The sequence below is a fragment of the Haliotis asinina genome, chromosome 15 (assembly GCF_037392515.1).
Source record: "Haliotis asinina isolate JCU_RB_2024 chromosome 15, JCU_Hal_asi_v2, whole genome shotgun sequence".
Classification (NCBI taxonomy): Eukaryota; Metazoa; Mollusca; class Gastropoda; order Lepetellida; family Haliotidae; genus Haliotis; species Haliotis asinina.
The window spans coordinates 6,489,349-6,550,296 of NC_090294.1; the positions used below are offsets into that span (position 1 = coordinate 6,489,349).

Below are 60,948 nucleotides of genomic sequence, written 5' to 3' on the forward strand. Positions count from 1 at the left end.
CACTAATCTGTACGTAATTGTAATAAGCAGCAGTCATGTCGTAGCAGTGCTAAATGAAGCATGGTGTCCGAGTCACCGTGTGTGAGTTCACTGTTCGATCAAGGGGGGTAACTCGAGAAGGCCTATCACATTTCGTCTCTTGAAACAGATCAACACCACGTAGTGGAGTTACAAGTTCCGTGCTCCAGAAAAGTGATATATTCTCTCTTGCTGCAAAACATCTCCCCAACATCTTATACGGTATAATCCAAAGGGCTGCATAGAATATATTACTTATCTGGCACATGTGTGACAAATCTAAGCGTATGTCGACCAGAGGAAAATCGTTTTAACATTTCTTTCAGTTTGATTTTCTGCTTTTTAATTAAACGAGTATAATATTTTTGTGTGTTTTCAAACAAAATGTATAAACTATTTAGTTTTTTTATGTTTCAATACATATCATTAAGCAGATGATCCTGTCATTCCCTCAAAATATCTAGGTAGTGAATGCATAGTTCAGTTAGTACGTTGGGCGCAAAGAGACCCTACTTCTGGTCCGGTGAGAAGCGTCATTGTTGAATTCAAAAGGCTTCAATGAATGTTAATAAAACAGCCAATGCATACATATATACATGCTCTCCTTTCAAAGAAGCATTCAAACATAAATTTATACTCAAACAAAACATCAAATCACACGTACACACTCAAACGCAGTCGGTCTCTGCATCTCTTAATGTTTCTATAACAAAAGACAGCTGAAATGTATTTATCAAAATCTGTTTTATTGTAAAATTGACAATGTATGATTAAAACCTTTAAAACATTCAACGATGGATAGATGTATCTGTAGGTATAAATATAATATATATATATGTGACAAAAATGACAAGGAAACAACGCAGAAAATATAAAAGAACAAGGGAAAATGATCACAACAATCTGAAACCCGTATCTGAATGTTAACGTCATAGTGCATGACACTCGTGTCGTGGTGACAAAACCAGTATACACTTCACGAAGTGAGTGAGTGAGGATGACTTTACGTCACTTTTAGCAGTGGTCCAGTAATATCACCTCGGTGGTCACTAGAAATGAACTCGAACCCATGTAGGTAATATTATTAATCGAACCGGGGTCTTCGGCGTGACATGTGAACACTATTACCACTAGACAACAGCATCACTCCTACATTCCAAGATCAGAGACTATGTTCCACGTTATATATTTATGCACAAACATAAAGTTATGATATCACAATAACAAAGCGGCAAAAGCAAACATGATTTTATAACAATGCAAAAAACATGTATATCAACGTGACTTAGATACCACATACCGTTACCAATCACCACACATACACCAAAAGAAAATTTTCAAAATGTCAAATGAAACATAGGGTCAGATAAAATAAAACGAGACAAAATCAGGAATACCATCAACTTTGGGAAGTGCATACATTGGAGCAACAAATCTTTTGCTTCGATGAATGAAGGCGATACAACAATATGGAAACCACCAGAACTTCAGATGTGCCTCAGTAATATCAGTTTCCATCTATGTCAATGAGCACTATAACAGTGGTTTCTGATTCTACCCTTCAGAAGCTTCATTCTTCAGCACACACGTTCCTTTCAATAGAGATGCACGTGTCTTGTGCATTGTCGGACATATCACAGCAATTGTAGATTATCAACAAACACAAACAGTGTAGTCTAAAAGTAACTCCTGACACACGACGTGATGGGTGTCCGGCAGATCGGACATTCGGACATGGCCATAGAGCAGGGGCCACAACAGGCCAGATGACCACATGGAATGAACGTCACCCTCAGCTGCTCCTCCATACACACTTTACACAGATGCGGCTCTCTGATGGAAGCAGTTCTGTCTCGAGCCGTTCTCACTGGGTCAAAAGTCTGTGACGTTTGCCATAATGTTGGACCTGAAATCTGGTTCCTGTCAGAAGCTGAATTGTTCTTGGTGACCTCATGGCGTGTACTACCTCTATTTGACGTTGTACTTCCAGTGACATCTGCGTTGTTTGGTGTTAATCCTGTTCCTTCGTCTGCTATTTCCAACACAGAAATGACCAGCTCTTGAGCTGAAACTGAGTCACAATTACGTCCTGTGTACCACTTGTTTAGTGCAGTTCTCACGAGATCTGACGTAAATCCCATCTGAAGAACGACCTGAACAGCATCACTTTTCATGAGTTCTGTCAGTTCATCACTGCTTGTATTTACTTCCGCTTCAGAAGAGTTTGATTCATGAACCGTTTCCTTCTGGTTCTCATTTCTGAAAATATACGAAAAATGAATTATTAGTATGTTATATATGTTAACATACTTTGAACGTTAATTTTATTTATAATTATAATATGTTACTATATTATATATAACTACTCTTTTGATTATATAACTGTTTACGACATTGATAGAATTAACACATCCTGCATAAAGGTTGATGTATTCTAACTTACCTCTTTTGGGGATAGCTCTGAAGGCCGGCGGCAGTGTTCCCAAAGCACAGCCTTATATAGGGGCAAGTCGGGAAACACTTGGCATGTTCTATCCAGGGGTCGTCTCCGCTGGCCCAGTTGTATAATTTCCCACGACAGTAGGCACATTTCACTCGATCTGGTTTCTCCTTGCACGGTAGGTGGTAGAACCCTGCTCGGGCAAGGGTTTCCGGTGTTTGGGCCACATTTAGCGGCCATCTTGAAAATGAGTCTAACCTTGTGGCCTCTCGTGTGTAGTCACAATCATCTTCTCTTTGGATGGCTTCCTGAGTTGCACGTGAATGTAATGACCTGGTCTGCTCTCGCCAATGATCATTTATCGCCACGTTGCCAACATCGTCCCCCTGAATGAAATCACAGAGAGGAAAATGCGTCCGATGTTCCTGTAGAGGATCATCATTAAATTGCCATTTCTTTAAAATACCAAAGCAAAACGGGCACTGTACTCTATCCCCTATTCCAGTGTAGTAGAGTCCAGCCTTAGCTAATGTAGCTGGACTTTGAACTGCCCACGCCGGCCAGTTTTTGAACGAGTTTAGTCTGTTTATTTCTGATTTCATGTGATGGGCCCCTGCCATTGGCCGTTCGTCATTACTGAAACAACTGATATGGTTAGATGCCCCAGAGGGTGCATATATACATCTTGGATAGATTTCACAAGACACTGTAATGACAACAGCCATTTTGCTAAGCCCGCCCACGCGTTCATTGACTGATCGGTCTTTATAAGCGACGATTGAGAAAGCGTGGTTTCCCAATTCTATAAATAGACTGGATATTTCCGTTGACGAAACAAGCGAGGTTCCGTTACTTGTGGCAAATACCACATCTTGACACATCATTAATAATATAAAATATCACTAGTGCCATATATACTTTTAATGAAACACCCATGATATTTTCATCAACGACTACAAGCAATTAGCGAGTGGGTCTTACAGGCTGGCCGCCCGGCCTTACGTCACGGGCTATGTTAAGCGCATATCCGCTGAACGCGTACGCTTGCGACTCTTGAATGATTACGGATAGTGGATAACGGAGTGTTATATTGACAACATAAGCCTACTGATATCACTGGGTATGTCATACTTGGAGACCTTCATAAGCCACATGTATATACTGACGGTAAATCTACACATATTGTATATTCAACGTGTCTTACTTGTTAGAGTTCCGTAACTTAGGTGCTGACTTTGCAACATCTGGTGACCAACAGGTTGCGTAATATCTCTGTATAACCAACTGCATTGCGCAACACCTCAGTATAATTTTATGATGCAACGGGTCAATGTGCAGTACTGTAACCCGGGTCAACCATTAACATAACCCAGTGAAATAAAGTATCATGCCACGTTTTGACCCCGATCGATCTATATACATGTACACCGAACTACCACAAGTGTCTATCAATGTTGTCAAGATAAGCAAAAATGACCAGTTCAGCAGAATGAATCTGGCTTTAAAAGCAGCAGGATGGCAAGCTGAATATGACATGCCGACAACGCGAAGAGTGCAGACAAACCGGCAGAAGGGCATAAGGAAATGATTAAAAGGGGACAAAAGATGCAGAATTTGCATATCACGTAAATTGTGTTACTTCTTTTTCACGAAATTCTGGCACTCACTGAATGGAAATGAATGGAATCGTACTGAGAACAATTTATTGTGGTCATGAAAATAGGTTTTCCGTTTATATTTATATTTATATATGCGACATCATATACCTTCGGTCAAATGTAAAATGTCTAAGTCTGCCTTTGTGTCAGTGTTAGCTCTACGTGCTGGTATACGATAGTCTGTATGAAACAACTTTGACATGGACTACTCAAGCATACGGCAGCATTAGTAATCCCATACCAGCACAGGGATAGGTAAAACACAACCAGGCTGTCACAGATATTCTGCATTCAGGGTTGTGATTAATGGTGGGGAAATAGAGTTCCAGGTTCAGTTACATTTGCACAGGATACAAACACGGTCTCATGTGGCAGGACATATCGGCGCTGTGCTGATGAATGCAAAACACAATACTTCCATTTCCATTGAAATATTTGATATTTCATATTTGTTTTCAAGCAAGGAAAAGCTGGAAATATTTGCAAAAGTGTTTTGAGTGTGACTTACAAGTGACTTACTTTTTTATATCGTTTAATATCGTAAGTGTTATTAACCGCACACTTCGACATGCCAACGTTTTAGCAGCAAAGCAAAGGTCGCAGTTGTCGCTGGCGGATGGTTTCAAACAGTTATGGGGCAAGATCATCCGGCTCTACAAGACAGATCACCATCAAATTTATGAGATGAGTCAACCAGGCTTGACCACACACCTGACGGTGGTAGAAGTGGGGGACTGACCACCTCGCAAGGTGACTATTGCCTGGTCATTTTCCAACAGTAACGACATCAGTATCAACAGAGTTGGGTTACACACACACACACACACACACACACACACACACACACACACACACACACACACACACACACACACACACACACACACACACACACACACATCAGCAGAAACACAGCAATGTCATCAGTATCAAAACGTCAGCAGAAACAGTAACATCATCAGAATCAACACAGCAGAAACACACCAACGTCATCAGTATCAACACATCAGCACAAACAGTAACGTCATCAGAATCAACAGTGTTGGATCACACACACACACACACAGACACACACACACACATAAATAGAAAAACACCAAAGTCATCAGTATCCGTCATCAGTATCAACAGAGTTGGATCACACACACACATCAGCAGAAACACAGCAATGTCATCACTATCAACACAGTTGGATCACCCACACACATCAACAGAAACACAGCAATGTCATCACTATCAACAGGGTTGGATCACACACACATCAACAGAAACACAACTATGTCATCAGTATCAACATAATTAGATCACACAGATATCAGAAGAAACACAGCAATGTCAGCAGTATCAACAGGGTTGGATCACACACACATCAACAGAAACACAGCAATGTCATCACTATCAGCAGAGTTGGATCACACACACATCAACAGAAACACAGCAATGTAATCAGTATCAACAGAGTTGGATCACACACACACATCAGCAGAAACACAGTAATGTCATCACTATCAACAGAGTTGGAGCACACACACATCAGAAGAAACACAACTATGTCATCAGTATCAACAGAATTAGATCACACAGATATCAGAAGAAACACAGCAATGTCAGCACTATCAACAGAGTTGGATCACACACACATCAGCAGAAACACAGCAATGTCATCAGTATCAACAGGGTTGGATCACACACACATCAACAGAAACACAGCAATGTCATCAGTATCAACAGAGTTGGGTCACACACACATCAGCAGAAACACAACTATGTCATCAGTATCAACAGAGTTGGATCACACACACACATCAACAGAATCACAGCAATGTCATCACTATCAACAGAGTTGGATCACACACACACATCAAGAGAAACACGGCAATGCCATCACTATCAACAGAGTTGGATCACACACACATCAGCAGAAACACAGCAATGCCATCACTATCAACAGAGTTGGATCACACACACACATCAGCAGAAACACAGCAATGTCATCAGTATCAAAACGTCAGCAGAAACAGTAACATCATCAGAATCAACACAGCAGAAACACAGCAATGTCATCAGTATCAAAACGTCAGCAGAAACAGTAACATCATCAGAATCAACACAGCAGAAACACACCAACGTCATCAGTATCAACACATCAGCACAAACAGTAACGTCATCAGAATCAACAGTGTTGGATCACACACACACACACAGACACACACACTCACATAAATAGAAAAACACCAAAGTCATCAGTATCCGTCATCAGTATCAACAGAGTTGGATCACACACACACATCAGCAGAAACACAGCAATGTCATCACTATCAACACAGTTGGATCACCCACACACATCAACAGAAACACAGCAATGTCATCACTATCAACAGAGTTGGATCACACACACATCAACAGAAACACAACTATGTCATCAGTATCAACATATTTAGATCACACAGATATCAGAAGAAACACAGCAATGTCAGCAGTATCAACAGAGTTGGATCACACACACACATCAGCAGAAACACAGCAATGTAATGAGTATCAACAGAGTTGGATCACACACACACATCAGCAGAAACACAGTAATGTCATCACTATCAACAGAGTTGGAGCACACACACATCAGAAGAAACACAACTATGTCATCAGTATCAACAGAATTAGATCACACAGATATCAGAAGAAACACAGCAATGTCAGCAGTATCAACAGAGTTGGATCACACACACATCAGCAGAAACACAGCAATGTCATCAGTATCAACAGGGTTGGATCACACACACATCAACAGAAACACAGCAATGTCATCAGTATCAACAGAGTTGGGTCACACACACATCAGCAGAAACACAACTATGTCATCAGTATCAACAGAGTTGGATCACACACACACATCAGCAGAAACACAACAATGTCATCACTATCAACAGATTTGGATCACACACACACATCAGGAGAAACACGGCAATGCCATCACTATCAACAGAGTTAGATCACACACACATCAGAAGAAACACAGCTATGTCATCAGTATCAACAGAATTAGATCACACAGATATCAGAAGAAACACAGCAATGTCATCACTATCAACAGAGTTGGATCACACACACACATCAACAGAAACACAGCAATGCCATCACTATCAACAGAGTTAGATCACGCACACATCAGAAGAAACACAGCTATGTCATCAGTATCAACAGAATTAGATCACACAGATATCAGAAGAAACACAGCAATGTCATCACTATCAACAGAGTTGGATCACACACACACATCAGCAGAAACACAGTAATGTCATCAGTATCAACAGGGTTGGATCACACACACACATCAACAGAAACACAGCAATGTCATCAGTATCAACACATCAGCAGAGTCAGCGTTGCCATCAGTATCAGTACATCAACAAAAACAGTGACGTCATCAGTACCAACATATCAGCAGAAACACAGTGACCAGCCCTCCGCTGGCTGTTGGCATCGGCCATTTCGGAGCATGATATGAACCAGTCAACACAGACTGAATCGTTTGCCCTGACAAGTAACGTTATCATTAGGAACGATATCTGTGGTGGCTTGGCAACATGTACACAATGAACGAAATCAAAATATTTACGGTAGGGTCGCTGATTTTACTTATTGGATTCTCCAAAGCACCAGGCAAGTACTTTCTTTTAAATCTCAGCTTATACCATACGAGATATTATGTGACTGAAGACTATGTTCCAGTTCTCCCTAACGATCACAATCGTTTTCTCGACATAAGGACTGATTTGAGCCAATTGACCTATGACCTTTCATACCTTAAAGAATTGTATTGAATTGACTGACCTCAAGGCTATATGTCATCTGTAGTACTCCAGAACCCAATGTGTATCATGCACAACTGAATTCAGATGTAGCGTTGTCATAAATCGCTTTCACATGAGCATTTTATCAAAGGATTTATTCAAAATAAGCAGGTGTAGTTGTTTCGGCGCCATTATCACCCTGTCATCGAGCCCCTCTGATTAAATACTTAAGTTTGATTTGATGTATTGCGCTTCTTTGTCTCTACAGTAAATACATCATGCGGTGATAGTCCTTACCTTAGATGAACGGTTTAGACTCAATGTGTAGAGGTATTACGTAGGTGTCGTAATGATTACTGCTTCTCTTGCTTAACATAATAATAATAATGAACTCTTTCTCAACAATTGTTTGGTTGCGGTCTTGGTAGCAACACTGAAACGTCCCTCGAGTTATACTAAAGAACTTATATTTCTATACGACTCCCCCACTTGTTCATCACACCAACTTCTATATACCACTTTCTCAAAATTCACTCGTCACGCCGAAGACCCGGGTTCGATTCCCCACGTGGGTACCGAGTGTGAAGTCCATTTTTCTGCTCTCCCCCGTCGTGATATTGCAGGAATATTGCTAAAGGCGGCGAAAAACTAAACTCACTCACTCACTCTTTCTCGAAAGTTGTTTGAACGAGGTCAAATGTCGCAGCAGATATCATAGACCCGAGGAGGACATTTCTCAAAGTGACTTGTAGGTGCAAACATTAAGTTCGATGCAACTACCTATCTTGACAACTACCAGATGTTCTCATATTATTTCTCGGTCTCTTAACTTACCTTTGCAAGTATTTATGACTGATGCCAGAGGTGACAGAATCCGCACGCCTGTTCGAAACATGTTGTACCATTACTATTTGATAGTAGTTCACAGGCACATATTCATGATATAGGCATTCAGTCGACTCTAAGTCATTCTGTAGAGTTTGTTCCATTGTGTTATCATACTGTGACGTTTATTCCATCGTGTTATCATTCTGTCGCCTTTATTCCAGTGTGTTATCCTTATGTAGCATTTATTCCACTGTGATATAATGTAGCACTTTATTGATATCACTCTGTAGCATTCATTCCACTGTCTTATCATACTGTAGCGTTTACTCCACTGTTATCAGACTGTATAGCGTTTACTCCATTGTGTTATCATTCTGTCGTGTTTGTTCCACTGTGTTATCATTCTGTAGCATTCATTCCACTGTAGGTCATTCATTCCACTGTTAGGGAATATTTCCCACGACTGAAGATCTTATTGGGTTAAAAGCCCGAAAAACCAATTCGATGTAAAATGTTTTCAATTTAATATTGAAATAAACTCATAACATGAGATGAAAGATAATTGAACATGAAACAAAATAACAAAATAAACAATAAATGAATTTCTCAATAGATGTGATGCTTATGTGTCTAACAGACACAAAGACGTAAATGTCTTTGGTACAGTTGCTTGAAATAACCATAGCATATGCAATGTAACCAAACATTGCCTTGTTCATGCATACAAGTGTGTACACATCTCCGAGTTGGAGAAGCAGTCGCCATTATTGTTTACCCGCTGTAACCGTTTTATAACAATAAATAAACAAACAAAACCAAATACACAGAAGCAGATCACATGTCACAACAACAAATATCTAACAAGACATTAAAGGCAAAAGCGATTAATGTTTCTAAGCACAAAGCTTGTTTCAAAACAGGTGCTAAAAACAAGCAACAAGTGTAACAGGAAATCAAACATTAACTAGTACCCGTAACTTGACACTAAATACAAGATAATGAAAATGGTTAGCAAGGGTTAGACAAAGCACAAGCTTATCTGCGTCGTGGTATTACTGTTATTTGGTCAAACGTTGAATGATGTGTTTGACCTAATTCACTCACTCACAAGTCAAACATTCACAACCACCATGAGTTGATTGTATGTATCTAAGATATGGATATCCTTTCAGAGATCCCTTACATCCACACAAATATTCTTCAAGAACGTTACCTGTAGTCGGAGTTTCTTGAAGAAACCATAGGTTAATAGGAAGATTAGTTGCTACAAAATTAACTCTTTCTTTCTTTCTATGCTTCGGAAGCTTCATTCTTAATCGTACACATTCCTTTCAATAGAGATGTACGTGTCTTGAGCATTGTCGGACATATCACAGCAATTGTAGATTATCAACAAACACAAACAGTGTAGTCTAAAAGTGTTGACTACAAACAGTGTAGTCTAAAAGTAACTCCTGACACACGACGTGATGGGTGTCCGGCAGATCGGACATTCGGACATGGCCATAGAGCAGGGGCCACAACAGGCCAGATGACCACATGGAATGAACGTCACCCTCAGCTGCTCCTCCATACACACTTTACACAGATGCGGCTCTCTGATGGAAGCAGTTCTCTTTCGAGTCGTTCTCACTGAATCAACAGTCTGTGTCGTTTGCCACAATGTTGGACCTGAAATCTGGTTCCTGTCAGAAGCTGAATTGTTCTTGGTGACCTCATGGCGTGTACTACCTCTATTTGACGTTGTACTTCCAGTGACATCTGCGTTGTTTGGTGTTAATCCTGTTCCTTCGTCTGCTATTTCCAACACAGAAATGACCAGCTCTTGAGCTGAAACTGAGTCACAATTACGTCCTGTGTACCACTTGTTTAGTGCAGTTCTCACGAGATTTGACGTAAATCCCATCTGAAGAACGACCCGAACAGCATCACTTTTCATGAGTTCTGTCAGTTCATCACTGCTTGTATTTACTTCCGCTTCAGAAGAGTTTGATTCATGAACCGTTTCCTTCTGGTTCTCATTTCTGAAAGTAAACGAAAAATACGTTATTAGTATGTTATGTACGTTAACATAGTTTAAACGTTAATTTTATCAATAATTATAATAGCTGCTTCCGTTTTTCTAGTCTGCAAGTATTTACAAATGTATGATGAAATTGGTTAAGGATTATCGTCACAGAATCAACACCTTTTACAACATATATACACAACATAATAACATATGATATATATATGCAATCGTACACGTAGAATGGGAAAGGAGAGAACCATATTGAAGCACACTTCCTGAAATTTATACCATGAACAGATGTTACATTGGCGTTTACTACCTGAGCGGAGTCCACGGATGTGGTCATGCTATAATTAAAAAGAATCATGCTATGTGTGTAATTTACATATCATCTTACCTGTGTTGATGGGCTAACAGATCGTTGATAACCTCTTGTCCAATGCACAGCCTTATATAGGGGCAAGTCGGGAAACACTTGGCATGTTCTATCCAGGGGTCGTCTCCGCTGGCCCAGTTGTATAATTTCCCACGACAGTAGGCACATTTCACTCGGTCTGGTTTCTCCTTGCATGGTATGTGGTAGAGCCCTGCTCTTGCAAGGGTTTCAGGTTTTTGAGGCACATTTAGCGGCCATCTTGAAAATGAGTTCAATCTCACTTCCTCTCGCGTGAAATCAGCTTCAACCTCTTTGCTATGGCCATTTCCGGGAGATACACGTGTCTTCTGCTCTCCATCAACTATCGGGATGTTACCAACATCATCCCACTGAATGAATCTACAGTAAGGAAAGTGTTTTATATGTTCTAACATAGGATCATCATCCTTGTGCCATTTCTTTAAAATACCATAACAAAAAGGACACTCTACTCGGTCCTCTACTCCTGTGTAAAAAAATCCCGCTTTTGCCAAAATTGCAGGAGTTTGAGTTGCCCGCGCTGGCCATAGTGTGAAAGAATCTAGTCTCTTTTTCTCTGATTTCATATCTCTTTGTTCCGTAGTGATATCGCAGTCGTCGAGGCAGTCGTTACCGTCGTGACCGAGGTTTCGTTTAAATGTATACTTCGAGTGAAGTCCATGGGACCTTCTTATAACAGCTGTCATTTCAGCTGACTCGGTGTATCTGTTATCATGCAAGTCAGACCAGTTTGTAATCTCACTGTCAGCTGCCCGTGTTATATACGAGTCGAACTGAGTTATTTTTAGACAAACGGAAAGTCACGGCGTTTCGTCATCGCATAGTACACGGGAGTTTAGCAGTTCCCGTTTCAGTCTTATAGGAATGACCACAAACGGGAAACAGTATTGCCTCACATTGTAAATTATATCAAACATCAGACGTGTCCTAATAAGGCAATACACTGATCCCGCGATGGACGTTCGCGCTAGAGTATAACCATATTTGAATGGGAAGACTGCAGGCCTTCGTATGGAAAGTCTCTTTCCAAAACTGGACATTTTCCAATATCTGTCTATGAATGGACCAAAAATCCAAACCACAAAGGTTATCATTATCTCACCACACAAAACACTTGAAGAAAGAACTTACTCTTAATTCACATATGTATTGTCTTCATATACCGATGCTGCAGAGTAATTTCATAAATACTTTCTCTAATTATGTATAATAAGGAATATTTATAACATATTCATCATGTATAGCCATTGGCTGAATTTCAAGCAACACTATTCTATTTCTGAGTGAAGTACCTCGCAATTACAGCGTGTATGTGGTTGTATTGTGGTATTCTATTTATAGCTAGGAATGTCAGCTAAGTGACCTGAAGGGGTTTCACCAAGTACCAGGATGTGAGGTAAAAATAACGCCGCCTTTACGCACAGGTTAACTCATGGGGATATCCCCTGTTTTCTATCAGTTCAGTATGTTAGTGCAGCACGTGTGTTGTTGTGTTTTTCGTTGTACAGTTAAGGGAATTCGGCGGGAATGTTATTCGTGTAGGAAATGGTCTCAGAATGTCTTTGCATTACTTTCCCTCGTTTAACGTCACCTGGGATGTTGCGAGATTGTGGGAATTATCCTGCTGCTGGATCATATTGTGGAGTGTTTTCATAATCCAGTCAACAATCTTCTGTCGATTCATCCGATACCCGTTGCCTTAGAAACAGGTGTTAATTTCGTGTGATAATTGTGAATACTCAGCCAGACAATGGCATAGAACCTGTACTTAATCGAGAAAGTTTATTCCTAAATATAACATGCGTTACGCCAATTATGTATTTCCGTGCATATTAAAGCACTGTGAGTAATATTCCACATTGTATTCCAAGACACAAGTATACACAGTCTTCCGGATATCCTCCCACAGTTCTGTTGTTGAGAAACCCATGCTGTGTAATGATCCATTGTAAAGGCCAAGTCTTCCTTCTTGGTTGGAATTGAATCACCACTGCAGTTGTCCTCATTCATAAACTGATCCAGAGAGAGACTGCTGTGACGTCTCAAATAACCGCTGACAATTTTTATCAATGGAAGTGTGACGACGCACTTCCCGTTGAACATGTAATTCTTCCTGTTTTATTTATTGACGTTTCTTCGTTTGTGGTTGTGTAATCACGACTCGTTCATATTTATATTTATTAAACCCTACATACCGGATTATTGTGGGATCAACGTACGGGATTAACGGTGTGATTGTTTTGTTGGTTTGATGTTTAACGCCGCATTAAGCAATATTCCAGCTACATGGATGGAGTGGGGACCAGCCAATCAAGTGACTGACATATCTGCGCAATTGTGATATGACACCGAAGTTAGCAAGCCTGGCCACCCGATCCCGTGAGTCACCCCGCACGATGTGCATGGGTTACTGAAGGTTGTCAGGTGGGGTGTTATCCGATTTCGTTTCTTGACTGAACACCTTATTAACATAAGTGAACTGACCACATTTACAAGATGTAAACTAATATCTGTTTAATGACGAAGGTCTAAGTCCACGAATTTTGTCCCTCTTCAGACACCTATGAGCATGGATAAGGAACTGACAGACCTAGAACCCTTATCAGGATGAGAGGGGATTCGAATCCACAATCATAGGTTCCTGTTGTGAAGTAGGGACGCAACTCTGCATCATACTAATCATTTGATTCACCCACGTACCCACACACAAATAACGTTAAAATATCAACGTTAAAACAGTTTTATGTCAATACTTTGATGCATAAGTGTAATTTGTGAAAACATTCTACCTGAACTGCCTTGTTCAGTACGTTGTTCTGGTGCAAACACGAAAATGGTAATTTTGTAATGTCACATCTTGTCATTCAAATAAAGCACGTAACTTGAGTACTGAGTATCATCATGCTGTGTCGACTCCGAACAAACGCCTGGGGACAACAGTTACCAATGTCGTTACAGGCATATCATTCAAAAACATACTGCACATCGTCAACAACACATTCTCCTCCCGAGGTCCATGCAGGGTATGCGGCGTGATGCGATACGACCAACTATTGGATATTGTTGTGAGCTGTCTCTGTAGTGTAGGAGAGAGAAAATATGTGATATGGTGGGACTGTATAACTGGGATGTAATATTTTACGTTCCATCATCCAGTACATGCTGTCTCTGAGGGACTCCCTATCACACAAGACCTTCTTCTCGCAATGAGCCGTTTCGTACAAATGTAGGTCAAAGCCACACACTCCTCGACCAGGGAGTCGATTGAAACTTGCGGGAACATGGAAACAAGGGACGTAACTCCTGCATGCCTCTGCGTGTTGTCAAGTTTCAGTGGATGCCTATTGACGACGGTTGTTCATCTCTCAAACGATTGGCTAGGTCGTCCCATGGTGGATTTACTCTTTTCCTTCAGTGAAAAATAACTGCGTTGACAATTTCTATTTACAGTCCATCGGTCCACGTGCAGGCACACGCTAGACGTCATTTTATGTATTTGTCAGTTACGAGAGATTTACGATGGTCTACAAGCGACACTGAAACACATTCTATTAAAATGAGTTTCTTTATGCCTTTGTGTATGAAGGGTTTTTCATTGAAACGATATTTCCGCTTTAGAATTTTAGATTTTGCTTCATTAAACAAATTGACCCGTGAAGTTCCAGGCTCGCTGACTTGGTCGATCATCGGTTCCCTGTAGGGCAGATCGATGCTCACGCTGTTGATCAGTTGATTGTCTGGTCGAGACTCGATTATTTACAGACTGCCGCCATATAGCTGGAATATTGCTGAGTGTGGCGTCAAACTAAACTCACTCACGTACCCATTAAACAAATTAAAACTTAACATCAACCTATACATACTGCGTTAATGTTTAAAGTCAAATATATAACAGACAAGGGCAGAAATACACTACCGGCACATCTTCCATTATGTCGACCATCAAACAGTTTGAAAACATGCACGTTCTGTGGTATGGAATTGGCTGTTTAGTTGACGTTATTGTCATCGACGTTGACGTTAACAGATTACCTATATGCTTGAAGTTTTCCTTTCAGGTTAGATGTCCTAGTTATGATTGTGCCAACAGGAACAGACATTAGGATTCATGTTCAAAACGAAACAGATCTGTCGCGAGTGTAGCACACTTGGTACCCAAATAGTATATAGATGTTATTAGTGATAAAGTCAAATTCAAATATTACTTCTACAAAAACCGTCAGATGGCATTTGTTTTCATTTTAGACAAACTGTCCTGAATCTTTGAAGATAGACGTGTATCTATGTAGTGAAGACCATAACTGAACAACTAGGACTAAAGTATGTTTGGACAGTTAACAGAAACTGTTGGTTGTTCTTAAATTTGTGATGTTGTGATACATCACTCAGACATTTCTGACTTAAATTTATGGGTCTATTGTTTACAACGTCCCAGTTCATGAGTGCGCTGCCTTTGTGTGACGTCTTTGGTAGGGTCTGTTTGTGGTTTGGCCACACCTTTCCAACCAGTATCAGCACTGAGCACTGACTGTCTGCAGGCACACCTATAACGTCTCTGGAATGCTGAAATATATATCCGGGACACAGATCGAGACCAAATGGCTCTTGGGTCGAGGCAACAAATCTTCTGTATGAACATGGCTACGTCGACGAGCATGTGATGCCGAAAACAGACTCAATACATTGACGCTGGCAGTTCCTTGGAGAAAAGACCGGCCACATGGCACAAGAGTGCTGGACACTACAGTCGAATCCAATGTCTTTCTCTCAATCTGGTCGACTGCGTGTGAGCTCGTGAATGGGTGGTAAATGCATTTGCTGTTTTCTAAGCCGCTGTGGTCCGGATTAGTGATCCGATAAGACATGGTTTCAAGATCATATTACACAGTGGAATAAATGCTTTGACGCCGTTTTGTTTGTAATTTTTCGGAGAACGTCAGTTTGATATTATCAAGTTCCTTGAAGCATTGTTGTTAGATGCTGCTTGTGGCTGTTTTGCAATGATTGTTCTCTGCCCACCCTACCAGTATTGTTTAATGCGATCTTTGGCAATGCTTTGGACATGCTCAGTCTTGCCTTTCTTACGGGCAGTTAGAATAACTGCGTTTTGAGAATGGATGGCAACCCATTATAAATTATTATGTTGATGATCGGTCATCGGTTTTGTCAATGATGTCTTCCGTATGTCTACCTTAAATGTTGGCGAAGCCTTCTGTACATTATTTGACCAAGGGTCTAATTATGTCGTTGGGAGCATTCTAACGAAGCAGATAAGTTCTTACGCTGTGTTGTCGATGGCTGCGTTTTAGTGCGTGTGCGTATGATTATTTGTATATACAGGAGTCCAAGCAATGTTTTGGAGCAGGGTCAGTCATGTTTAATCGTATTTGGCGTTGTTGCCACAATAGAGGATATTCAACGATCGCTTATTTTCGACATCGCACTTTCCTGCTGAATCGTATCTGCAGCGTTGTATTTGTGTCACCTAATTACGCCTTATCTTACTGTAGCACTATTGCTATCATATAGGATAACGTACATATCTCAGTCGTCATTAGCCCATTTGCAGAATAATTGCAACACGTGCACAACCGCCAGTTATTACGATTCGGCGATTGTGCAATTACGTAAGTATGTCTTATACAATGATCTCCACTAACCCATGCTTGTTGTAAGAGGTGACTAACAGGATCGGGTGCTCAAGTTCGCTGATTTTGTAGATGCATGTCGTATCAAAATTGCGCAGGTCGATGATTTTGCTGTTAATCACTGGATTTTGTGGTCTAGAATGAATTATTTACACATCTCCGCCAATAACTGAAATATTGTTGAGTGCGATGCTAAACAACTGATTTCTGGTGTTCCCTGCCGTGATATTGCTGGAATGTTGCTAAAAGCAACGTAAAAGTAAACCCACTCACTGAACAACTAACAAACAAATGATAGACTGATCAATTTCAGATTCTGATACCTGAGTGAGTTAGTATTACTTCACGGTGCTTTCTTTCCAACATTTTGAAAATACAGACACCATGTGTTTGCTTCTGCTTTGTAGTCACGTGGGGAGTCAAAGCTCTCCGTCCTTGACACAGATGATAGCTCATCTACCGTCCCAGTGAAAACAACATATGGTTACCCTCCTGCAAACGCATCCGTGGTCCTCTAGTATTGCAGGTTTTGATATCCCTGATTTTCATAAATACTGTATTTTAGGGGTGGAAATAACCCACTGTCCGACATAGCAGTCCAGTGTTGTTGTTATGTTCGTATTGTTTATCACAATGTACCGATGTCCAGTTGGCTTTCCAAAGTCAAATTAATATATTATGTTGCTTATTTAGAGACTCAACGAGATCGGTCGGTATAGGGGAAGAATTACCAGCACACATGATTTTATATGTGCCACTGAACCAACCAGAGTACATTAGCAATTTCAACGTTATTTCCACCGCTGAATTTAATACTGTCTTAAAACAATGCATACGAGTAGCCATGTGTGTTAAGTCTATTGTATCATGTGGCCATGGCCAGATATTCATCAAGCACAATTTTCCTCAAGGAAAGTGATATCAAGCATTATACACCAAGAACTATTTCCTCCCTGCGTTGACAATCCTTAGGCGGAGGTACTGATAATTCGGACGTACAGGAAAATACAATTGCATTTACTAGTGTGTCCAAAGTCCAGAGTATACGTCACGCGGTGGGCGGACTGTTGGTCCTCAGACTAACAGTCTGTAAAGTTTAAATTGCAACAAAGACTCTTCACACAAACTTGGAAACGCCCATCAGGGTTTCACGCTCCAGAATGTTTGTAAAGAATTAGCTTATGTCGCAAGAGTGTCGACGTGCTCTTTAAACAAACTGGTAAAACTGGTAAAGTTGAGAGTTTCCCTGCTCTCATACTTATTTTTATCGTTACGATTTTCCTGTGGAGTGCACAACCATGTAAAACGCAGAGAAACACCATGCTGTAGAATTAATATAATATTCCTAAAATTGTTTGCTATTACATGTTGACTTATCATACAGTCCACGCGTTATTCACGAGAATGTATGCTCTTGAACACAATTTTCTCACGGGAAAGGGTGGGTCACACGTTTCCACAACCGGCTCTCTCTACATAAATGCATACGTAACTAATGTTATACATCCCAAAATCTGGGACAGACTCAAAGCCAGTATACACAATGAATCAGAGGGATTTTACATGCATATAAAGTATTGTTTCATGACATATTTCTGTTAGGATCAAACTTGTATTCTTGTTGTTGGGAAGTGACTGTACTTGTATGACTGTACATCGGGTGTACGCGGGTATTCGTTCTTTAATACCAAAGACATTACTATTCAGATGACGTGATACTGTTGGAGTATATTTACCTGTAAGAACGTGATCTAGTCCCACATTCTAATCTCAGTATCATACATACAGTGTACCATATACGATCATTTGTTGAAGGCATTATATGCTTGTCCACTGAGCTTTCCACACTAACATTGAAATGTCAACATTGATGATAAATCATCAACACTGATAAACAATACTGATACTCTGACGTAAATCCTAGCAAATAACTAGTGTGTCTCTAGTGGCGTTACGTCAAACTCGTGGATGTAAAAGTCCCACATAGTTCACGTAGCGTAACACCGAACACTGATAACCTCAGTTCTTTAAGGAAACAAGAAACATGAAGACACTGATGACACAGACAACGAGAAGAATACACAAATCAACATTGTCTTAAGTATGACAGGGACATAAAAAAACGTTTTGACTACACATAGGTAACGCTTGAAAATATACGAGTATTTCCCAGGGGGAAAGTTCAATATTGCACACATGTCGAGATTTATGAATTAATAACATCACGTGGCATTCATAATATCATGTGGACTAAAACAAGTGAGTAATACACACGTGAGTTACATAATGGCGGATGTCACGATAAATCCCCGTTTTGTGATCGTCCTGTAATAAATCCAGTTTCCTTGTCACGTTTCTATGACAACCTGTTTCATATACCTGCTACCTCCCGTGATAAGGTCAAGGTGTGCATGCATTGTTTGTTAAACTGTGTGTTGGTGTGGGACTCCCGTTCACATTCAGATCTGCAATCAAAAGCAAATGTAACAAAAACATTAGTTAATACTGTGATATGTAACTGAAATATTGCTGGTGTTGTGTTTAACAACTAATAATGTTGTTTTAACATCTTATTTGCTTATTCATACATTCCGTGTTGATGGGTCTTGAAAATTTGTATCATATGATCTATATACAGCACTATGCAGATTGTCCATGCGCTGAATTGACGTGTACATGTTCCAGCTGGCGTTATAACAAAACTACACAATATGACAGTGCCCTCAGTATCATCCGCCCCGTACTGGTTGTGTGTTTCCTGTTAACAAACGCATATCTAATTAATAATCACTGGAGCGTCCGAGTTGCTGTGGAGTAAGTTATGAAGAAACAACAGGGCAGTACATAACACGTCATGAAATGATTCATTTTGTGCATGAAAACTGTAATACATACCGACAAACAACCACTAAATATGGTATAAAATAACGACAGAATAATGAATGCTGGCAGTATAAACTGTAAACAACAGAAGTTGGTTAGGTTTGACATTCTCTGTGTGTTTGTGTAAGAGAGAGATGGGTGGGGAGGGGGGACTTTACACATATACATACCTCCTGCTGTCTGTTCTGATTTTTACTCGCTGTTGGTGACACTGTAGCTTTGCTGTCTACACTCTCTGAAAATACATTCATGGCAACCTGTTCTTTAGGTAACCTGTTCTGGTCTATACGTCATTTTCGATTCTGATGCTCTGGCTATCCCATTTTTTTCAACTTGTATTTCGTTACCTCTTCTTCGCCATCCTTCTTTATTCACTTACATAACATACGTCGTGCTGTTTGCTCACCTTCTATCCCTCTCTTTAATTTGTCAGCATGTGGTCTGTGGTGTGATCATGAGGGTCACAGACCAGCCTTACTTCACTGAAGGACGTTCAGAAGAACGTACGCACACATTCAGATATGGGTGTTCTGCAGATCGGACACTCGGACATCGCCATGGAGCAGGGTCCACAACAAGCCAGGTGACCACAGGGCGTAAAGGTCACTCGGACCTGATTCTCAAAACAAACCTTACAGAGATATTGATCTTTTAGTCGGGTGTTCTCCTCTCGGATTATCTGTGGATTAATGGCAGGGTCTCTGTAATGCGTCCATGTCTGTCCAGACGCCTGAATAGATGGGTTTAGTTTCGGTGTGTTGCCATGCCTTTCAGCACCACCAGCTGACGCCCTGTATGTTTCCGGTGAGGCAGGAAACGCTTCTGTCCTTGAAATCGGGTTGGCATGTGTCCGACTATTCCCAGCTGCTGGAGCAGTAACAGCTGCAGCTTGTGTGTCTTCCAGACCCATTACCATAGAGGCAAGCTCGGCTGCATGAGGGACGTCCCCAGGCCGTTCTCGTAAACACCTTTCCACAGTCTGTGTGACGAGATCCACTCCGAACCCCATCTCTAATACAGCTTGCACCTGTTCACTGCGCAGGTATTCCTGAAGGTTTGATTGTGTCTCTGGGTCTCTGGAGACCGTTTCCACAGTGCGTGATGTAGATGGCGCGTTTGATGAGACCGGGCGGTTTGTTGGTGATGTGACTGTAGAGGTTGTGGACGCCCGTATCCGTCCTGTAACACTGAGGCAGAATGACAGTGATCAGTGGAGGATATCCCAGGATCCAATATGGATATCTCACATTTTTACAATTTATTATCGCTTTGAAAAACCCATCGTCTGCCTGCACAACTGGTTCAATACATCCATTCGATACATAACGTACACATTACATGTAACACCCGTGGTGTGTGATAATATCACATTAGCCCCCACTATTTCGTGGACGTTCGTAACAAACCGAACCTGCGCATGCAAACATTTCAGATCACACCAAATCTGCTTACTGTAAGAGAAAGTGATTTCAGTGCTTTATGAAACTCTTGTGAAATAGCAATATGCGCATGGTAAACTCATGTTAAACATTGATCGTTACAAAGAATTGCAAGAAACGACAAAGCAAAACACAGCAACACAGCACCTGGATGACAAACTGTTGAATTACTCATGACAAACTCGTGTGTCAAGTTGACCTAACTGTTAATTATTCTGATCTTTCCAGGGATTTTTTCTTCCTCCAATATATTTTAAATATTTCGTTCAGTATTCGTTTCCTGGTTTTTACATGATCCCACAGCGGAGTTTGTTCTATTTCCGTTCACTTATCATGTGTCTTCATTTGCAAGGCCAGTTTCATATAAAGCTTCCCGAAATACACGATCTAACAGCGTCAATAACTGGTGTGCTTATTAGGACAAATAACGAGAATTTGTCGTGTAATCCTCCTATCTATCCTCTTAACGTATAACAGTATGCTGAAATGTACAAGACGATAGATCTAATCCGACTATATCGACCCATGTGAGAAAACGCAGGTGGGATGACGTCCATCACCTATTTTGGAAAAGAAAAGTAGAATGTGTGTATTTCTGTGACTAAGCCATCAAACATCGCAATAGTTTAACATCATACTTACTTTCTACTTGCGATGGCACCAGTGCCTGGAGTCTGCAGATCTCTGATAGCGTCTGCTCCAAGACACAGCTTGATGTATTGGCAGGTGGGGAAACATTTGGCATGCTCCATCCACGGATCATCACCAGGTTGCCAATTGTACAGCTTGCCATGACAGTAAGCACACTTAACTCTGTCTGGCTTCTCGTCGCTTGGGAAGAAATAAAGCCCAGCTCTGGCTAGCTGCTCCGGAGTCTGGCAACAGCTTTCTGGCCAGCCGCTATACGTTGCAAGTCTTTGGTTTTCCTTTGTTAAGTCTGCATGAGGTGGGATGTTACTATGCACGGTTTCTGAACTTTTACAGCCACGCCCAGTATTAAAGGCATTCCCGGTATTATATGCACTCCCCGTGTTATTTCCACTAATAGTGACTATACGTGTATTATGCGGTGGCACGATATTTAAAGGCGTAGAATGTGAAGGTCTGTGAACTGTAGAATTAACTTGAGATAATCGATTCAATGGCGATACAGATGGAGATTTTATAGGAACATTACCGACATCCAAACCACGAATAAATCGACACTGTGGAAAATGTTTAGAATGTTCAGATAATGGTGTGTCGCTTGGCAACCATTTTTTCAGAACACCGTAACAAAAAGGACACTGAACACGATCGTCAGTGTGAGTGTAAAACAAACCTGCACGGGCGAGATCCCGAGGTTGTTGAGACATGCTGGCAGGCCAGTCATAGAACGACGCCAGCCTGCTCTCCTCACACTTCATACACTCCATATGAGAGGCTGTAGCCTGGAATTCATCGTCTACACAGTCCGGGACATCCCGATATTGCCACGTATCCTTCAAATGTAGTATTCTGTTATTAATGACCTCCATTCTGACTGTATGGTCTTGTAGATAGGTGAAATGGTCCTCCTCACAGCGCCTGCTGACACGTACACGTGAAACGAAAGTGATTACTAGTCGTGGAGAGAACGCCCTCGAGACCCAGCTGCCTCTAGTCGTTTGTGGATTGTGCGCAGAGAGCTTCGACGCGTTGAACAGCCACTTACAATCGCTGTGTCAGTGTATCAACAAGGCAAGGCGAGACTTACCTTATATGAACTCAATTCGTGTAACTGGTTCAGTACGTTTTTCTCGGCCAATAGATTTCCTATGCCGGGCATTTCAATGATCGACTGATGACAAACTGAATACTGACAATTACCTCGCGGTCTTGAAATAGGCTTGGTCTCAATATTTCCTTATATGAGTAATATAGGACAACACGCCTTGTCCTCTTCCAGTTACCTCACGGGCTGATTTTCAATATGTGGCCGGTTTCGGCTTCATATAATATGATTTCACATAAAAACACGTTAATGGTAGTTATTGAAACATATGTTTCATTCACTCACGTATGTGAAAAACCATCAGTCAGAACACAATATGCCGCTCCACCCACCATCCACCCAGACTAACACCATCCTATTGTGCATATGTTCGTTCAATCTCGATCCGCCACCCTCCAGAAGTGTCTTTGCAAACAGAGAACTCGGCATATATGAATAATAACTTTAAAGTAATTCTGTTTCAAATAAATTGTAACTAAATGTAAAGGCGTTACCTTTTACGGCGCATTTAGCAATATTCCAGCAATATCACGGCAGGGGATACCAGAAATCGGCTTCACACTTGGTACCCATGAGGGGAATCGAACCCGGGTCTCCGGCGTGACGAGGGTACGCTTTAACCACCTGGCTACTACACCGCTCGTTAAAATCAAATGGCTTCCGTTGTGTGCGTATATTGTGAAGACTGCCAGGACAGTTACGCGCGTCTATTAGTTCACATGACAAATAGCAAATACACTAGTGGAATTTCTGAACAAGAATTTCTTGGAGACAACAGAGCCCCTGGTGATCAGTCCTCGAGAGACAACTGAAAACTGGACATGAGGTGAAAAAACAAACCACGGTTGAATGGGTTTAACAAAGTGAACGCTCGTACCATATCTCTTCACTTTAAAACGTAAACAAAGCCGAGTAGCATTCATATAAGCCAGCTAGTTTCTCATGAGAGACTGGCACCAAGAGAGAACATCCTAATGCCCAACACGACCAAAAGATGGCGCTACGACAACTGTATCACCCAGACGAAAGGTTCTTCGGTGTCAAAAGCTTCAGGCGACGCCCCAAAATAGGTTTGTTTAGGAAACTGTAAACAGACTTTAAGATTAAGACACTTTCGACATTTTACACTGTCATTTGGGCATCTAAATACCATCTTCGGAAATGATTATATATTCTTCCTCGAAAATCGAAATAAATGTTAACCATAGGAATGTTTAAATTTGCAAAAGAATCGCAGTGTGCAAATGCTGTATCACTGTTTGTATATACCTAATGTATAAGTAAAACGAAACGAACAGATTGACACTACCCGCTGTCTCATTATGAATGTGATTATAGCATGTGAGTTTTTGCGTGGCTCAGTGCCATTATATGGGACGACTCCATGCACTCAACAGTCACAAACATCATCCGATGCTTACATCACCCTTCATTACTAATCAGGGAGTTCATACAGTGCATGGCGGCCAAATGAATGCTTGCATAAGACATGGTTTCAAGATCATATTACACAGTGGAATAAATGCTTTGACGCCGTTTTGTTTGTAATTTTTCGGAGAACGTCAGTTTGATATTATCAAGTTCCTTGAAGCATTGTTGTTAGATGCTGCTTGTGGCTGTTTTGCAATGATTGTTCTCTGCCCACCCTACCAGTATTGTTTAATGCGATCGTTGGCAATGCTTTGGACATGCTCAGTCTTGCCTTTCTTACGGGCAGTTAGAATAACTGCGTTTTGAGAATGGATGGCAACCCATTATAAATTATTATGTTGATGATCGGTCATCGGTTTTGTCAATGATGTCTTCCGTATGTCTACCTTAAATGTTGGCGAAGCCTTCTGTACATTATTTGACCAAGGGTCTAATTATGTCGTTGGGAGCATTCTAACGAAGCAGACAAGTTCTTACGCTGTGTTGTCGATGGCTGCGTTTTAGTGCGTGTGCGTATGATTATTTGTATATACAGGAGTCCAAGCAATGTTTTGGAGCAGGGTCAGTCATGTTTAATCGTATTTGGCGTTGTTGCCACAATAGAGGATATTCAACGATCGCTTATTTTCGACATCGCACTTTCCTGCTGAATCGTATCTGCAGCGTTGTATTTGTGTCACCTAATTACGCCTTATCTTACTGTAGCACTATTGCTATCATATAGGATAACGTACATATCTCAGTCGTCATTAGCCCATTTGCAGAATAATTGCAACACGTGCACAACCGCCAGTTATTACGATTCGGCGATTGTGCAATTACGTAAGTATGTCTTATACAATGATCTCCACTAACCCATGCTTGTTGTAAGAGGTGACTAACAGGATCGGGTGCTCAAGTTCGCTGATTTTGTAGATGTATCGTATCAAAATTGCGCAGGTCGATGATTTTGCTGTTAATCACTGGATTTTGTGGTCTAGAATGAATTATTTACACATCTCCGCCAATAACTGAAATATTGTTGAGTGCGATGCTAAACAACTGATTTCTGGTGTTCCCTGCCGTGATATTGCTGGAATGTTGCTAAAAGCAACGTAAAAGTAAACCCACTCACTGAACAACTAACAAACAAATGATAGACTGATCAATTTCAGATTCTGATACCTGAGTGAGTTAGTATTACTTCACGGTGCTTTCTTTCCAACATTTTGAAAATACAGACACCATGTGTTTGCTTCTGCTTTGTAGTCACGTGGGGAGTCAAAGCTCTCCGTCCTTGACACAGATGATAGCTCATCTACCGTCCCAGTGAAAACAACATTTGGTTACCCTCCTGCAAACGCATCCGTGGTCCTCTAGTATTGCAGGTTTTGATATCCCTGATTTTCATAAATACTGTATTTTAGGGGTGGAAATAACCCACTGTCCGACATAGCAGTCCAGTGTTGTTGTTATGTTCGTATTGTTTATCACAATGTACCGATGTCCAGTTGGCTTTCCAAAGTCAAATTAATATATTATGTTGCTTATTTAGAGACTCAACGAGATCGGTCGGTATAGGGGAAGAATTACCAGCACACATGATTTTATATGTGCCACTGAACCAACCAGAGTACATTAGCAATTTCAACGTTATTTCCACCGCTGAATTTAATACTGCCTTAAAACAATGCATACGAGTAGCCATGTGTGTTAAGTCTATTGTATCATGTGGCCATGGCCAGATATTCATCAAGCACAATTTTCCTCAAGGAAAGTGATATCAAGCATTATACACCAAGAACTATTTCCTCCCTGCGTTGACAATCCTTAGGCGGAGGTACTGATAATTCGGACGTACAGGAAAATACAATTGCATTTACTAGTGTGTCCAAAGTCCAGAGTATACGTCACGCGGTGGGCGGACTGTTGGTCCTCAGACTAACAGTCTGTAAAGTTTAAATTGCAACAAAGACTCTTCACACAAACTTGGAAACGCCCATCAGGGTTTCACGCTCCAGAATGTTTGTAAAGAATTAGCTTATGTCGCAAGAGTGTCGACGTGCTCTTTAAACAAACTGGTAAAACTGGTAAAGTTGAGAGTTTCCCTGCTCTCATACTTATTTTTATCGTTACGATTTTCCTGTGGAGTGCACAACCATGTAAAACGCAGAGAAACACCATGCTGTAGAATTAATATAATATTCCTAAAATTGTTTGCTATTACATGTTGACTTATCATACAGTCCACGCGTTATTCACGAGAATGTATGCTCTTGAACACAATTTTCTCACGGGAAAGGGTGGGTCACACGTTTCCACAACCGGCTCTCTCTACATAAATGCATACGTAACTAATGTTATACATCCCAAAATCTGGGACAGACTCAAAGCCAGTATACACAATGAATCAGAGGGATTTTACATGCATATAAAGTATTGTTTCATGACATATTTCTGTTAGGATCAAACTTGTATTCTTGTTGTTGGGAAGTGACTGTACTTGTATGACTGTACATCGGGTGTACGCGGGTATTCGTTCTTTAATACCAAAGACATTACTATTCAGATGACGTGATACTGTTGGAGTATATTTACCTGTAAGAACGTGATCTAGTCCCACATTCTAATCTCAGTATCATACATACAGTGTACCATATACGATCATTTGTTGAAGGCATTATATGCTTGTCCACTGAGCTTTCCACACTAACATTGAAATGTCAACATTGATGATAAATCATCAACACTGATAAACAATACTGATACTCTGACGTAAATCCTAGCAAATAACTAGTGTGTCTCTAGTGGCGTTACGTCAAACTCGTGGATGTAAAAGTCCCACATAGTTCACGTAGCGTAACACCGAACACTGATAACCTCAGTTCTTTAAGGAAACAAGAAACATGAAGACACTGATGACACAGACAACGAGAAGAATACACAAATCAACATTGTCTTAAGTATGACAGGGACATAAAAAAACGTTTTGACTACACATAGGTAACGCTTGAAAATATACGAGTATTTCCCAGGGGGAAAGTTCAATATTGCACACATGTCGAGATTTATGAATTAATAACATCACGTGGCATTCATAATATCATGTGGACTAAAACAAGTGAGTAATACACACGTGAGTTACATAATGGCGGATGTCACGATAAATCCCCGTTTTGTGATCGTCCTGTAATAAATCCAGTTTCCTTGTCACGTTTCTATGACAACCTGTTTCATATACCTGCTACCTCCCGTGATAAGGTCAAGGTGTGCATGCATTGTTTGTTAAACTGTGTGTTGGTGTGGGACTCCCGTTCACATTCAGATCTGCAATCAAAAGCAAATGTAACAAAAACATTAGTTAATACTGTGATATGTAACTGAAATATTGCTGGTGTTGTGTTTAACAACTAATAATGTTGTTTTAACATCTTATTTGCTTATTCATACATTCCGTGTTGATGGGTCTTGAAAATTTGTATCATATGATCTATATACAGCACTATGCAGATTGTCCATGCGCTGAATTGACGTGTACATGTTCCAGCTGGCGTTATAACAAAACTACACAATATGACAGTGCCCTCAGTATCATCCGCCCCGTACTGGTTGTGTGTTTCCTGTTAACAAACGCATATCTAATTAATAATCACTGGAGCGTCCGAGTTGCTGTGGAGTAAGTTATGAAGAAACAACAGGGCAGTACATAACACGTCATGAAATGATTCATTTTGTGCATGAAAACTGTAATACATACCGACAAACAACCACTAAATATGGTATAAAATAACGACAGAATAATGAATGCTGGCAGTATAAACTGTAAACAACAGAAGTTGGTTAGGTTTGACATTCTCTGTGTGTTTGTGTAAGAGAGAGATGGGTGGGGAGGGGGGACTTTACACATATACATACCTCCTGCTGTCTGTTCTGATTTTTACTCGCTGTTGGTGACACTGTAGCTTTGCTGTCTACACTCTCTGAAAATACATTCATGGCAACCTGTTCTTTAGGTAACCTGTTCTGGTCTATACGTCATTTTCGATTCTGATGCTCTGGCTATCCCATTTTTTTCAACTTGTATTTCGTTACCTCTTCTTCGCCATCCTTCTTTATTCACTTACATAACATACGTCGTGCTGTTTGCTCACCTTCTATCCCTCTCTTTAATTTGTCAGCATGTGGTCTGTGGTGTGATCATGAGGGTCACAGACCAGCCTTACTTCACTGAAGGACGTTCAGAAGAACGTACGCACACATTCAGATATGGGTGTTCTGCAGATCGGACACTCGGACATCGCCATGGAGCAGGGTCCACAACAAGCCAGGTGACCACAGGGCGTAAAGGTCACTCGGACCTGATTCTCAAAACAAACCTTACAGAGATATTGATCTTTTAGTCGGGTGTTCTCCTCTCGGATTATCTGTGGATTAATGGCAGGGTCTCTGTAATGCGTCCATGTCTGTCCAGACGCCTGAATAGATGGGTTTAGTTTCGGTGTGTTGCCATGCCTTTCAGCACCACCAGCTGACGCCCTGTATGTTTCCGGTGAGGCAGGAAACGCTTCTGTCCTTGAAATCGGGTTGGCATGTGTCCGACTATTCCCAGCTGCTGGAGCAGTAACAGCTGCAGCTTGTGTGTCTTCCAGACCCATTACCATAGAGGCAAGCTCGGCTGCATGAGGGACGTCCCCAGGCCGTTCTCGTAAACACCTTTCCACAGTCTGTGTGACGAGATCCACTCCGAACCCCATCTCTAATACAGCTTGCACCTGTTCACTGCGCAGGTATTCCTGAAGGTTTGATTGTGTCTCTGGGTCTCTGGAGACCGTTTCCACAGTGCGTGATGTAGATGGCGCGTTTGATGAGACCGGGCGGTTTGTTGGTGATGTGACTGTAGAGGTTGTGGACGCCCGTATCCGTCCTGTAACACTGAGGCAGAATGACAGTGATCAGTGGAGGATATCCCAGGATCCAATATGGATATCTCACATTTTTACAATTTATTATCGCTTTGAAAAACCCATCGTCTGCCTGCACAACTGGTTCAATACATCCATTCGATACATAACGTACACATTACATGTAACACCCGTGGTGTGTGATAATATCACATTAGCCCCCACTATTTCGTGGACGTTCGTAACAAACCGAACCTGCGCATGCAAACATTTCAGATCACACCAAATCTGCTTACTGTAAGAGAAAGTGATTTCAGTGCTTTATGAAACTCTTGTGAAATAGCAATATGCGCATGGTAAACTCATGTTAAACATTGATCGTTACAAAGAATTGCAAGAAACGACAAAGCAAAACACAGCAACACAGCACCTGGATGACAAACTGTTGAATTACTCATGACAAACTCGTGTGTCAAGTTGACCTAACTGTTAATTATTCTGATCTTTCCAGGGATTTTTTCTTCCTCCAATATATTTTAAATATTTCGTTCAGTATTCGTTTCCTGGTTTTTTACATGATCCCACAGCGGAGTTTGTTCTATTTCCGTTCACTTATCATGTGTCTTCATTTGCAAGGCCAGTTTCATATAAAGCTTCCCGAAATACACGATCTAACAGCGTCAATAACTGGTGTGCTTATTAGGACAAATAACGAGAATTTGTCGTGTAATCCTCCTATCTATCCTCTTAACGTATAACAGTATGCTGAAATGTACAAGACGATAGATCTAATCCGACTATATCGACCCATGTGAGAAAACGCAGGTGGGATGACGTCCATCACCTATTTTGGAAAAGAAAAGTAGAATGTGTGTATTTCTGTGACTAAGCCATCAAACATCGCAATAGTTTAACATCATACTTACTTTCTACTTGCGATGGCACCAGTGCCTGGAGTCTGCAGATCTCTGATAGCGTCTGCTCCAAGACACAGCTTGATGTATTGGCAGGTGGGGAAACATTTGGCATGCTCCATCCACGGATCATCACCAGGTTGCCAATTGTACAGCTTGCCATGACAGTAAGCACACTTAACTCTGTCTGGCTTCTCGTCGCTTGGGAAGAAATAAAGCCCAGCTCTGGCTAGCTGCTCCGGAGTCTGGCAACAGCTTTCTGGCCAGCCGCTATACGTTGCAAGTCTTTGGTTTTCCTTTGTTAAGTCTGCATGAGGTGGGATGTTACTATGCACGGTTTCTGAACTTTTACAGCCACGCCCAGTATTAAAGGCATTCCCGGTATTATATGCACTCCCCGTGTTATTTCCACTAATAGTGACTATACGTGTATTATGCGGTGGCACGATATTTAAAGGCGTAGAATGTGAAGGTCTGTGAACTGTAGAATTAACTTGAGATAATCGATTCAATGGCGATACAGATGGAGATTTTATAGGAACATTACCGACATCCAAACCACGAATAAATCGACACTGTGGAAAATGTTTAGAATGTTCAGATAATGGTGTGTCGCTTGGCAACCATTTTTTCAGAACACCGTAACAAAAAGGACACTGAACACGATCGTCAGTGTGAGTGTAAAACAAACCTGCACGGGCGAGATCCCGAGGTTGTTGAGACATGCTGGCAGGCCAGTCATAGAACGACGCCAGCCTGCTCTCCTCACACTTCATACACTCCATATGAGAGGCTGTAGCCTGGAATTCATCGTCTACACAGTCCGGGACATCCCGATATTGCCACGTATCCTTCAAATGTAGTATTCTGTTATTAATGACCTCCATTCTGACTGTATGGTCTTGTAGATAGGTGAAATGGTCCTCCTCACAGCGCCTGCTGACACGTACACGTGAAACGAAAGTGATTACTAGTCGTGGAGAGAACGCCCTCGAGACCCAGCTGCCTCTAGTCGTTTGTGGATTGTGCGCAGAGAGCTTCGACGCGTTGAACAGCCACTTACAATCGCTGTGTCAGTGTATCAACAAGGCAAGGCGAGACTTACCTTATATGAACTCAATTCGTGTAACTGGTTCAGTACGTTTTTCTCGGCCAATAGATTTCCTATGCCGGGCATTTCAATGATCGACTGATGACAAACTGAATACTGACAATTACCTCGCGGTCTTGAAATAGGCTTGGTCTCAATATTTCCTTATATGAGTAATATAGGACAACACGCCTTGTCCTCTTCCAGTTACCTCACGGGCTGATTTTCAATATGTGGCCGGTTTCGGCTTCATATAATATGATTTCACATAAAAACACGTTAATGGTAGTTATTGAAACATATGTTTCATTCACTCACGTATGTGAAAAACCATCAGTCAGAACACAATATGCCGCTCCACCCACCATCCACCCAGACTAACACCATCCTATTGTGCATATGTTCGTTCAATCTCGATCCGCCACCCTCCAGAAGTGTCTTTGCAAACAGAGAACTCGGCATATATGAATAATAACTTTAAAGTAATTCTGTTTCAAATAAATTGTAACTAAATGTAAAGGCGTTACCTTTTACGGCGCATTTAGCAATATTCCAGCAATATCACGGCAGGGGATACCAGAAATCGGCTTCACACTTGGTACCCATGAGGGGAATCGAACCCGGGTCTCCGGCGTGACGAGGGTGCGCTTTAACCACCTGGCTACTACACCGCTCGTTAAAATCAAATGGCTTCCGTTGTGTGCGTATATTGTGAAGACTGCCAGGACAGTTACGCGCGTCTATTAGTTCACATGACAAATAGCAAATACACTAGTGGAATTTCTGAACAAGAATTTCTTGGAGACAACAGAGCCCCTGGTGATCAGTCCTCGAGAGACAACTGAAAACTGGACATGAGGTGAAAAAACAAACCACGGTTGAATGGGTTTAACAAAGTGAACGCTCGTACCATATCTCTTCACTTTAAAACGTAAACAAAGCCGAGTAGCATTCATATAAGCCAGCTAGTTTCTCATGAGAGACTGGCACCAAGAGAGAACATCCTAATGCCCAACACGACCAAAAGATGGCGCTACGACAACTGTATCACCCAGACGAAAGGTTCTTCGGTGTCAAAAGCTTCAGGCGACGCCCCAAAATAGGTTTGTTTAGGAAACTGTAAACAGACTTTAAGATTAAGACACTTTCGACATTTTACACTGTCATTTGGGCATCTAAATACCATCTTCGGAAATGATTATATATTCTTCCTCGAAAATCGAAATAAATGTTAACCATAGGAATGTTTAAATTTGCAAAAGAATCGCAGTGTGCAAATGCTGTATCACTGTTTGTATATACCTAATGTATAAGTAAAACGAAACGAACAGATTGACACTACCCGCTGTCTCATTATGAATGTGATTATAGCATGTGAGTTTTTGCGTGGCTCAGTGCCATTATATGGGACGACTCCATGCACTCAACAGTCACAAACATCATCCGATGCTTACATCACCCTTCATTACTAATCAGGGAGTTCATACAGTGCATGGCGGCCAAATGAATGCTTGCATAAGACATGGTTTCAAGATCATATTACACAGTGGAATAAATGCTTTGACGCCGTTTTGTTTGTAATTTTTCGGAGAACGTCAGTTTGATATTATCAAGTTCCTTGAAGCATTGTTGTTAGATGCTGCTTGTGGCTGTTTTGCAATGATTGTTCTCTGTCCACCCTACCAGTATTGTTTAATGCGATCGTTGGCAATGCTTTGGACATGCTCAGTCTTGCCTTTCTTACGGGCAGTTAGAATAACTGCGTTTTGAGAATGGATGGCAACCCATTATAAATTATTATGTTGATGATCGGTCATCGGTTTTGTCAATGATGTCTTCCGTATGTCTACCTTAAATGTTGGCGAAGCCTTCTGTACATTATTTGACCAAGGGTCTAATTATGTCGTTGGGAGCATTCTAACGAAGCAGACAAGTTCTTACGCTGTGTTGTCGATGGCTGCGTTTTAGTGCGTGTGCGTATGATTATTTGTATATACAGGAGTCCAAGCAATGTTTTGGAGCAGGGTCAGTCATGTTTAATCGTATTTGGCGTTGTTGCCACAATAGAGGATATTCAACGATCGCTTATTTTCGACATCGCACTTTCCTGCTGAATCGTATCTGCAGCGTTGTATTTGTGTCACCTAATTACGCCTTATCTTACTGTAGCACTATTGCTATCATATAGGATAACGTACATATCTCAGTCGTCATTAGCCCATTTGCAGAATAATTGCAACACGTGCACAACCGCCAGTTATTACGATTCGGCGATTGTGCAATTACGTAAGTATGTCTTATACAATGATCTCCACTAACCCATGCTTGTTGTAAGAGGTGACTAACAGGATCGGGTGCTCAAGTTCGCTGATTTTGTAGATGTATCGTATCAAAATTGCGCAGGTCGATGATTTTGCTGTTAATCACTGGATTTTGTGGTCTAGAATGAATTATTTACACATCTCCGCCAATAACTGAAATATTGTTGAGTGCGATGCTAAACAACTGATTTCTGGTGTTCCCTGCCGTGATATTGCTGGAATGTTGCTAAAAGCAACGTAAAAGTAAACCCACTCACTGAACAACTAACAAACAAATGATAGACTGATCAATTTCAGATTCTGATACCTGAGTGAGTTAGTATTACTTCACGGTGCTTTCTTTCCAACATTTTGAAAATACAGACACCATGTGTTTGCTTCTGCTTTGTAGTCACGTGGGGAGTCAAAGCTCTCCGTCCTTGACACAGATGATAGCTCATCTACCGTCCCAGTGAAAACAACATTTGGTTACCCTCCTGCAAACGCATCCGTGGTCCTCTAGTATTGCAGGTTTTGATATCCCTGATTTTCATAAATACTGTATTTTAGGGGTGGAAATAACCCACTGTCCGACATAGCAGTCCAGTGTTGTTGTTATGTTCGTATTGTTTATCACAATGTACCGATGTCCAGTTGGCTTTCCAAAGTCAAATTAATATATTATGTTGCTTATTTAGAGACTCAACGAGATCGGTCGGTATAGGGGAAGAATTACCAGCACACATGATTTTATATGTGCCACTGAACCAACCAGAGTACATTAGCAATTTCAACGTTATTTCCACCGCTGAATTTAATACTGCCTTAAAACAATGCATACGAGTAGCCATGTGTGTTAAGTCTATTGTATCATGTGGCCATGGCCAGATATTCATCAAGCACAATTTTCCTCAAGGAAAGTGATATCAAGCATTATACACCAAGAACTATTTCCTCCCTGCGTTGACAATCCTTAGGCGGAGGTACTGATAATTCGGACGTACAGGAAAATACAATTGCATTTACTAGTGTGTCCAAAGTCCAGAGTATACGTCACGCGGTGGGCGGACTGTTGGTCCTCAGACTAACAGTCTGTAAAGTTTAAATTGCAACAAAGACTCTTCACACAAACTTGGAAACGCCCATCAGGGTTTCACGCTCCAGAATGTTTGTAAAGAATTAGCTTATGTCGCAAGAGTGTCGACGTGCTCTTTAAACAAACTGGTAAAACTGGTAAAGTTGAGAGTTTCCCTGCTCTCATACTTATTTTTATCGTTACGATTTTCCTGTGGAGTGCACAACCATGTAAAACGCAGAGAAACACCATGCTGTAGAATTAATATAATATTCCTAAAATTGTTTGCTATTACATGTTGACTTATCATACAGTCCACGCGTTATTCACGAGAATGTATGCTCTTGAACACAATTTTCTCACGGGAAAGGGTGGGTCACACGTTTCCACAACCGGCTCTCTCTACATAAATGCATACGTAACTAATGTTATACATCCCAAAATCTGGGACAGACTCAAAGCCAGTATACACAATGAATCAGAGGGATTTTACATGCATATAAAGTATTGTTTCATGACATATTTCTGTTAGGATCAAACTTGTATTCTTGTTGTTGGGAAGTGACTGTACTTGTATGACTGTACATCGGGTGTACGCGGGTATTCGTTCTTTAATACCAAAGACATTACTATTCAGATGACGTGATACTGTTGGAGTATATTTACCTGTAAGAACGTGATCTAGTCCCACATTCTAATCTCAGTATCATACATACAGTGTACCATATACGATCATTTGTTGAAGGCATTATATGCTTGTCCACTGAGCTTTCCACACTAACATTGAAATGTCAACATTGATGATAAATCATCAACACTGATAAACAATACTGATACTCTGACGTAAATCCTAGCAAATAACTAGTGTGTCTCTAGTGGCGTTACGTCAAACTCGTGGATGTAAAAGTCCCACATAGTTCACGTAGCGTAACACCGAACACTGATAACCTCAGTTCTTTAAGGAAACAAGAAACATGAAGACACTGATGACACAGACAACGAGAAGAATACACAAATCAACATTGTCTTAAGTATGACAGGGACATAAAAAAACGTTTTGACTACACATAGGTAACGCTTGAAAATATACGAGTATTTCCCAGGGGGAAAGTTCAATATTGCACACATGTCGAGATTTATGAATTAATAACATCACGTGGCATTCATAATATCATGTGGACTAAAACAAGTGAGTAATACACACGTGAGTTACATAATGGCGGATGTCACGATAAATCCCCGTTTTGTGATCGTCCTGTAATAAATCCAGTTTCCTTGTCACGTTTCTATGACAACCTGTTTCATATACCTGCTACCTCCCGTGATAAGGTCAAGGTGTGCATGCATTGTTTGTTAAACTGTGTGTTGGTGTGGGACTCCCGTTCACATTCAGATCTGCAATTAAAAGCAAATGTAACAAAAACATTAGTTAATACTGTGATATGTAACTGAAATATTGCTGGTGTTGTGTTTAACAACTAATAATGTTGTTTTAACATCTTATTTGCTTATTCATACATTCCGTGTTGATGGGTCTTGAAAATTTGTATCATATGATCTATATACAGCACTATGCAGATTGTCCATGCGCTGAATTGACGTGTACATGTTCCAGCTGGCGTTATAACAAAACTACACAATATGACAGTGCCCTCAGTATCATCCGCCCCGTACTGGTTGTGTGTTTCCTGTTAACAAACGCATATCTAATTAATAATCACTGGAGCGTCCGAGTTGCTGTGGAGTAAGTTATGAAGAAACAACAGGGCAGTACATAACACGTCATGAAATGATTCATTTTGTGCATGAAAACTGTAATACATACCGACAAACAACCACTAAATATGGTATAAAATAACGACAGAATAATGAATGCTGGCAGTATAAACTGTAAACAACAGAAGTTGGTTAGGTTTGACATTCTCTGTGTGTTTGTGTAAGAGAGAGATGGGTGGGGAGGGGGGACTTTACACATATACATACCTCCTGCTGTCTGTTCTGATTTTTACTCGCTGTTGGTGACACTGTAGCTTTGCTGTCTACACTCTCTGAAAATACATTCATGGCAACCTGTTCTTTAGGTAACCTGTTCTGGTCTATACGTCATTTTCGATTCTGATGCTCTGGCTATCCCATTTTTTTCAACTTGTATTTCGTTACCTCTTCTTCGCCATCCTTCTTTATTCACTTACATAACATACGTCGTGCTGTTTGCTCACCTTCTATCCCTCTCTTTAATTTGTCAGCATGTGGTCTGTGGTGTGATCATGAGGGTCACAGACCAGCCTTACTTCACTGAAGGACGTTCAGAAGAACGTACGCACACATTCAGATATGGGTGTTCTGCAGATCGGACACTCGGACATCGCCATGGAGCAGGGTCCACAACAAGCCAGGTGACCACAGGGCGTAAAGGTCACTCGGACCTGATTCTCAAAACAAACCTTACAGAGATATTGATCTTTTAGTCGGGTGTTCTCCTCTCGGATTATCTGTGGATTAATGGCAGGGTCTCTGTAATGCGTCCATGTCTGTCCAGACGCCTGAATAGATGGGTTTAGTTTCGGTGTGTTGCCATGCCTTTCAGCACCACCAGCTGACGCCCTGTATGTTTCCGGTGAGGCAGGAAACGCTTCTGTCCTTGAAATCGGGTTGGCATGTGTCCGACTATTCCCAGCTGCTGGAGCAGTAACAGCTGCAGCTTGTGTGTCTTCCAGACCCATTACCATAGAGGCAAGCTCGGCTGCATGAGGGACGTCCCCAGGCCGTTCTCGTAAACACCTTTCCACAGTCTGTGTGACGAGATCCACTCCGAACCCCATCTCTAATACAGCTTGCACCTGTTCACTGCGCAGGTATTCCTGAAGGTTTGATTGTGTCTCTGGGTCTCTGGAGACCGTTTCCACAGTGCGTGATGTAGATGGCGCGTTTGATGAGACCGGGCGGTTTGTTGGTGATGTGACTGTAGAGGTTGTGGACGCCCGTATCCGTCCTGTAACACTGAGGCAGAATGACAGTGATCAGTGGAGGATATCCCAGGATCCAATATGGATATCTCACATTTTTACAATTTATTATCGCTTTGAAAAACCCATCGTCTGCCTGCACAACTGGTTCAATACATCCATTCGATACATAACGTACACATTACATGTAACACCTGTGGTGTGTGATAATATCACATTAGCCCCCACTATTTCGTGGACGTTCGTAACAAACCGAACCTGCGCATGCAAACATTTCAGATCACACCAAATCTGCTTACTGTAAGAGAAAGTGATTTCAGTGCTTTATGAAACTCTTGTGAAATAGCAATATGCGCATGGTAAACTCATGTTAAACATTGATCGTTACAAAGAATTGCAAGAAACGACAAAGCAAAACACAGCAACACAGCACCTGGATGACAAACTGTTGAATTACTCATGACAAACTCGTGTGTCAAGTTGACCTAACTGTTAATTATTCTGATCTTTCCAGGGATTTTTTCTTCCTCCAATATATTTTAAATATTTCGTTCAGTATTCGTTTCCTGGTTTTTACATGATCCCACAGCGGAGTTTGTTCTATTTCCGTTCACTTATCATGTGTCTTCATTTGCAAGGCCAGTTTCATATAAAGCTTCCCGAAATACACGATCTAACAGCGTCAATAACTGGTGTGCTTATTAGGACAAATAACGAGAATTTGTCGTGTAATCCTCCTATCTATCCTCTTAACGTATAACAGTATGCTGAAATGTACAAGACGATAGATCTAATCCGACTATATCGACCCATGTGAGAAAACGCAAGTGGGATGACGTCCATCACCTATTTTGGAAAAGAAAAGTAGAATGTGTGTATTTCTGTGACTAAGCCATCAAACATCGCAATAGTTTAACATCATACTTACTTTCTACTTGCGATGGCACCAGTGCCTGGAGTCTGCAGATCTCTGATAGCGTCTGCTCCAAGACACAGCTTGATGTATTGGCAGGTGGGGAAACATTTGGCATGCTCCATCCACGGATCATCACCAGGTTGCCAATTGTACAGCTTGCCATGACAGTAAGCACACTTAACTCTGTCTGGCTTCTCGTCGCTTGGGAAGAAATAAAGCCCAGCTCTGGCTAGCTGCTCCGGAGTCTGGCAACAGCTTTCTGGCCAGCCGCTATACGTTGCAAGTCTTTGGTTTTCCTTTGTTAAGTCTGCATGAGGTGGGATGTTACTATGCACGGTTTCTGAACTTTTACAGCCACGCCCAGTATTAAAGGCATTCCCGGTATTATATGCACTCCCCGTGTTATTTCCACTAATAGTGACTATACGTGTATTATGCGGTGGCACGATATTTAAAGGCGTAGAATGTGAAGGTCTGTGAACTGTAGAATTAACTTGAGATAATCGATTCAATGGCGATACAGATGGAGATTTTATAGGAACATTACCGACATCCAAACCACGAATAAATCGACACTGTGGAAAATGTTTAGAATGTTCAGATAATGGTGTGTCGCTTGGCAACCATTTTTTCAGAACACCGTAACAAAAAGGACACTGAACACGATCGTCAGTGTGAGTGTAAAACAAACCTGCACGGGCGAGATCCCGAGGTTGTTGAGACATGCTGGCAGGCCAGTCATAGAACGACGCCAGCCTGCTCTCCTCACACTTCATACACTCCATATGAGAGGCTGTAGCCTGGAATTCATCGTCTACACAGTCCGGGACATCCCGATATTGCCACGTATCCTTCAAATGTAGTATTCTGTTATTAATGACCTCCATTCTGACTGTATGGTCTTGTAGATAGGTGAAATGGTCCTCCTCACAGCGCCTGCTGACACGTACACGTGAAACGAAAGTGATTACTAGTCGTGGAGAGAACGCCCTCGAGACCCAGCTGCCTCTAGTCGTTTGTGGATTGTGCGCAGAGAGCTTCGACGCGTTGAACAGCCACTTACAATCGCTGTGTCAGTGTATCAACAAGGCAAGGCGAGACTTACCTTATATGAACTCAATTCGTGTAACTGGTTCAGTACGTTTTTCTCGGCCAATAGATTTCCTATGCCGGGCATTTCAATGATCGACTGATGACAAACTGAATACTGACAATTACCTCGCGGTCTTGAAATAGGCTTGGTCTCAATATTTCCTTATATGAGTAATATAGGACAACACGCCTTGTCCTCTTCCAGTTACCTCACGGGCTGATTTTCAATATGTGGCCGGTTGCGGCTTCATATAATATGATTTCACATAAAAACACGTTAATGGTAGTTATTGAAACATATGTTTCATTCACTCACGTATGTGAAAAACCATCAGTCAGAACACAATATGCCGCTCCACCCACCATCCACCCAGACTAACACCATCCTATTGTGCATATGTTCGTTCAATCTCGATCCGCCACCCTCCAGAAGTGTCTTTGCAAACAGAGAACTCGGCATATATGAATAATAACTTTAAAGTAATTCTGTTTCAAATAAATTGTAACTAAATGTAAAGGCGTTACCTTTTACGGCGCATTTAGCAATATTCCAGCAATATCACGGCAGGGGATACCAGAAATCGGCTTCACACTTGGTACCCATGAGGGGAATCGAACCCGGGTCTCCGGCGTGACGAGGGTGCGCTTTAACCACCTGGCTACTACACCGCTCGTTAAAATCAAATGGCTTCCGTTGTGTGCGTATATTGTGAAGACTGCCAGGACAGTTACGCGCGTCTATTAGTTCACATGACAAATAGCAAATACACTAGTGGAATTTCTGAACAAGAATTTCTTGGAGACAACAGAGCCCCTGGTGATCAGTCCTCGAGAGACAACTGAAAACTGGACATGAGGTGAAAAAACAAACCACGGTTGAATGGGTTTAACAAAGTGAACGCTCGTACCATATCTCTTCACTTTAAAACGTAAACAAAGCCGAGTAGCATTCATATAAGCCAGCTAGTTTCTCATGAGAGACTGGCACCAAGAGAGAACATCCTAATGCCCAACACGACCAAAAGATGGCGCTACGACAGCTGTATCACCCAGACGAAAGGTTCTTCGGTGTCAAAAGCTTCAGGCGACGCCCCAAAATAGGTTTGTTTAGGAAACTGTAAACAGACTTTAAGATTAAGACACTTTCGACATTTTACACTGTCATTTGGGCATCTAAATACCATCTTCGGAAATGATTATATATTCTTCCTCGAAAATCGAAATAAATGTTAACCATAGGAATGTTTAAATTTGCAAAAGAATCGCAGTGTGCAAATGCTGTATCACTGTTTGTATATACCTAATGTATAAGTAAAACGAAACGAACAGATTGACACTACCCGCTGTCTCATTATGAATGTGATTATAGCATGTGAGTTTTTGCGTGGCTCAGTGCCATTATATCGGACGACTCCATGCACTCAACAGTCACAAACATCATCCGATGCTTACATCACCCTTCATTACTAATCAGGGAGTTCATACAGTGCATGGCGGCCAAATGAATGCTTGCATAAGACATGGTTTCAAGATCATATTACACAGTGGAATAAATGCTTTGACGCCGTTTTGTTTGTAATTTTTCGGAGAACGTCAGTTTGATATTATCAAGTTCCTTGAAGCATTGTTGTTAGATGCTGCTTGTGGCTGTTTTGCAATGATTGTTCTCTGCCCACCCTACCAGTATTGTTTAATGCGATCTTTGGCAATGCTTTGGACATGCTCAGTCTTGCCTTTCTTACGGGCAGTTAGAATAACTGCGTTTTGAGAATGGATGGCAACCCATTATAAATTATTATGTTGATGATCGGTCATCGGTTTTGTCAATGATGTCTTCCGTATGTCTACCTTAAATGTTGGCGAAGCCTTCTGTACATTATTTGACCAAGGGTCTAATTATGTCGTTGGGAGCATTCTAACGAAGCAGACAAGTTCTTACGCTGTGTTGTCGATGGCTGCGTTTTAGTGCGTGTGCGTATGATTATTTGTATATACAGGAGTCCAAGCAATGTTTTGGAGCAGGGTCAGTCATGTTTAATCGTATTTGGCGTTGTTGCCACAATAGAGGATATTCAACGATCGCTTATTTTCGACATCGCACTTTCCTGCTGAATCGTATCTGCAGCGTTGTATTTGTGTCACCTAATTACGCCTTATCTTACTGTAGCACTATTGCTATCATATAGGATAACGTACATATCTCAGTCGTCATTAGCCCATTTGCAGAATAATTGCAACACGTGCACAACCGCCAGTTATTACGATTCGGCGAGTGTGCAATTACGTAAGTATGTCTTATACAATGATCTCCACTAACCCATGCTTGTTGTAAGAGGTGACTAACAGGATCGGGTGCTCAAGTTCGCTGATTTTGTAGATGCATGTCGTATCAAAATTGCGCAGGTCGATGATTTTGCTGTTAATCACTGGATTTTGTGGTCTAGAATGAATTATTTACACATCTCCGCCAATAACTGAAATATTGTTGAGTGCGATGCTAAACAACTGATTTCTGGTGTTCCCTGCCGTGATATTGCTGGAATGTTGCTAAAAGCAACGTAAAAGTAAACCCACTCACTGAACAACTAACAAACAAATGATAGACTGATCAATTTCAGATTCTGATACCTGATTGAGTTAGTATTACTTCACGGTGCTTTCTTTCCAACATTTTGAAAATACAGACACCATGTGTTTGCTTCTGCTTTGTAGTCACATCACCCTTCATTACTAATCAGGGAGTTCATACAGTGCATGGCGGCCAAATGAATGCTTGCATAAGTTCCGAATCATCAGTGACACGGTTATTAAGGAGGACACCGGAATGGCGCAATCATGTAAGCTGACTCATGAATCGGATACTTTAGGGTCAGGTCGTGAGTAAGTAAAGAAAGTCAAAGTATATAGTTATGGCATAATGGAAAACCAGACTGAAAATCTACACCGTCATTCAAATCCTAGAATGTCTTTCTAAAGTGGGACACGCGTGTCATTGCACTCATGTGTGTCAATGTAACCGCTTTCACATTGGTACTATGTGTGAAACCCATCGGGGTTCCTGGCCGTGATATAGCTGGAATATTGTTGAAAGCTGCGCAAAACCCAGCTCGCTTACTCACCCACTCACTGTTTTCACACGTGCCGTTGCTCTCATGTGTGTTACTGCAACCGCTTTCACACTTGTCATTGTTCTCATGTGTCACTGTAACTGTTTCATTGCTCTCATGTGTGTTACTGTAACTGCTTTCACACTTGTCATTGTTCTCATGTGTCACTGTAACTGTTTCCACTCTTGCCATTGCTCTCATGTGCTTTACTGTAACTGCGTTCACACTTGTCATTTCTCTAATGTGTGTCACTGTAACTGCTTTCACACTTGGTATTGCTCTCCTGTGTCACTGTAACCGCTTTCACACGTGTCATTACTCTCGTGTGTGTTGCTGTAACTGCTTTCTCACTTGTTTTTGCTATCATGTGTGTTACTGTAACCGCTTTCACACGTTTCATTGCTCTCATTTGTCACTGTAACTGCTTTCACACTTGTCATTGCTCTCAAGTGTGTCAATGCAACTGCTTGACACCAGTCATGTCATTTGTGAATGTGTATTATAAGGTACCAAAGAGGTGCCGATCCAGCCTTGCAATATGAGTACTTCCCTCAACATAAGCTGGCATCTGAACTTTTAAGAAACGGGGTTTTTTTCTTCTTCAAAGAAAAAAGAATTCCATTAAGAAAATATTTTCATTCGCTGATGACATACATGAATGAACTATAGTGTAGGAATTTACAATTTTCATTCACATGAGCGGTAAAATGTACCTCATGTTGTAAACCTTGTACATATGACGCAAGTCCTCCTTCCGGAAGAACAACTACCGTTTCTGTCCATATATGTTATTGTAACAGCTTCATCTACATGAATATAAATGCATATATGAATAATGATGTCATCTTAATGTACAAGACGACGACGACGACGACGACAACGACAACAACAACAACAACAGCAAGAATGTACTTTAATCCTAGGAATGGTTTTATTGTTTATTTATTCAAACCATGCGATTAGCATGAATGCACAACTGGAACTGGTGATCGAGGCAACTTGGGATTGTGTCCATTGAGTGTGTACGTTGAGTGTGTACACTGAGTGTCTTCGATTAAACAATGCCGTATAGAAAGTGGTGAAATGTAACATATGTTATGTATGGGGTTACAGTTTCTCAGTAAAGTACACATTGTTGTACTTTTGAGGTTGAGCCCTATTCCGGAATCGAGCCCACACCGTCAAAGTCAGGTACTCCTTGATTGTGAGGCAGGACGTGATGTTGATCAAGCCAACTCGTAATGATATTGTCAATTCGTTATTGTAAAACAGGAGAGGGTGTGTGTGTGTGTGTGTGTGAGTATGTGAGTGAGTGTGTGTGTGTGTGTGAGTGAGTATGTGAGTGAGTGAGTGTGTGTGTGACTGAGTGTGTGTGTGTATGTGAGTATGTGAGTGAGTGAGTGAGTGTGTGTGTGTGAGTGTGTGAGTATGTGAGTGAGTGAGTGAGTGTGTGTGTGAGTGTGTGTGTGTGTCCATTCCCAGGAATAGGCTCCTTGTAGTAGACATGTGCGGTGATGGTAGTGATAGTGGTAGTAGTATAGGTAGTAGCGCTACAGTAAAAGAAGTGGCCGTTGTGTTAGTGAGGGCAGGAGTTGTAGCGGTAGCAGTAGCACCAATACTGTTGCAGTAGCAGTATGTCACGCACATTTGTATGTCACAAATGACATGCTATATAACGTACCTCTTTTTGTGCGTTTTAGTAAATTGTGGTTTTGACCTACACTCCCGATACTCGCGATAGAGGATACTCGCTTTGCGGACACTGGGAGACATTGGTATTATTTCTTAAATATGTCTTCTTCTTTCAAATGTGACTCTATTTTCAAAATTTCATACGTTTCAATAGTACCTGTGTTAAAATGAATGTGCATTTGTTTTATGTTTTTTGCATTTGTGTTACTAATGCAATAGCGATTGTGTGTGTGTACGTGTGCTTGTGCGTGTGTGTCTATTTGGTCAGAGTTATAACGAATGTAAATGTGTTTGTTTTCTTCAACCTATTCCTTCGTTGACAGGTGTTCATATATACATATATGTATGCATGTGTGAATTTAGAAGTAGTTTTGGTCACGATATTGCTGAAATGTTGCTTATGTGACTTTAAATATTTAATCACTCTCTCATTTACTTTCTTTAATCTATAAACGAGTGTCTTTACGGTGAATCTTTGAATGCTGGACAAGCTTGCTGACAAAAACACTTCTCGTGTACGTTACAACATTCCCTTCAAATAACCTGCCATGGAGTGTAAACTGCGAAATTCCTCAACATACAAACCAAGTTCATTTACCATCCTGTCCAGTAGACTGCTCTCGCAAGCGGGTAGGAGAAGGACTGAAATGTTTAAGTTTATTTATATAAATGCTACTGAATCTATGGAAACGGGACTCGTTAACTGGGTTGGCACATGTTGTGCTATCCCAGTTCCCTTGGTCGATGCTCATGCTGTTGATCACTCTGTTGTCTGATCCAGACTCGATCATGTCCAGACCGCCGCTAAATAGCTGGGATACTGCCGATCAAGAGAGTTGTTAACCAACTCTGCTTTGCATAAATAATTGAGTACGTTCTTCCACACGAACACGGAAAGCTACGAGAGTTTATCCAGTTGTATACTGACTAACATCGCACACTCGGTGTTGCAGGTAAACACCCTTTCCTTTACTATGTGACGACGTCAGACATATTGAAAAACACTTAATACATTTCCTCAAAGACAGTCCGTAGGCAATCGGTTCACAGTGAGAAACAAGGATGTCGCTGTGTATAGACTTAGACACAGGGGACCTCGACATGTCAACCACAAAAATGTATATAGGGCGGAAAACATATCAGGATCCTAAATAATTTAATGCATATTTTTGTTGTTGTGCAGACACGAAACAACCCCACATTTCATGTCTCTAAACATCACGTTTTGAATAGGTTGATATGTAGGAGCCTTCGTGGCCACATGTATTAAATTTTTATTATAATCAAGGGTCATCCCTTGCACGATAGCGTACAGATAAAAAAGATCTCTCCATCTCCATTTCCTTTGTCAGAAATAATTTTTATCGCTATGTTTAGCTGAAAATGGGCATGTACAGACAGCATGTTGGCATGTGCACTAAAATCAGATTTAAGGAAGAATGGCGTGTTTGCTTTGAACAATGGTCGAAAAAAGTGTTTGAGAATGAGAACATTATATTTCATATCGGAGAACATTATAGTTCATATCGTCCAACCTTGTCTCCATAGAACATTTGTGGGCTGTCCATGGAATGGCAGCAGGCGCCCCAGACGCTAGGAGAAGTGTCCCCCGCACTGCAAGGATCGACCAATATTACACATGGTCGAATTCAGAGTCTTTTCAAGCCGTTGTGGCCACAACAGATATAGGAGACTAAGTCTAAATAGTTTAGGACGTCATTAATATTAAACGGACCTTTTTCTAAAGAACACAAACTCTCACTCTGAGAACTGGGGTGATCTACATGCGTTATCTCACTTCAAAATTAACTTAAGGAGTGGAGCATTTGCTGGAAAGAATTCTCGGGGCATGGCCAAAACAGTTACCTGATGTCAATATCTCCATTAATATCTCAAATTTCTGTATTGATCATTTGATGTTTGGTCGTGTTATATGGCAAGCCAGGTTAATCGTACATAATTCATTTTGATATCTTGTTGCTATTTAATGCACATTGATTTCAGCTCATATGCATATCTACGCCATTTGAGACATGATTTTTGTGAAGGCAACAATATGAAAATTATTTTCTGTATGGGCAGGTAGTGCGTGTGATATCAGAGTTAACCGAATTAAAGCGTGGATCACAGATATGTTGTGTTGCATTTTTGTGATATTTTGATGCTTGTGTCATTTCAGAATATTATTAAGAAATGCGGATGTATAATATGCCCAAAGAATGCTGACTGTCAGTACGTCATAGTTAATCAGATTTGTATTTCCTTGTGTAATATAACTTCTGGGAATAGTTGAAGGGATCCGTGTTGTTTTGCTCTGTTTAGGGACGAGGCTATTGCCAGCACTGAGCATTCGGTCGTGAGAAACCTCTCTCTCTCTCTCTCTCTCTCTCTCTCTCTGTGTGTGTGTGTGTGTGTGTGTATGTGTGTATGTGTGTGCAGTTAGGTTTAACCTTATTAGGGAATAAAACACCTGTTTGATTGAAGAATATGATGTATAGTACCTTTATATGGACCTAAAGGTACGATTCATATTAATACATCTGGACGGCTTGGTCGGTGAGTGAGAAGAGTAGGTCACGCCGCCTTTTAGCAATATCACGACCAGGGACACCTGGAATGAGATTTAATGCGTGACGAACGAATGCTCTAACCTAAACACTTCCCCAAAGCCTTTCTGGACGAGATCACTCCACCCTCGACTGCGCTTTCAAGCTGACGAATTTAGTCATAACCACAACAGACACCAGCCTCGACTGCGCTTTCAAGCTGACGAATTTAGTCATAACCACAACAGACACTGTCTGGCCTCTGTGACACGGTGTATATTTAATTGAGTGTATCGTGTGGTATAGGTGAGATCACAATGAAGCAAGAACTCATGCCAGGCGTGGGCGTGTTATCAGACGTGTCTCACCATGCTGTTTGTCCTCATTTGAACTTTTACAATGCAGTTTGTTTTTGTTGATGTTGTCGTCATTCTCATCAAGGGTGAATGAATTAACTTCACTCCTAGGCAGTGATTCATAAACACACGCATATGTATTGTCGAAGCACACCCATCTCAGTACACTCATTTCAGCATGACTGTCTTACAGCAAAAAAGGGTTTATGTCGCTATCATGTTACGTGATAACAATTATACAACCCGCGGGAGCTCACTTAGCGGGTGATGTGTACACCAAAAAACAATACTCAATACACAATAAACGCCAAATGAAATGATACCGCCCTTCTTGTATGACGCAGGTACCTATCTTCAGCTATCGTTGTGACGCGTGGACGTCCACTTACTGGTCTGTTTACGGCGACAGAGATCTCTATGTAGAACTGAGTAAGTCTTATAACTCTGATACTGTGGCATCCGAGGGGATTGGCAACATCCCAATGGCTCTTTTTCTCTCAGCAGCTGTTTATCATGGCATATTTCTCGTGCTTTTCATACCATGCATACTAGTCTCTCTATACACCCTATAGGCACATTCTACACATGAAATGTATAAAAATAATGATTGAATCTTGCTATGTTTGGGCGATTGCTATGTGTAAACGGGCAATGGAAAATAAATGTTACTTTGCAAGCAAAAATGCCAACAAAGATTATTTTAGATGTTCCTGAACACTTTTTCACAATATCAAAAGACATTTTACATGTTTTCACAAATGCCAATCAACAGAAATCGAATGAATTCTTTTACGGTTTTACACACTCTACAACAGTTGTTTTAGTAGTTGTAGAATGGTGACTTTAAATGGTTTGTTTTTGTCTCAAAGCAGAATTTTATTTTAACATTTCATTTGGATGTCTAAATTACTGTTACTGGTGTGTTTCGGTATGGTCGAAAATAGTACAATTGATTTTTTTCTGGTATTTCACCTACATATGAATGCATTTGAGAATGTTTTTCGCGACTTGCATAGAGCTATATTGTTAAACGCTTGTGTTAATTAATGCCTTCGAAGATATCTTTGATATATTTAAGTAATTGATAAAGGCAGGAGGGTAACGTTTCCCTTAGCGTTTCGAGTACACACTCAAAATACACACTCAGTGTAAGCACTCAACGTACACACTAAACTTACATATGATTATATTTGGGATTTCACTCTCTTATTACTTCCGCCGTGGCTGAGCTGGTTAGACGACTGATTTGTACTGGCAATTAAGTGCCTGACTTTCAGGGTGTGGGCTCGATTCCGGAATAGGGCTCAACCTCAAAAGTACAACAATGTGTACTTTACTGAGAAACTGTAACCCCATACATAACATATGTTACATTTCACCACTTTCTATACGGCATTGTTTAATCGAAGACACTCAGTGTACACACTCAATGGACACAATCCCGAGTTGCCGAGTTGAATGCATATTGTTTCCTAAACATTTTCAAAAGTTTACACTAACAGGGATATATTTAGAGGCACATAATATAATTGATGCGGTGCAATGATGAATAAGTGAGTGAGTTTATTTTTACACCGCATTCAGCAACATTCCAGCTATATGGCGACGGCCTGCAAATAATCGAGTCTGGACCAGTCAGTCCATTGATCAACAGCATGAGCATCGATCTGCTCAAATGGGAACCGATCACATGTGTCAACCAAATCAGCGAGTCTGACCACCCGATCCCGTTAGTTGCCCCTTACGACAAGCAGAGTCGCCTTTTATGGCAAGCATGGGTTGCTGAAGGCCTATCTACTCTGGACCTTCACGGGTCCAATAATAAATAAGATCTGTGGTGATAAATAAGACAAATGTGGGTGAACTTAAAGATGTACGTGTACTTATCGCTACCGCTACTGTCATACGATTGCCCAATTGGTACACAATATATGTGTGTGGGATTATGTAACTGATAAAGAATAGGCATCCTGCATGGTGCTGCAAAATGAAACTGATTCTATCTGTTACACAAGGAATGATACAGCTCATCAATAACGTACGCGACGGCAATCTGACCTAGTTTGAATAACCAGTGTAGTGACTACTTTATTCCTCGCAACAATATTTGATTAGGAAGGCCTCAGTTTGTTTCCTCTACGTAGGTCTGATACGCTGCTTTCATAATTCCCTCGACTTAGTCCAGTAAACCGTAGTTAGTGTTGGAAATACTACGACTTATGATCACGTTAGTGGAATCTGTACACGCATATCCGGGAGGGGGTGGTGTCGTCACTACATTCCCACCAGTGGCCAAAATGTCACACCCAAGGCGCGGAAAGACAAACAGAAACAATCCAATCTGTAGCCGTTTATTCACATTTGAACCATGTTGGAAAGTATCTGTCGTGTTGCACCTTGGTTTGTGCATACTAAAAGATTTCAACTGACGTAGTGACAATACGCAGTACTCCGTAATATTTCAGTATCACATGCAAATAACACTTGCGTGCTCTTTCAATGCGTCCACATTTCTGATGTTTAGAAATATTGCCTCACTCGTACGCGGTTTGAATACTCACTCTTACCTTTTCATAATCCCAGTAGGAACGCAAGTGCATTACTGATACAATTATTGTGTACTAATTTAGTGATACCATCTTATTTACTTCACATGTATTTACAAAAGCGACTGTTTGTAGTAAGAGGCGACTAACGGGATCGGGTGGTCAAGATCGCTGACTTGGCTGAAATATGAAATCTGTTCCCAATTGTGCTCATGCTGCTGATCACTGAATTGTCTGGTCCAGACTCGATTATTTACAGACCGTTGCCACATAGCTGGTATATTGCTTAGGGCGGCGTGTATAATTTTATAGGAGATATGTGGTGTAGTGTCATATGAGATATGCAGTGAACATTCGTACATTCGTCCTAAATCACACTTGGTGTGTTGACCTCGTTATACCGCTTTCCTTATGCATTGTGTTCAGAGCCGTCAATAACAATATATATGTTCGTGACTTTTTCTCGTTATAAGCCCGCGTGACTGGCATGATTGTTGGAAGTATCAGGCAACCGCTGTTGTTGTCTTGTTACAGCAGCATGCGTCGAGTTGACAGTAACTGTATGACATACACAGGTGCAATAGCGTTTTAGTTTCCACGTCTATCATCGGTATTTCAGTGTCGTCTGTGTGGAAAACCATGTCTGTAACGTCAAAAATCTTTTGATAACGCTCTTGATATTCGTGGCTGTTTGTTCACGTGAACCGCACGTGCTATAATATTATATATTTTTATGAACACTCGGACTCAGCCGGAATTGTTAAAACCCTTCGAGCTATGCAGCAATCTAATATTTCTAATCGCATCCATATTCCGGGTTCAACAAGAAAGCGTTTACGCCCTATAAACTTTGGACATGTCTATGTCTTCCAGCAAGAGGTTTTCAAAAAGCACCATATATGTCGGGATAGATCCAATGCACAGGCGGTTAAAGGGATTTCCAAGAAGATGTAGGGAGTGAGGGGTCTGTTTGTCGGAGGAATGTGTGTATGTGCCCTCCTTGGATTCACAAATGCTATGTTTCACGCTTTAGGTAGTTAAGTTTAAAGCTGCATCACAATATTGTCAATCGTCAATAAAGAGACAGGAAAGCTGAACGTAGGTCTTTCGATCCCCCGTCATAGCTAAATACGGTTACAAGTAACTCCTCTAGTTACCAGGCAGTATTACGGACATTTCAGAGGATTATCCTCCGCATTCCCTTTGATCCACACACACCCCTTCCCCATCAAAAATAAACAAAAATAAAACAAAACAAACAAACAAACAAAACTGGTGCGATAACCCTTGCTGTGTGGAGTCAGATAGCAGTCCATCATGCTGTCTTGCCTTGGACGGGAAGGCAAAAACGGTTTGATGACCAGGTAGACGTTTGAGCCCTTTTCATTTCGCAATGATGTATATTTTCAGACTTAACCCTCACTTAAGGGCTAGCAGACAATCTTCGTAACCCCTATGATTTTGTTTAGATACTCGCCTCTGTCACGTGCTGTATGCGTGACAGGGCAGACCTAAACTCTCAGTTGCAAACTCGCGACTATTACAAATATTAATCATTCTGACTCTCGCTTTCTTTTTGAATTTCTTGTCAGCTTCAGTTTCCATTTCCATTCAGCATGTTTCATCAGTGTGACAGTCTCATGTGACCGAAAGTGTCGGGTTATTGTGTCGTGACTGCGTCAGTTAAGTATTGAGTGTCAAGTAGTGACACAATCCGGTATCTTAGTAAGATGCTGTCATGTCATTGCCTCCCGCTACAACCTTGTGTATATTACAGCCTAAGTAAACTTAGTCTCAGTGTATTTCGTTACACTCCATCACTGAGTCTAACAAAACCTAGTAGAAGGTCGCGTCAGGTAACCTTTGAGCGACAAATGGCCGTCCAATCAATAGATTTAACCAGTCAGACAACAGGTTACTATTTAGGGATCGGGGAGACTTTCAAAATATTCAGGTCACTGACACAGGTCTCTCCACAAACAAAAATCCGCATATAACACCGTTATTTGACGTGCAGTATATACGCTTTGGGTTTCTGTTGACATGGTTACCATTAGCTAATATTTCCGCAAGATGACATCCTTGAATATTGCCAAAAACACTATTTTCAGCGACTGTTTACTCTCCGTTGACATGGTTGTACGTACGCCGTGTGCATCACCCGGAAGCGAGCGTACGCTAAATAGCGTTCGGAATCGTTCGGGTACGAACCTTTTCGAGATAAAAAGTTCAGAAAGTATGTGCGAATGTCTACTTTCGCGATTTGGTAAACTGTGTTCTGATTGGTCAGCCTCAAATATAATATATACAATATATGTATGTATGTATCTTTAATCATCGCAAAGACACGACGGGAGCCTATGGTCAACAACGACAACTCATGTGCACAGTTACATGTGTGATGTGGTAGCATCTCCACTTCTCCACAATAATAGATCCCGGGAAGTAACCATGGTCACAAGGCATTGCGCGTGGACCTTCAATATCAGTGCATCCGAATGTCGGGATATTTAGGGGACAAAATTTGATAATTACAACCGTTACAGTTGCAATGGCGAAGAACAAACCCATGGTCTTGTGACGTGGGGGAAGAACACTTTGTCCACTAGGTGTTCCAATGTCCCATACACCGTAGTCATGCACACTACTCTCATTCCTCAAGAATACCACCATCCAGTCTGTGTTGTTACTATTCAAATGAGCCAGGTTAGTTGTGGTGTATTGTGCCGTTGGGTTTGAGTCATCGCACCTCTACTGACTGCAAGTTGCATCTTCTAACGTGCATTCTGAAATCTTTCAATATCTGTTTATCGCACGTGTACATACACACGACAGGTGAGTATAGTAAGTTATGACTGCATGTGGTATCAGTCGACATGATGATTCAAAAACATGTTCATATGCAATATGCTGTTGTATGACAACGGAGGTCAAGTCAGGCCAGCCTAACAGGTAACACAAAAGAGCATGTTATAGAACACCCATTGCACAATGTACACAACAATACATTGACTGCAGTGACGTTTAGAATACTTGCGTCATTTCTTTTGTTGTTGATGATGAGACCACGTCTCATACTTCCTATGATTGTTATTGCATTTGTACTCTAACTTAATTATTGTTGCATTTCCTTTGCAGTTTTAATTTGAATACAGTATCTTTAGAATACTATTGCCATTTTATAAGGTTTGTAAGTCATGTGTCGGTTTCACACAGACTTCCTTTCCGGACAGATTCTTGGTTAGCCTGTTACACCTACTTGGAAGTGGACAGTTTTCGGTCACCTGTTACTGGGAATCCGCTTCCATATTTAAGGGAAGGGTTTCCACTTAAGACACCGGTTATGTGTGAAAGAAGCATTCGTTCCAAGAATCCAGAAACGAAAGCGAAACACCATTAATTATGGTTTTTGCTGAACTACAAATATCTATTGGATACTATTTACTGCCGCTGAATGCGTACTGTCTTTGTAGTGATTTGCACTCTGTAGTAAACTTTGTTTATTTAGAATACAATGAAAGAACATATTACAACGTTTCTTTATTGCACGTTCAATATGCACCGAATTCTTTTACGTGCAAATTGGTGTTTCAGTGGTTCTGTGTCCATCGCATAGGCATGCTTACAAGCGGAGAGTTACCAGAGTTAACACCTTTATATACATATGCTCGCGTATACAATAGTGTTGCGTCTAAACAGTTTGAATAAATATATGTTTGACAAATATGGATATTCAGTCACAGTTCCAGATACTTGTTTCAAGCAATTGGGTATTCACTTTTACATTGAGGTGTTTTTATCCTTACTGGTTAATGAACTCTTCTAAATCTATGAATATACGCGCATCTCAACAGACTAAATGTTTTTAGTAATTGTCATATTGCCAAACATTTGGCAGCCATTTCTAAATGCTCAACATAGAAATCATGTGATTGTTACAGTAAATCCCGGACAGTCCGATAATGCTGTTCTAGAGTTTGTGCGCCACGACGAATCATACACAAGCCAATTTTGTTAATTGAGTAAAGTAAGGAAGGTACCATGGACCTATTGGGTTTTAAGTGATTCTTATGCGTTTGTTTGTACTCCCATATTTCTAATTAATTGAGTAAATGTGATTTTATTGAGTAAAATAAGCAAATTCGCGTCATATCTGGAGCTCCGATTGTTAAGAAAACGGTGCAAAATAATTAGATTTGAATTATGTCCGGTTACTTTTAAGATAAAAGCTTTGAAAAAAGCCAGGTGTCTTCCATTTTGAGGATAAAATGGTTCGTCAAAACATATACATGTATAGCACTCACATCCCCATTATCCCCAGTGGTACCGTGTGACAGCCGCTGATATATCCTGTACCCTTTTAAGTTTATTATTTCCACAATATTGTCAATCGTCAATAAAGAGTCTGCCAGGAAAGCTGAACGTAAGTCTTTCGATCCCCCGTCATAGCTAAATACGGTTACAAGTAACTCCTCTAGTTACCAGGCAGTATTACGGACATTTCAGAGGATTATCCTCTGCATTCCCTTTGATCCACACACACCCCTTCCCCATCAAAAATAAACAAAAATTAAAAAAACAAAACATAAAAAAACTGGTGCGATAATCCTTGCTGTGTGGGGTCAGGTAGCAGTCCATCATGCTGTCTTGCCGTGGACGGGATGGCAAAAACGGTTTGATGACCAGGTAGACGTTTCAGCCCTTTTCCTTTCGCAATGATGTATATTTTCTGACTTAACCCTCACTTAAGGGTTAGCAGACAATCTTCGTAACCCCTACGATTTTGTTTAGATACTCGCCTCTGTCACATGCTGTATGCGTGACAGGGCAGACCTAAACTCTCAGTTGCAAACTCGTGACTATTACAAATATTAATCATACTGACTCTCGCTTTCTTTTTGAATTTCTTGTCAGCTTCAGTTTCCATTTCCATTCAGCATGTTTCGACAGTGTGACAGTCTGTCAAGTCAGGCCAGCCTAACAGGTAACACAAAAGAGCATGTTATACAACACCCATTGCACAATGTACACAACAATACATTGACTGCAGTGACGTTTAGAATGCTTGCGTCATTTCTTTTGTTGTTGATGATGGTATCCAACGGGGGGTGTGTCTTAGGAACGTTTTGACCCCCTACTCCAATGTATGTATTATTTGTGTTACTTTGTTAAGTTGAATTACATTACAGTGTTTGCTTATTGCTACAGACAGGTGTTAGAGGAGATTAAACGGTATTCAACTATTATGCTCGCTGAAATATTGAACACATTTCCATCTGTGTACATTGATACTCTTGATGCCATTAAAGGGATTGTCTGGTCCAGTTTACAGACCGCTCTCTTTTAGTTGCTGAGTATGGTGTTCAGCAAACGAACAAAGTGAACCAGGCATGCGGAATGCTGAAAACCATTGATAATTTCACGCATGTGTTAATTTAATGATTTGCAGCATGGTACCACATAGTTTAGATTTTTAAGTTTTACAAGGTAGTTTCCAAGTTTAGTTCTTGAAGAACTAAATCGTGAAATCCATAAAAGTCAAAACAAGAACAGTGAATACTCAGCAACATGTTCAATACACAGCTGTGTGTTTACTGACCAACGATCAACTCCAGTCTTGAATAACGCATTGGGTCAAAATGTGGACATTTCACGGCCGTTTCAGTCAGTTGCCCAACAAAACGACCTCAAGTATCTCCACGACCCGCATAGCTCTTAGATATGGCACAGTAAGATACGATTTTGAAATACGGTTTTTGCCTTGACATTGTCCGGTACTTAAACTGAAATAGTGCAAGTCAATCATGTGCACTGCGTACAGAATCACTACAGAAATAGCAATAAATATCATAAACGCAATAATTGCAAATTAAAGTTGTTTGATTTGTATTTTAGAAGTTGTTAGGTTTCACTAAAGGCAAGACATGAATGACTACTTCTTCATTCTGTAATGGTGTCTCGGCATAGATCCTCTACGTAGCCTATAGTCACGTGATGCCTCGGGGGAACAGAAACAGCAAGTTGCAAACTGTTGTTCTGTGACTGCAAGGATAGATGTTATCGGGAGAAAATTTCAGGTAAAAGTACAAACTTTGTCCATGCCAAGTTTCTACTGGTATAGATGAAGATAATGTCACATATAACGCCAACAAAAATTATACCAAAGTAATCTGCGACATGTAACGATATCAAGTCTCCGGTAGCCTTGGAACACCTGGAATCAGATTTTCCCGGCTTTCTGCGTGACGAACGAACGCTCTAACCTAAACACTTCCCCAAAGCCTTTCTGGACGAGATCACTCCACCCTCGACTACGCTTTCAAACTGACGAATTTAGTCATAACCACAACAGACACTGTCTGGCCTCTGTGACACGCTGTATATTTAATTAAGTGTATCGTGTGGTATAGGTGAGATCACAATGAAGCAAGAACTCGCCAGGCGTGGGCGTGTTAGCAGGCGTGTCTCACCATGCTGTTTGTCCTCATTTGAACTTTTACAATGCAGTTTGTTTTTGTTGATGTTATCGTCATTCTCATCAAGGGTGAATGAATTAACTTCACTCCTAGGCAGTGATTCATAAACACACGCATATGTATTGTCGAAGCACACCCATCTCAGTACACTCATTTCAGCATGGCTGTCTTACGGAATAAAAGGGTTTATGTCGCTATCATGTTACGTATCGTATGTTCACGGTTTTAGTGATAACAATCATACAACCCGCGGGAACTCACTTAGCGGGTGATGTGTACAGAAAAACATAATACTCAATACACAATAAACGCCAAATGAAATGATACCGCCCTTCCTTTATGACGCAGGTACCTATCTTCAGCTATCGTTGTGACACGTGGACGTCCACTTACTGGTCTGTTTACGGCGACAGAGGTCTCTATGCAGAACTGAGTAAGTCTTATAATAACTCTGATACTGTGGCATCCGAGGGGATTGGCAACATCATTGTATGCCGACCCAATCTGCACTATTCCAATGGCTCTTTTTCTCTCAGCAGCTGTTAATCATGGCATATTTCTCGTGCTTTTCATACCATGCATACTAGCCTCTCTATACACCCTATAGGCACATTCTACACATGAAATTTATGAAAATAATGATTGAATCTTGCTATGTTTTGGCGATTGCTATGTGTAAACAGGCAATGGAAAATAAAATTAATGTTACTTTGCAAGCAAAAATGCCAACAAAGATTATTTTAGATGGTCCTGAGCACTTTTCCACAATATCAAAGACATTAACATGTTTTCACAAATGCCAATCAACAGAAATTGAATGAATTCTTTTACACATTCTACAACAGTTGTTTTAATAGTTGGTAAATGGTGACTTTAAATGGTTTGTCTTTGTCTCAAAGCAGAATTTTATTTCAACATTTCTTTTGGATGTTTAAATTACTGTTACTGGTGTGTTTCGGTATGGTCGAAAATAGGACAATTGATTTTTTTTTCTGAAAGAAGATGCATTTCACCTTCGCTGTATTGTTAGACGCTTGTGTTAATTAGTGCCTTCGAAGATATATTTAAGTAATTCATAAAGGCAGGAGGGTAACGTTTCCTTTAGCGTTTCGAGTACACACTCAAAATACACACTGTACGCACACAACGTACACACTAAACATACATTATATTTGGGATTTCACTCTCTTAGTACTTCCGCCGTGCCTGAGCTGGTTAGACGACTGAATTTTTGTACTGGCAATTAAGTGCCTGACTTTCAGGGTGTGGGCTCGATTCCGGAATAGGGCTCAACCTCAAAAGTACAACAATGTGTACTTTACTGAGAAACTGTAACCCCATACATAACATATGTTACATTTCACCACTTTCTATACGGCATTGTTTAATCGAACACACTCAATGTACACACTCAACGTACACACTCAATGGACACAATCCCAAGTTGCCTCGATCACCAGTTCCAGTTGTGCATTCATGCTACTCGCATGGTTTGAATAAATAAACAATAAAACCATTCCTAGGATTAAAGTACATTCCTGCTGTTGTTGTTGTTGTTGTTGTTTTTAATCTTGTTGTTGTTGTTGTCGTCGTCGTCGTCGTCTTGTACATTAAGATGACATCATTCCGCGCCGTTTCATCTGTTTGTCAGGTTTCGTTGTAAAACATAACGACTGTAAAATCATAAACTATGCTCACTTCACTATGGTATGTTAGGCATGCTGGTGACGTATGTGGTAAATATAGAAACATTTCACTTTTTTAATTAGCCTAATAAGGCCACTGAATTTCTACCTGTAAATGCACCTTTTCTCAGCATTAGCTGTGTCAGTTTGAGTGTATATTCCTTCCTAAACATTTTCAAAAGTATGCACTAACAGGGATATATTTTCTGTTTAGAGGCATATAATATAATTGATGTGGTGCAATGATGAATACGTGAGTGAGTTTAGCTTTACGCCGCACTCAGCAATATTCCAGCTATATGGCGACGGCCTCCAAATAATCGAGTCTGGACCAGACAATCCACTGATCAACAGCATGAGCATCGATCTGCGCAACTGGGAACCGATGACATGTGTCAACCAAATCAACGAGTCTGACGACCCGATCCCGTTAGTCGCCCCTTACGACAAACAGAGTCGCCTTTTATGGCAAGCATGGGTTGCTGAAGGCCAATCAACCCTGGACCTTCACGGGTCCAATAATAAATAAGATCTGTGGTGATAAATAAGACAAATGTGGGCGAACTTAAAGATGTATGTGTAGTTATCGCTACCGCTACTGTCATACGATTGCCCAGTTGGTACACAATATATGTGTGTGGGATTATGTAACTGATAAAGAATAGGCATCCTGCATGGTGCTGCAAACTGAAACTGATTCTATCTGTTACACAAGGAATGATACAGCTCATCAATAACGTACGCGACGGCAATCTGACCTAGTTTGAATAACCAGTGTACTGACTACTTTATTCCTCGCAACAATATTTGATTAGGAAGGCCTCAGTTTGTTTCCTCTACGTAGGTCTGATACGCTGCTTTCATAATTCCCTCGACTTAGTCCAGTAAACCGTAGTTAGTGTTGGAAATACTACGACTTATGATCACGTTAGTGGAATCTGTACACGCATATCCGGGAGGGGGTGGTGTCGTCACTACATTCCCACCAGTGGCCAAAATGTCACACCCAAGGCGCGGAAAGACAAACAGAAACAATCCAATCTGTAGCCGTTTATTCACATTTGAACCATGTTGGAGAGTATCTGTCGTGTTGCACCTTGGTTTGTGCATACTAAAAGATTTCAACTGACGTAGTGACAATACGCAGTACTCCGTAATATTTCAGTATCACATGCAAATAACACTTGCGTGCTCTTTCAATGCGTCCACATTTCTGATGTTTAGAAATATTGCCTTACTCGTACGCGGTTTGAATACTCACTCTTACCTTTTCATAATCCCAGTAGGAACGCAAGTGCATTACTGATACAATTTAGTGTACCAATTTAGTGATACCATCTTACTTACTTCACATGTATTTACAAAAGCGACTGTTTGTAGTAAGAGGCGACTAACGGGATCGGGTGGTCAAGATCGCTGACTTGGCTGAAATATGAAATCTGTTCCCAATTGTGCTCATGCTGCTGATCACTGAATTGTCTGGTCCAGACTCGATTATTTACAGACCGTTGCCACATAGCTGGTATATTGCTTAGGGCGGCGTGTATAATTTTATAGGAGATATGTGGTGTAGTGTCATATGAGATATGCAGTGAACATTCGTACATTCGTCCTAAATCACACTTGGTGTGTTGACCTCGTTATACCGCTTTCCTTATGCATTGTGTTCAGAGCCGTCAATAACAATATATATGTTCGTGACTTTTTCTCGTTATAAGCCCGCGTGACTGGCATGATTGTTGGAAGTATCAGGCAACCGCTGTTGTTGTCTTGTTACAGCAGCATGCGTCGAGTTGACAGTAACTGTATGACATACACAGGTGCAAAAGCGTTTTAGTTTCCACGTCTATCATCGGTATTTCAGTGTCGTCTGTGTGGAAAACCATGTCTGTAACGTCAAAAATCTTTTGATAACGCTCTTGATATTCGTGGCTGTTTGTTCACGTGAACCGCACGTGCTATAATATTACATATTTTTATGAACACTCGGACTCAGCCGGAATTGTTAAAACCCTTCGAGCTATGCAGCGATCTAATATTTCTAATCGCATCCATATTCCGGGTTCAACAAGAAAGCGTTTACGCCCTATAAACTTTGGACATGTCTATGTCTTCCAGCAAGAGGTTTTCAAAAAGCACCATATATGTCGGGATAGATCCAATGCACAGGCGGTTAAAGGGATTTCCAAGAAGATGTAGGGAGTGAGGGGTCTGTTTGTCGGAGGAATGTGTGTATGTGCCCTCCTTGGATTCACAAATGCTATGTTTCACGCTTTAGGTAGTTAAGTTTAAAGCTGCATCACAATATTGTCAATCGTCAATAAAGAGACAGGAAAGCTGAGCGTAAGTCTTTCGATCCCCCGTCATAGCTAAATACGGTTACAAGTAACTCCTCTAGTTACCAGGCAGTATTACGGACATTTCAGAGGATTATCCTCGGCATTCCCTTTGATCCACACACACCCCTTCCCCATCAAAAATAAACAAAAATAAAACAAAACAAACAAACAAAGAAAACTGGTGCGATAATCCTTGCTGTGTGGAGTCAGATAGCAGTCCATCATGCTGTCTTGCCTTGGACGGGAAGGCAAAAACGGTTTGATGACCAGGTAGACGTTTGAGCCCTTTTCATTTCGCAATGATGTATATTTTCAGACTTAACCCTCACTTAAGGGCTAGCAGACAATCTTCGTAACCCCTATGATTTTGTTTAGATACTCGCCTCTGTCACGTGCTGTATGCGTGACAGGGCAGACCTAAACTCTCAGTTGCAAACTCGCGACTATTACAAATATTAATCATTCTGACTCTCGCTTTCTTTTTGAATTTCTTGTCAGCTTCAGTTTCCATTTCCATTCAGCATGTTTCATCAGTGTGACAGTCTCATGTGACCGAAAGTGTCGGGTTATTGTGTCGTGACTGCGTCAGTTAAGTATTGAGTGTCAAGTAGTGACACAATCCGGTATCTTAGTAAGATGCTGTCATGTCATTG

The 60,948-nt window shown here is 41.0% G+C and overlaps 5 protein-coding genes across 5 annotated transcripts; all 5 read right to left on the bottom strand.

The window, feature by feature from the left end:
• Nucleotides 1-743: 743 nt before the first annotated feature.
• Nucleotides 744-3,078, bottom strand: LOC137266229 (baculoviral IAP repeat-containing protein 7-A-like). The gene is made up of 2 exons (XM_067801727.1): nt 2,462-3,078; nt 744-2,277 (listed from the first exon to the last, which is right to left on the bottom strand). The coding sequence occupies exons 1-2, from the start codon at nt 3,076-3,078 to the stop codon at nt 1,695-1,697; spliced, it is 1,200 nt and encodes a 399-aa protein (XP_067657828.1). The 3' UTR covers nt 744-1,694.
• Nucleotides 3,079-9,238: 6,160 nt separating this feature from the next.
• Nucleotides 9,239-11,887, bottom strand: LOC137265816 (baculoviral IAP repeat-containing protein 7-B-like). Its single transcript, XM_067801279.1, has 2 exons — nt 11,144-11,887; nt 9,239-10,759 (listed from the first exon to the last, which is right to left on the bottom strand). Exons 1-2 carry the CDS (start codon nt 11,845-11,847, stop codon nt 10,177-10,179), a joined length of 1,287 nt encoding a protein of 428 aa, XP_067657380.1. The 5' UTR covers nt 11,848-11,887; the 3' UTR covers nt 9,239-10,176.
• A 6,630-nt stretch (nt 11,888-18,517) lies between these two features.
• Nucleotides 18,518-22,892, bottom strand: LOC137265859 (baculoviral IAP repeat-containing protein 7-like). The gene is made up of 3 exons (XM_067801319.1): nt 21,774-22,892; nt 19,863-20,879; nt 18,518-19,274 (listed from the first exon to the last, which is right to left on the bottom strand). The coding sequence occupies exons 1-2, from the start codon at nt 22,646-22,648 to the stop codon at nt 20,186-20,188; spliced, it is 1,569 nt and encodes a 522-aa protein (XP_067657420.1). The 5' UTR covers nt 22,649-22,892; the 3' UTR covers nt 18,518-19,274; nt 19,863-20,185.
• Nucleotides 22,893-26,864: 3,972 nt separating this feature from the next.
• On the bottom strand, nt 26,865-31,240 carry LOC137265827 (baculoviral IAP repeat-containing protein 7-like). Its single transcript, XM_067801291.1, has 3 exons — nt 30,122-31,240; nt 28,210-29,226; nt 26,865-27,621 (listed from the first exon to the last, which is right to left on the bottom strand). Exons 1-2 carry the CDS (start codon nt 30,994-30,996, stop codon nt 28,533-28,535), a joined length of 1,569 nt encoding a protein of 522 aa, XP_067657392.1. The 5' UTR covers nt 30,997-31,240; the 3' UTR covers nt 26,865-27,621; nt 28,210-28,532.
• A 3,972-nt stretch (nt 31,241-35,212) lies between these two features.
• Nucleotides 35,213-39,587, bottom strand: LOC137265842 (baculoviral IAP repeat-containing protein 7-like). Its single transcript, XM_067801304.1, has 3 exons — nt 38,469-39,587; nt 36,558-37,574; nt 35,213-35,969 (listed from the first exon to the last, which is right to left on the bottom strand). The coding sequence occupies exons 1-2, from the start codon at nt 39,341-39,343 to the stop codon at nt 36,881-36,883; spliced, it is 1,569 nt and encodes a 522-aa protein (XP_067657405.1). The 5' UTR covers nt 39,344-39,587; the 3' UTR covers nt 35,213-35,969; nt 36,558-36,880.
• Between the last annotated feature and the right edge of the window lie 21,361 nt (nt 39,588-60,948).

Excerpts from the sequence above, each read along its gene's own strand:
- LOC137265859 (XM_067801319.1), bottom strand. The coding sequence starts at position 22,648 with ATGGAGGTCATTAATAACAGAATACTACATTTGAAGGATACGTGGCAA. Across the intron at positions 20,880-21,773 it reads GGTGCCATCGCAAGTAGAAA|TGTTACAGGACGGATACGGG; the intron begins GTAAGTATGATG and ends ATTCTGCCTCAG.
- LOC137265827 (XM_067801291.1), bottom strand. The coding sequence starts at position 30,996 with ATGGAGGTCATTAATAACAGAATACTACATTTGAAGGATACGTGGCAA. Across the intron at positions 29,227-30,121 it reads GGTGCCATCGCAAGTAGAAA|TGTTACAGGACGGATACGGG; the intron begins GTAAGTATGATG and ends ATTCTGCCTCAG.
- LOC137266229 (XM_067801727.1), bottom strand. The coding sequence starts at position 3,078 with ATGGCAGGGGCCCATCACATGAAATCAGAAATAAACAGACTAAACTCG. Across the intron at positions 2,278-2,461 it reads CAGAGCTATCCCCAAAAGAG|AAATGAGAACCAGAAGGAAA; the intron begins GTAAGTTAGAAT and ends GTATATTTTCAG.
- LOC137265842 (XM_067801304.1), bottom strand. The coding sequence starts at position 39,343 with ATGGAGGTCATTAATAACAGAATACTACATTTGAAGGATACGTGGCAA. Across the intron at positions 37,575-38,468 it reads GGTGCCATCGCAAGTAGAAA|TGTTACAGGACGGATACGGG; the intron begins GTAAGTATGATG and ends ATTCTGCCTCAG.
- LOC137265816 (XM_067801279.1), bottom strand. The coding sequence starts at position 11,847 with ATGACAGCTGTTATAAGAAGGTCCCATGGACTTCACTCGAAGTATACA. Across the intron at positions 10,760-11,143 it reads CTGTTAGCCCATCAACACAG|AAATGAGAACCAGAAGGAAA; the intron begins GTAAGATGATAT and ends GTTTACTTTCAG.